The 72,089-nt window shown below is 25.2% G+C and overlaps 6 protein-coding genes and 1 pseudogene across 10 annotated transcripts; 3 read left to right on the forward strand and 4 right to left on the reverse strand.

Moving 5' to 3' along the window:
- Positions 1-5,482: 5,482 nt before the first annotated feature.
- Positions 5,483-6,704, reverse strand: LOC113559021. Its single transcript, XM_026964614.1, has 2 exons — positions 6,417-6,704; positions 5,483-5,850 (listed from the first exon to the last, which is right to left on the reverse strand). Exons 1-2 carry the CDS (start codon positions 6,702-6,704, stop codon positions 5,731-5,733), a joined length of 408 nt encoding a protein of 135 aa, XP_026820415.1. The 3' UTR covers positions 5,483-5,730.
- A 4,755-nt stretch (positions 6,705-11,459) lies between these two features.
- LOC113557444 (calcium channel flower) lies at positions 11,460-19,838 on the reverse strand. 3 transcript variants are annotated; one of them, XM_026962970.2, is made up of 8 exons: positions 19,630-19,838; positions 19,414-19,545; positions 13,296-13,416; positions 13,129-13,210; positions 12,923-13,048; positions 12,670-12,777; positions 12,405-12,520; positions 11,460-12,054 (listed from the first exon to the last, which is right to left on the reverse strand). In XM_026962970.2, the coding sequence occupies exons 2-7, from the start codon at positions 19,414-19,416 to the stop codon at positions 12,406-12,408; spliced, it is 555 nt and encodes a 184-aa protein (XP_026818771.1). In that variant the 5' UTR covers positions 19,417-19,545; positions 19,630-19,838; the 3' UTR covers positions 11,460-12,054; position 12,405. The 3 variants fall into 3 exon arrangements, with proteins under 3 accessions (XP_026818771.1, XP_026818769.1, XP_026818772.1); XM_026962968.2 differs by having other exon boundaries at positions 19,414-19,838; XM_026962971.1 differs by lacking the exon at positions 12,405-12,520 and having other exon boundaries at positions 11,467-12,054; positions 19,414-19,813.
- Positions 19,839-19,981: 143 nt separating this feature from the next.
- LOC113557443 (macro domain-containing protein CT2219-like) lies at positions 19,982-27,416 on the forward strand. Of its 2 annotated transcripts, XM_026962967.2 has the most exons (8): positions 19,982-20,203; positions 20,284-20,568; positions 24,251-24,406; positions 24,524-24,640; positions 25,675-25,778; positions 25,855-25,885; positions 25,977-26,050; positions 26,931-27,416. In XM_026962967.2, exons 2-8 carry the CDS (start codon positions 20,499-20,501, stop codon positions 27,015-27,017), a joined length of 639 nt encoding a protein of 212 aa, XP_026818768.1. In that variant the 5' UTR covers positions 19,982-20,203; positions 20,284-20,498; the 3' UTR covers positions 27,018-27,416. The 2 variants fall into 2 exon arrangements, with proteins under 2 accessions (XP_026818768.1, XP_026818767.1); XM_026962966.2 differs by having other exon boundaries at positions 19,982-20,568.
- A 7,481-nt stretch (positions 27,417-34,897) lies between these two features.
- Positions 34,898-35,395, forward strand: LOC113555632. The gene has a single exon (XM_026960093.1). It carries the CDS (start codon positions 34,898-34,900, stop codon positions 35,393-35,395), a length of 498 nt encoding a protein of 165 aa, XP_026815894.1.
- A 781-nt stretch (positions 35,396-36,176) lies between these two features.
- On the reverse strand, positions 36,177-41,455 carry LOC113555631 (annotated as a pseudogene).
- Positions 41,255-47,248, forward strand: LOC113557151 (BRCA1-A complex subunit Abraxas 1-like). Of its 2 annotated transcripts, none has more exons than XM_026962484.1 (6): positions 41,255-41,690; positions 42,129-42,219; positions 42,305-42,420; positions 42,504-42,706; positions 42,827-42,976; positions 47,000-47,248. In XM_026962484.1, exons 1-6 carry the CDS (start codon positions 41,598-41,600, stop codon positions 47,169-47,171), a joined length of 825 nt encoding a protein of 274 aa, XP_026818285.1. In that variant the 5' UTR covers positions 41,255-41,597; the 3' UTR covers positions 47,172-47,248. The 2 variants fall into 2 exon arrangements, with proteins under 2 accessions (XP_026818285.1, XP_026818284.1); XM_026962483.2 differs by having other exon boundaries at positions 41,266-41,690; positions 42,501-42,706.
- Positions 47,249-51,938: 4,690 nt separating this feature from the next.
- On the reverse strand, positions 51,939-53,888 carry LOC113558931 (E3 SUMO-protein ligase PIAS2-like). The gene is made up of 2 exons (XM_026964522.1): positions 53,147-53,888; positions 51,939-53,074 (listed from the first exon to the last, which is right to left on the reverse strand). Exons 1-2 carry the CDS (start codon positions 53,886-53,888, stop codon positions 51,975-51,977), a joined length of 1,842 nt encoding a protein of 613 aa, XP_026820323.1. The 3' UTR covers positions 51,939-51,974.
- Between the last annotated feature and the right edge of the window lie 18,201 nt (positions 53,889-72,089).

Raw genomic sequence — 72,089 nt, forward strand, 5'->3', positions numbered from 1 at the left:
ATAGGACTTTTGGCATTAGACTTGAGTGGTAAGCACCGATAGACTTTGTAAGACCGGAGTTGTGTATAATGTACCTAAATCAATGTTGTTTAAACGAATGCATTTTTCACTCTTTTAATTTCTTGAAAGAACTCATTATAATATTCTTTTAATAGAAAAATTAGAATCTATCATATTTATAACTTTATTTAAAAATAGTTTTTTTAATTTCCGTTTTAAGTGATTATAATGAGTAATTGATTAATTCATACTAAATATTATAATTAATAAATCAAAAAATATTTTACATCAAACTATGCATAATATACACCAACTGTTGAATCATTGCTGTAACTAAGGTTCACCTATAGCAAAAATAATTAACTTAAAGGTCACGGTACAATATTTATTACTTGATAAAAATATCAATAAATTATCTACCTATCTAAAAATAAGAATACAACTAATATTTACTGCGAGGTCATGCGTAATAAATCATTTTTATTAAATGTTGTAGAAACTAAGTAAAAATAAAATTATTAAAAATTGTGTAAAAATCGCATTCTTGCAAACACTTTTACTCTTTAGGTTCCACTAGTTTTTAATGTTTTTATTAATCAATTCTAATTTAAATTTATTCAGAGTATTTAATTGCAATATATATATATATATATATATATATATATATATATATATATTTGATTTGAATAGTAATCTTTCTTACCACCGCGTAGTATCATTAACTATTCGCTTGACAGAAAGAGCTCATTTTTAAGCATTTCAACTGCCATTGAAAAATAAACTTTCGGTGTAGGCGTGGTAACAAAAAAGCTATTTGCAAATACATTTTTTACATGGGTTATAGATTTAAATTAAGTATAACAAGTAATCGCTACTTACACTTCTTACCTCTTCCCCTCGAAAAAATTATCGAACGTTATTCAAAGTAAAAGATACTTATTTTACAACAATAATTACCAAAATCTTGGAACATAACAAAATATTTATTTATTTTTTTGAGATCTAGTTAATAAAATTATAATCTATTCTATGCATGAAAATATATTTCTTGTTTCATCGTTTTTGGCTACGTGTAAACGAAGCTATTCTGCAATGCGTAAAATTAATACATAGCTGCATACGAGTTGCAAAGTAAAAATGTATTAACTCTTCAATATTTTACATTGAAAACAAATATCAACATCGATATTAAGAACGTTATTGATAAATTCGTGAATAAAAATATATTTATGATTGTATTATAATAAATAATAAAATATTAATTGTGTTATAAATTAATGACTTTTAAAATGCATAATATGTACAAAAAGTAATGAGTATTTGGTTTTTTTTTTTAATTCAACGACAATTCGAAAAAATAAAAATGGTTTTGTAAAAAATTCCCATTTTTCCCTAATTATTTTCCCCTGATTATTAAAAAAATGTAAGAAGATTATTTATTTTTAATACCTTATAAACACTACAACTAAATTTACTTTTCTACCAGAAAGATATTGAAGTTAAAATTTGGTCCACTTCTACTACACCAAAAGATTATAACTAATGAGTAATGATAAACACAAAAATTATTAACTCACTGAGTACCTATATAAGTCATCATAATGAATACGTTAAATTTGAATATGAAAAACTATTAAAACTATTTTGAGTGGAAACAGTGCTTTGTGCTTTTATCATACGTAATCATACACTTAAAAATATATAGCTATATTAATAATTATTATTATAATTTATTTTATTATTAGTAATACACTGGTACAATTATAGTATAAACTACAAATAGGCAATATTATAAAACAAATTGTTATTATTATTATTAATCTGAATATTTAAAAAATGTAATTGTTTTTATAAAATATATTAATATATTATACGTATAGGTTTCAAATTCCCACGAAAATTTTTTTGAATTACAGCGATATTAATTAAATTATATTTTCATTACACTTTTATCAAACATACTTTGTTTTGTGCTTACCTAGCATACACCAATAAAAATATATAAAAGCATAAAATAACCAATTATACTATACTAGAATACCTAGTGCACAATATATTATAAGTATGCAATGAAATAGCGATTTCGTCCGAAAACACTTGTCTGATTTCCGCCGGATGAACAAATTTTGATCTTTGCCAAAAAACGTCCTTCAAAAATGCTAACGATATAGCCGACGTGTGTTTACTATTATTATAGGTACTATTTTCTTTCAACCCACTGTTTAACTGAATCCTATACGCACACGCATAAATGTATATGTATTATAATAATATCAGGTAAGTACATAGTTGACAGCCGACTGTTGCATACTTATATAATATGATAAAATGGTCAATAAAAGTGAAACAAACTTGACATAATTTATAAAAACAAAAATAATAATAATAAACAATGTATACCGTAAGGGCCACCCGTGGATATATTCGATGAGTTATTAAATGGTAGATATAAAATACAATTGAGAACCTTAACCTGCCGTGATCTACCAACCAGATAGTCTCTATAATGTATGTTGTCCATACATAGTTGTACATTGTGTACGTTGAGACGTTTTTTTGACATGCCCCGCACAGTAAAATTATATTTTAAAAATACTGTGGAAATATTGTTTTTTGAAATTAAAAAATATTATGATTTAGATCAATGGTCGGCAACTTATTTAGACTCTCGGGCCATATTCACGAATTTAAAAAAGTTGGCATGCCAAACAAAAATAAAAATTATATAAGTATTCTTAAATTATTTATTATGAAAAAAAAATACTGTTTAAAACTTTAAATTAATGAAATGTATTAATAAAAAATTCTTCATTCTAAAATTTAAAGCGAGCTGTATACAATAGCGGCGCGGGCCGGATTTTGGATTGTCAAAATGTTTTAAAATATTGTCAAAATATTTATTATTAATTTAATTTTAAAACTAATTATTATGTACATCTATTTTTTTTACTTCCAAGTAAAACTATTGGACATTGGTACTTATACAAACACATATTGTTTAATCCAAATGTATTTGGCGCCATATAAAATAATACGCAGACTTAGAGCCGAATATTAAACCATTATTCATATAGTAGCTTTGTAAGTATAGCCTGAAGCTGAGCTATAAAGTGCTGTCGGTTTCATTTTGGTTTAAATTTAGCCTGACGGAAGAAAATATAAAAATTATGTTTGTCGAATTAATTTAAAAATACTGATTCCGAAATAAGACAAACATTGAAATATTTTTTTGTTTGTCTTTATTTTTTTCTAAAGAAGTCGAAAATAATCACATGATTGATTTAATGAAATTAAGATCAATAAATACAAAAATTTACAAGATTCCGCAACATATTTATTTTAAAATAACCTAATAATAATTAAGGACCACCCTATTATATAGTAAGTATATTATAATATATATTCATATAGCCATTATGGCTAAGTCATTTAGGTAAGTACGATGGCTTTTTATAATATTTCAATTTAATATAGATATTTTTCCCATCATTCTTGGTGGCAATCTAAACATTGATTTAAAATCTACTTATAGCCGATACCGTAATAATTAAAAAAAATAATAATAAAATAATATTATAATAACCAAAAACGTATCTACGATTCCTCAATTATTCTTGCCGAGAAAAATATCTAGTACATAGTAGCATTCTACTATACCTACTACTTTGTACCTACATAAAGTTATATATATAGTTTTAAGTATATATATTTTTCAATTAGGTACCTAAGTACCTATAATGAATTATGAATATGTAAAGTAAATACAAACTAAAAATGATCATCGTGTCACAGAAAATTTGAAAATATCGTTAAAAGCTATCGTCTAAACACAAATGATGTTCTTAACTTTAATTTTGATTGATTTAGCTGAATTCAAATTTTCCATGTATGTGAGTTGCAGACATGCTCTTAATAAAATATTATCTTAATCAGAGATATGTATTTAGCATTTATTTTTTTGACATATTATTTTATATTTTATATTAAATTCTAAAATTTAACGATTTTGACATGTAATATATGTATAATTGTATACTTAATAAATTACAAATTGAATACGATACTACAGGACGTTGTTACTGTATGAACATTTAAATCTATATAGCATATAGCCATATAGGCAGTGGCGTAAATTGGGTGGTGCAAATGCAGTACTTGCACCACCAGAAAATCATTGAAATATATAATAATATATAAACAGGTACAAAATTGTAATTTTTGTGTATGTATTAGGCATTATCAATTAAATTATTATTCTATCTATATTCTAAAATAGTAAAATCAAAAATATGGTAATAATTCAGTACCTGACAAATTAGAATCAAAAATAGAACACATAAAACAAAATGACATTCAAAAAGGTTTCCATTAATTATAGAGACATTAAAAATATTCCGAACAATACCTACTAATACAGCAGGTTGCGAAAGATCTTTTTCTTGTCTAAAGAAGTTACAAACTTACCTTAGAACGACTATGAGACAAGAAAGGTTTAGTAGTTTAGCAGTTTAGCTACTTTGCAGCTCGAAAAAAGAATAATATTAATTTGGACTAAGTAATTGATGAATTCGTTTCGGGATTTATGGAAAAAAGACGTCGTCTCAACTTAAAATAAATAAAAAACATTTTTGACTTTTTTTTATTAATACAGTAAAATCCCGTTACAACGAACTCCAGGAGACCGAATTTTTTTCGTTATAACGGAAATTTCGTTGTAACAAAAATTCGAATAAGTTCTTTATAAGCCCTGCTTTTCGGTAGGGGGACTTCTTAACTTTCGTTATAACGGAATTTTTCGTTATATTGGTATTCGTTGTAACGGGAATTTATTTTATTATAATAATAAAGGTTTTACTGCTAAAATAATTCAAAATGTATTTATTATTTAAAGAAATATATTATAGTTTATAGGGAAGGATTTTACTTGGGAAGTTGGATTATTGGTGTGTTAGAAATAATTATAAGTTGAGAATATGCTACTGCACCACCAGAAATTGGAACCAATTTACGCCACTGTATATAGGTACTTCGGTAAATCCTATATATTCTAGTAACAATTAATGAAATCATTAACAGCGTTCGCACAACGCTAGCTGTTTCATACACTGTTATATAATACCTATATTTATTGTGTAATTTTATTTAAGTTTGTACTAATCGTCTGTTATCATACGCCGGGAAGAAATATTACTTTCCGTGCTGTCCATAGATAATTATTATGCAGAACAATTTTATTCTAAATAAATCACCAAAACGGTAGCACCAAAAAGTTATATTGTTATAATATACCTACATAACACAATTACAATGCCTAACGATATGCCTACCAAATTATCAATAATTGATAAAATAAATGTTTTAATCGATTAAAATAATAAAAATAAATGTATTTTTTATACATAATTAAATATTGTTAAAATTGTACGGAAATCCGCGACCTAATTAATTTTATTATTACACATTCCAACATTGCTACATTCCGCGTGGTAGAAGTAAGTCTATAGATACGTACATTCGTTTTTGGAGCTATACAGCACTTAGTTTAAGCGTATAGCTGTATAAGATTTCAATGCTGTTTGATGCCCGATGACTTTTTTTATATCCCTATAGCTTATATATACACATATACACCTATATACTTATATAGACATAGTTTTTGCTCGGCTTATAACAATCGTCACTAATGGTAGTTCAATCCTTTCTTTAACACCTTCCACGGAATATCGCTGACTAGTCTAGTATTTTCCTATTATTTCTTATCCTCCCCGGTAATGGTCCAAGAGTTCCTGCTTTTGTTTGTTCCATCAATATAGCCACATATTTGGTCACGGCACCCGGTAACCATCTTACCTAAAAAACGGTTACAAACATTTAATAATATTTAGTAGCATAAATATTTTGTATCCCGCATTGCTCCATTAAGACATTAGCCATTAAGTTACAATATTGCAATATTCGCCAATATTGTATACAATTATTGAAATTGGAAATATATTGAAAACAATTTTACTGATCTTATTATTACATTGAATTCCTACTGATAATATGATGGTTTCTTTAACACAATAATCAAATTTAAATAACTTAGAACACAAAAAAAACATTTTACACAATCGATATTGTAATTTTATGCTTGTTAACTATAAATAAAGCAGTGTAAATGGTCTCATCTTTATGTGGTTATTATTATACTTATAGTTATATAATAAGTTGTACTCAGTAAGTTAAAGTTGGTTACCTCGCTAAAATAAAATGTCTATTTTATTGTTTAACTATCATTATATAAATATATATATATATCTAATAAAAATCATACAGAAATATATAGAATTAAAAATTCTTTTAATACCTAATTAACAATTATTATGTGTAATAAGTAATAGCTAATAAGTCAATAACACTATAGGTACACTTACTCCATAGTTTTCCAAGTTCAACAAAAATCCTCTATGCTTGGGTGTTTTGATTGGTGCTTGAATACAATTGTTGTGGCCTGCAATGACGGGAGGATGAATAGAAGACAAGAATATCATTCTGTCATTAGCCACAACTTTTTCTAAGGATTCATCTGGACGTAATATCCTGGAACAACATACACATTTTTTTTTCTTTCGCCGTCGCTTGTTCTTAATAACATTTTTATTTTTGGTTTTTGTGTTGGTTAAAAGTTTGGCTTGATTTTCATTAATCAATTGTTCCGACATCGTTTTTTAATTTATTATTTGAGAAATTTAATTTACTTTACATTTAACGTTTATGAAAATAGATTTCAAATTTAATTATTTAAATTAAATTAGGTGTTATTTACATTCATGATGCGTTGCTATATAAAATCGAGTCTAGATTACCTATATTATATTTTATAGTTAATAACGATATATATTTTAAGTATCTATCTATTTAATTTCTGTTTATTTGTTTTGTTATAATTTATACAATTACGTTTAAAGTACCTTTATGTATACAATACCTAATAGGCACCCCCAGGGTATATTGCCCAGCACGTTTTAAGATATAGGTGCTGGTTAATAAACAGAAAATTATTTTTAATGTTCATAATGTTTATCTTCAAATGGGAATCGCATCTAACGCTCAACCACCATTAACATAGTTTATTATTGCAAAATTTAATTTTGTTTACAATTTGAATTTTGATTTCTTAATATTTGTATCTAACATAGATAAATAGAATAAGTTACTAAATATTGAGTAAATAAAACCTTCACTTCAAGACGTTATACATTTTCATCATGCTTAATTTAATAATATACAAGTTGATATTATGTAATATACTACTATGGACCCAAAAATTATAAGCACAGATTCAAGAATTCCCACATATAAAATAGTAACGATTTTATTTTTACCTAGTTAAGGATATTTATAGGGACATCAAATAGAATATTGACTGGTTAATCACGGTTGGCAACCTAGGAGGAAGAGATATCTACAGTATATTTATTGTACACAGACTTGTAAATTATTTGAATACTATATAAAGTCAATTTCATTAATTATTTTTCACAATTTGATAGACATTTTTAAAATTAAAAAAAATACCATATAAGATATGGTAGAATAAGATTCTATCAGGGTTCTATATTGTAATTTTTTAAGAAAAATGAAAATCTAATAATTTTATTAATATTAGTTGAAATTGATGTATAATGTATATGCAATATGTGAACATGTATTTACCTCTAAATAATCAGACATGTTAGTCAAGGTGGATACATATATATATATAAATATCCACCTTGGTTATAGTATTTATGTAATTGTTAAAATCTATGGTCAGTAGTAACAAATACTAATGATATACAATATACATTTTTATCATAGTAAGTATCTTAATACTTTTTCAAAAGTATTTTTTACAAGACTGATTGTAACCATACTTATTTTTAACAGTAAAAACTGAAAAGTTAAAATATTGATTGTATAAAACTTCTAAAAATATAAATTAATCTATCATTACTTAAAAACGATATTTCAATTTTTTGTAGGGGCGTTTATTTTAAATATTAAGAATTCTAATGTAAAAATTAATTTAAACATTTTAAGTCATTTTCATCTAAATTTTATGAACAAATCAATTTTTTTCAGAATTTTGTTTAAAAGAAAATAAAAGAAAATAATTAATATTTGTTCTATAATGATATTATGTACGTGCATGCTCAGCTTATATTTACACAAAAATCTATTCACATGAACTTATAAAATTGCCTATATTGAACTCCTCAATAATCATATTTCTTAATATACTTACAAATCCATGGCACATTTAATAAATGGATATAAGAAAAAAAAACATATTTTGTACTTATTGACGATTATTATTATTAATGATTTTTATTATAGCATTTATAAAAACCCATAAAAATAAATAAATTCATTATTTACTCAAAATGCATTTAATAGATTTCTCATAGGTACAACACTTGCACATTATAGAAAAAAAGTTCATATGAATATCATTGTTGTACTAACTACATAGTCTTTTGTTATAAATTAAATCAGTTAACTAATAAAATATCAGACATAGTCTGTGCATTAAATGCAAGAAAGGTAAAAATGTAGTTTGAGAACTTTTAATTTGAAAAAGGCTTAATACATATTATATACCATAAATTGATTATTTAAATTGAGAACGCAAAATTATTTGAATTTTTAGTAAATTTTCTTACTACTTGCAGACTGCTAATTTGTTAAATGAAAAAAGATACTGAAGATAAAATAGTATACTATCTTAAACGTCTTCTTACAAAAGTTTTTACAATTAATACAAATTGAATTATAAAAATGTAAGGTTATATAAGAAGTAACATGGGTTTATTTTATGTACCACATTATATAATTTAATTGAATCTTATTATTAGTTATTTTAAATATTACAAATATATTTTTATCTTAACTTCATCAGAATTACCCATATTAAAGCCAATATATAAAATCAATTAAATCTACCAATGTAATAAGAGTAGGGATAGTAGTTTTAGAGAAAAATAAAGGTATAAGAACAATTAGTAAATATAATATTCTTCTGTTGTTCATAATTGATAATAATATTTTTTGTCATCAGGTAATTGCATCTTACTAATCTTACACTAAACAGAAAAATTGTGACTATCTTAATTCAATTCATGTCTTCCTAGAATATTTATCAAGTAAATACCAGTATTTTTTTCACAACTTATTGAATACTTATTTAAAATTATTATAATTTATATAAGAATTGCACAATTTTCACATAAAATAACCACTTAACACTTAAATCATATTCACTGTTATCAAAAAAAAAAACTCATACAGTAATAAAACTAATATTTTCAACTCAAAAGGAATTTTAAGTACGTAATACATAATATTTTTTTCAAATACATTTATGTAAATTACAAAAGATTGATAAAATACTTTTTTTACCAATAATTTGTTAAAAATAATAATATAAGGAAAAATATTTTGGGTATTGTAAATTAAAATATTAAAATATTAAATCATATAGATAAATTATGGCAAGAATATCCAAATGTGATTAATTGTTCATGAGAAAAAACAAATAAAATAAATAAAAATTCAATAACATTTGAGTTTAAAAATGAATTAATGAAAAAATGACATACTTTATTAATAAATGTATCTTGGAAGTTGTTGATATTATTTATTATATTTTTATGATCTTTAACCTTCGTATAGATACATTTTATATAATTAATATTATAATGGATACAGTCATAATGGTGTATACAGTAATAACAACCTCAAATTTATGTATATTTTAATTGAATACAGTTAAAATATAATTCTAATTATTTATTTTCTAAATAACTTTTTTAATGTCACATTAAATAATACAATGGTTAATATTTTGTTTAAATACTGATGAAAATATTGTTATAAAATCCATAAAATATGTAGTAAAGTATGCACGAATAGTAATGGATTATTATAGTCTTAATAAACTATACTATTGTGTATAAATTTAGTAGGTAACATATTTTTTGCCAATTACACAACAATTTATAACATTTATGTTTACAATGAATATTAAAATAGTTAATAGTCTAAACTTAAAACTAAAACTATAAATAATAATCAATGTTTAACTATGACTTAGTATTCAAAAGTCAAATTAATTAATAGATAATAAGTTTTTGCCTATATTTCATGAAAACAATTAATTTCTAAAGGCTACATTCAATTAATATGGTTTATTAAAAATAACAATAATTCTATAAAAAAAAAGGAGTTAAAAAGCTTCCATAAAGTTTTTAAAATTTAAAGATATTATTACAGTAATTATATTAATTAACTTACATATTATAGTATATTATTTTTAAGGAAAAAACCCAAATTCTCTATATATTTGTACTCGCATAATTGATATTATTAACAGTTAGGAAATGATAAGTACAATTCATTTTTTATTCATTTTTAAATCAACTAGTAACATTCTAGAAATAAATAAATGATAACTAACATTTGTATAGTTTATGTAGTGAAAATATAATTATTATTTTTTACTCATAGGTATTAAAGATATGATATAAACTGTTAGATAATTAAAAAATTGTCTTAAAGTATAAAGAATTTAATTTTACTTTTGCTCATCAGAAAATATTACCAATAAATAATTAATACATCCATTACATATATATTTTTTTAATTAAATTTTAGCAATTATAACCATAAGCTGAAAGATATATTTTGTTACGGGAAAGTATGATACGTTAGATTTTTTTGAAACATGTATTCTTATTTATAAAACATAGTTTTGTTGCTAAGAACTTGGGTGGTCATCTATCCAAGAGCAAGCAATATTGGATAGCGTTTAACCGCAGCAACCTTCCAGTGACTGCAGTCAAACACATTAAGCCCAATTTGTTTAATATGATTGAAGGAATAAATTAATTCTTAGTAAAATATACATGGATTTTAGATATTATCTCATATCTGTAATACCTAATAATACATAATTGTATTTAAACACATTTCTTTATTTTAAATAATTTATTTATTAATACATTTTAAATGTAAATAACGATAATATGAAACATTACATTTTCATAATTTATGTTACACTTTAATAATTTAATTAGAAAAACAGTAATGAAATCATGAACATATTTGTTTTTTATTTAATTAATTAATTTTAAGAAAAACATTTTGTTACTTGAAAAATTATTATTATTTTTTAATAATATTGTTTAAAACAAAGGGTAGTTTAATATTTAAGATTTCCATAATATATAAACTTGTTTATATTATATGATAAATATTATTTATCAATAACAGGAACATTAAAATGAGTTATTAAGGTGCGAGCATATTCTTTGGAAAATTCACATAAATTAAATACTTAAAGAAAAATGGTAATAATAAATAAACAAAATATTTAAAAGTAGTTTAAGTTACTGTATAAGTAACCTAAAACTTATTCAACTAGGTAAATAATTTTAGAATTACAAATTATTAATATTGGATATAATTATCATAAAAATGATTCAATAGAGATTCTGCAGTCACTTGGTTAATGTTATATTTATATTTTAGCAGCAAAAATTTCAATATCCTATTAAAATTGTTTTAAATCATGACAACTAAATTTATGTATATTAATGGCATGCAACAAGATTAATTAGTAAAATTAGAATAAATATTAAGATAATTTTATTTAAGGTTTTATGACATATATGCGAAAATCTATTATACAATTGAATGGGATGAAATGTAGAGGAATACTATTAATGGAGATCAATACATCTATAGAAAGATACATATTGAATCAATTTAATAATTTTGTTGGACTTGATTACCATAGACAAATGAGTATCATCAGTTAGGAGACCATGGTATATTGGAATGCATGTGGATAGTGATTTCAATAAAATCACTTGGGAACCAATAAATTAATTTTAATTGGTTTTAGTGAATTCTAAGGTTGTGATATACATATGTATACATCTATATATATGTGAATATTTTCCACTAATGTTGTATATGTTTCATGGCTCTAATGTGGATGCTGTAGTTTTCATTTGTTCTGCTGGTGCCCTATAACAAATAATTGAAAATAATTATTAAAATCATAAATATACATGCATTTATAAATCAATTTCAAACATAAAATTTAAATACAAAATAGTTAAAATTTTAAATATTTAACAAAAATTACATTTGATTTTAACGTGCAATTCTTTTAATTGAAATTTTTTTTTTAAATTTCTACATTTAATATTATTGTAGTAAAATAAATCTTGGGTTACTACAGTAATGAATTATGAAAACTAAATCTATAAGTATACCAAAATCCTATTTATCTATTTATGTGGAATGATTGGAGCGGATGAACTACCAGTAAAATAAGCAACAATAATACACTTTAAAAATTTAGTTCAGTTTGCCTTAAGTGGGACGCCACACATCTGGATCTTCCATTAAAGTTGTGTGATGTCCGCCCATGGGTTGAGAGACGTTATCAACGGGAGAAGCAATAGCTCCCATGTCTTCCCTAGATCCTCTATTTAGTAGTAAGTATTGTAACAAACACAAAAACAAAAGCCAGTGTTCTTAGAACAATTATAATCAAACACAAAGTAAACAAATATTTAACATATTATTTATATAGTTATTATAAAACGTGTATGTAGAACATAAATAAGAACTTACTTTTTTCCAACTGACATGAGACCATACAATAAACCAGTACAAAATACTAAAGCACTGGCTATTAATGTACTTGGGCCAAAACATAAAAGCAATGGTACTAAGGATAGCCTGAAAATTACAATGTAATTTAATGCTAGATTAAATATTTTCAATATTTCATAATTTAACATAAATTATAATTTTTTAGAGTTAATAATGCATTAAATAGTAATTAGTAAAAAGATATTTAATAAATATAGGTGTTGTTTCTTACCCAGCATATACAATAGCTCTAGTCCAATAGGGTTTATTTTCAGCGACATCACTGACTTTCTGCATATAATCAATAAACACACATAGAAAAGGTGCTTCTAGCGCAATTAGTAAAATACCAAGAAGTCTAAAATTACACACAACTTGATTAATATAAGAATAAAATTTACAAAAAAATATTTAATAATTACTACTAGATAAACATACAGTTGTAAAATTCCACCAAATAAACAATCGGTGTTTAAAAAAATTAATCCAAGTCCATTCCAAATACCAGTGAATAAATTAACTGAAAAGATATAACAATTAAATAACAATAATAATTTAAATTATCTATTATGAAATATTTAACAATTATTATCAATAATACATACCAATGCCAGCAAATGTTCCTAATGTTCTACTACCATATTTTAAGTGCCAAGGAATTTCATCTCTATTTTCACCTTCATCGCTAGCCCTTTTCCAAAGATTTGTGACTTTATCTTCCATAGACTATTGGAAAAAAAAATATTATTAAATAAAATAAATTATACATAAATTAATTTACATGAAATACAATATTATTTTTCATTAAATTAAAAAATTATATACTTGTTTTTCTAAATTGCTTAACCATTATGTAATATAGTTATGTAATATAATAACATAGACCAGTTGTAAAAAAAATGCAATACTCGTATTATGATATAATATTCATCACACTCTACTGACTACTATAGATAAGTGTTGTGTTACCTACATTCAGTTTTTTTACTAGATAAAATCAATATATGTTATTTCTAATTATAATGGTTGTTGTACAAAATTGAAATATTAAAGAACAATGATTACATATTTTAATTAAATTTATTTTAATGATAGTAAAGTGAAATTGTAGATCAGTTCTTCTTTAGAACTTTATATTTCACACAACATTTTAAAGTAATTTATTCTTAATTAAAATATATAAAATTTTACTTTAAGCATAATAGCATAACATATATATATATATTATGCTTTAAATAAAGTCTTATAAAAACAATTATTTTTGTATACAAAAATATAGGTACATTATATCTATTCAATTGAAGTTAATAGCAATAAAAAATATATTCCAACAAAAAGTTTTTTACCCTTACATACATACATATTTTTTATTTATTGATCTGAAACAGAATTTATTTTTAATTTGTACTATTCTATAATTTGAAGATGTTATATCCAAATTTTACCCATATTTTCTTACTGAATACTAAGGTATAACATATCAAATTTTACTTTATGAAGAATCCATTTTACTTAATTAATTTTAATATATAAGTACATTAACCTATGATCAAGTTTAAAGGTTAAAATATTATTTAGGGCACTTCAGAAGGTGTATTTTTGGTATTTTTTAATTTTGAAGTAATTTATGAGTATTTTAATATTTATGACTTAAAAATGCTTATAATTTTCTTTAAAAATACAACATCATCATAACAATATTCTTACTTTTAAATATGATAATGAGTCAATTCAATTTAATATTAAAAATAACAGAACAAACCAATTCTTCTTAACATAAAATTTATTACGTAACATGTTAGTAAGATGGAGATACATGCTGAATTATCTAGTTTTCAATTAGTCTAATTAATTTTGTGATAACAAAATATATTGTTCAATCAAAATATACATTTATTTCGACTAAATATTCCTTCCAAGGTTACCTCAGATAATTAACAGAATAGAAGAATTTTAAATACTATTATTTCGATATTATTCAAATCTTTTGGAATAATCTTAACAGAATAACATTTTTAATCACAAACCAGTAAGTGAATTAATTGAAGGTCTGTAATGATATTTAACTTAAAATAAAACTTAATAATTAAAAATCTATTTTGTTCTAAATATTGTGACTATAATGATATAAGAATTATAAAAATGAACAGCAACATTTTTACTTTAAAATACATTATTAATATGTACTTTAAAATGCTTCAATAATTATTTTATACAAATTCCTCATTATTCAATTGAATTGTAATATAAATATAATGCAGATATGACAAAAATAATATAATTTTTTTTTAATTTTATCTTTTGTTCAATATGATAGTGATTATAATTAACATCTTAAATTTCACTATGATTAGCCAAAACAAAAAACTAACAAATTTAACATATATTATTCATCAATTTTCACAGAATGTTTTTAAAGTATTCCAACAACAATTATAAATACATACATATTTTTTCTAAAATATGATAAATTAATTAATCTAAACAATACATTTATTTCAAACGATTTCAGTCATATTTTATTTTACATTATTTACATATTTCATGAATTTAATTTATAATACTAAAAACTAAAATAATTTGTCAATTTATATTAATAAAATTATTAGTAGTTTATTAATATTATACTTTGATATTAGTACTCATAAAAATAAAGTCTGTATGTATAACATTTAATGACATTTAACAAATTTATCTTAATGACCATAAATAATTACCACATATCTATTTTTTTTCGACAATTATTTAACAAAATTTGATATCAAAATGAACAGAAAAACTGATACAAAAATAAATGTATTTATTATCATTAACAACAGCACTTACAGTATTTAAGTTTTTTGACAACTTCTTAATCAAACCAAAATAATGCATAAAACATCTACTAAAATTTAAATTTAAAATTAAAATTTTATTCTTGATTTTCCTATCAACATTTTTTTTTGATTTATAATTAAATTACTTTATTGCAATGCATATTAATATGAAGTATGGACCAACAACATCTTGTGATGTAGAATGCTCATTTAACAGATTTAAGGGTAAGATTAAATCAATATATATTCATTTTTTTAAACATAAAACATTATATGATTAGCCATTGTTTTACTATGCATTATTAACATTATTAAATATTTGAATTAATTGTATTTCTTAAAAAAATTATATTAAAAAATAATGAATTTAATTCATTTTAACGTATATTAAATTACATATTTTGGAAATTTTAATTCCAACTATTGTTATAATTATATTCTGAATTTAAGAAATTTTTCACTGCTGTCAGATTACAGAATAATTAAATGTATTTAAATTTACTTTAATTAATAATATAATTAATTTTTATTTATTATTATTGACACAGCTTTGTAATTGTTTCAAATTAAAATTAATAAAAGGTTTCAAAGTAGCACCTTTAAAAATGTAATTATTTTTAGACACAAGATAAAAGTTTAATAGAAATACAATACAAATATAATTGTATATATATATATTTATTTATTACATTACATATAAACTAGAGAGAAAACTTTTGAGTATATTAAGTATTGATACAATAATATCAAACGCTCTTAAATTGTAATAAGATTTTAATAACTAACAAATAGGTAGGCAATAACAAAACTAGAATAGTAGTAGAAATATAAACTTATTTTTAAACTGTATTTCTTAGTATTACAAACATCATCTGACTATAATAGTTTAGTAAATTCAACTATAATTAAATTTAAAGATAAGAACATTATCTGAGTTTGTAAGTTGGCTTTTTAAAAAATTAAAATTTTTCTATAATAATAATAATGAACATTTTTAAATTATATTTTACTCATAGTTTGTATAAAAATTAACACATTGTAAAACAGACAATGTACAACGCAAATAATGTTTTTAACTTTAAGTTTAGTAAGAGGTCAATTCATTCTAATATAAGTTAACAACTCGTTCAGCTGAACAAAAGTTTACTACAGTGGGTGTAGTTCAAAAACTGCAAGTTTAAAAACAATTTGGTATTTATCTAGTATTTATAATTATTATATTTTAAACTAAATTAAATGCTATTAAAATGTCCTATGGATAAGATAAATAGCAACTAACATTAATTAATGATTACCAACATCAAAATAAAATTTTAAAAATACTCAATTACCCAAAAATATGCATCAGTAGAATATCTATAAATAAAATGTTACAGGCTAACATTAAAGAAAATTAAAAGTAAGGAAATTAGCAATTCTAGTATGATATCTATGTTTATTAAATTAAAATTGTTAAAATAATAAGAATTATTTTTAGCTATGTGGAACACATTTTAAAACACATACATTAAATATATAATAAATAGTAAGTACATGAACACTCAAGGCCGTAACTGAAAAAAAAAATTCGGGGAAGGGGGGTCTGGACCCCTGGACCCTTCTCCAGTTACGGCCTTGTACACACTTTTGAACTCTTTTGAATAAAACTTCACAATAACTTTAAACTTTAAATACACATAATAGTTAATAATTCCTATTAACTAGACAAAATTATATTACATATTTTTAAAAGTTAATATGATGGGTAACTTTATACATTTTTACACAATAAATCAATGTTCAGGATGATATATAAACAATGATGTTTGCTATTACAATATTTTCTAAGGCATGATCTACGTTTGTTTTTAATTGTAAATGCAAAATTACAGAGATATGCCAATGAAAAAGGAGTTAAAATAAGGTCTAATTTTGAAATTAATGGATACTCTTGCTATTGCCTTAATTAAAATTCTATTAATACTTTTTTGTGAATTTTGGTGTCAAGTGTGAAGTCTACTGTTTTAAGTGAGATAAACTTATCTGATGTATTAATAATTTTATTATAATTAAATAGCTGACTATTAACTTTTTATAATAAAAAATAATTATGATTTTGTTTGGTTCATAAATACATTTCAAAATAGGCAAAACAAAATAAATATTCTCTCCTTATAAAATACATAAATGATATAACCAAGGATATAACACTGTTTTCACACTTGAAATTCATTGTTATAGAAGAATGATGTGTTAAAGTATTTTCAAATTTGTATGGTTGTAATATTTATTTAATATTAGTTATTATACATTGATAATTGATATTTACAATTTACAGATTATTATTTACATATTATAATGAAATATGACCGGCTGTCTGTTACTATATTTATTCTGATACAACAAAATGTACACTATTAATTTATAAAAATTATAGATTTATTATTATTTTAATCAACTTTGTTGATAGTTACAGTAAGACATATTTATTTATTTTACTCATCAAATGGTAATTGATGCTTATTGTTTGATCAAATACTGTAAAATCAATAGTTGATTTTGTAGTCAAAACAAATTAGCATAAAACACATTTAATATATTTTAAATTTAGAAATATATATGAATAACTTAGGATTAACCCAAATTAGGTAGAATATAAAATATTTAATTAAATAACAATGATACTATCCAGAAACTATGTAACATGCCAAATAATAGTAATCAAATCTGACATAGTATTAAAAATGTGATCTATTAAAATATAACTATATTTCTCCTTAGTACAATCAGTTATTACTTTTGGTATTGAATCTGGAGACAGACTTTTAATTCAAGCTAAAAACAACTTTAAACAAAATTATTAAATATATGCTAAGGTTATTAAAATCTTTATAGTATAGAACTCAATTTACTTTTACGTATTTAATTAATAAGTAAGCTTTTTAAAAAAAAATGTATAACTTTTATCGTAAAATTAAAAATTATAGTTGCACTTGTGAGCATGAACATAATACTAGGTACCTATAAAAATATCAATGTAATTTAAACAAATTGTTTAGTCTTTTGGACTTAAAATTTGTATTGATATTGAAGTAAAGATATGTAAATCTCTAAGTATTAATATTAACTAATATAACAATCATTACAGCTTTAAGAAAACTTTAGTAAAATTAAAATGAAAATCTATAACTTTGTAAATTAGGTATTTTTTAAGTGCTCCTCACCTTCCATTACAAGCATTTCTTATAGGAAGTGACTTAATTTTTGTGCTTTAGTTAAGCAATATGCACATTACCTAACACTTTATTTTATAAACATATGAAATCTTGTGGGTATAACATAGTGCACTTTTTCGGAAGTTATTTTGTTACATCTCAAACTATTTATCGATAGGTTATGAGTAGTTTGGTATATTTTTTCAACATTAAACAACGTGCCATCTGGTGAAGTTAGTAAACAAATGTCTAACATATATTCTATTTATCATTTTAAATTTAAATTAATTAATATAAGTACCTATAATTTATAGGTTATACACCCACATATTTTGAATATTATAAAAAACTATTACAGTATTGATCTCACAGATCTTAGTAAAAAGTCCTCGAGAAGAAATTGAGTTTAATCAAGGTATTTTTACTATAATGGTATAAATATATAATACTATTATAAATTTGGGTATTATCAGGGAAATGTAAACGTTTATTTCCCTCGCAGTTCATTGTCTCACACAATTTTGCCAATGCATGTTAGCCTATTTACACAGGATGCTCAAGTACCTACTCACTACATTCAAAACAAAAATCAATAACTCAGTGTAATAGCGACAATAGTAGGTAATAAGTATGTACAACAATAATGATAATAAAACCCCGAGTCAGTGAACCTACTCGAGTATCGGCAAAAGCAAATATTAATACGGACTCACCATGGTCGAATCGCGCTTGTGCGTGGGCGGGCGGTTCTAGTAGCTGGGCTCGAGTGGGCGCGCAATCGTATGCGGGTCCGTCGGCAAACGGGGTGAAAGCGGGTAGCAGAAAGATCTGAACCAGCGCGGATGCTGCCGATGAGTAATTATTTTTACAGTCGTTGTGTGAAATAAAAATGCGAGTAAAACAGTTATTGACAAAATTACAGTTATTACTATTGCAATGAGTACGGCTAGCTGAATACTTCGGCTGACAACGGAAAGGTATGTGTGATTGTGAATCGTGAACTGGACTGTGGTGGTAGTGAGGTCGTCGTCATCGACGTTATCGTTTTTATTGCCCAAGATAAGACCTCCCCGACGGCAGCTGCTGCTGCTGCTGCTGCTGCTGCAGCGACGGCGGTGGCAGTAGCAGTAGTCTCCGGTCGCACTAGTGGCCCGTTTGCAGAAAATTGTACGCTCGTTCGAATCGGTCTCGCGACTGGCCGCACGTTATCAGTACGATTGCGTTCTGTTATCGCCTTATCGAGGAATTTCACCCATGCAATGCGTAATATATTAATAAAAATAATAATTATAAATGCTATATGATATTTCGGTACACCGTCATCGTGTAAATACCCAAGTTTCGCGACGCATTAGATAAATATTAATAAATTAATAATAGTTATTATTACCGATAATATAATATTACTATTATTATTCTCCGTTCGTTATCGTTTCTATCGGCTTCGCGTCGCTTTTCTCGTGTCATATCGGTTCGCGTCGACTCTGTCCGTCCCGGCCGACGGTAAATATAGTAATAATAATAATAATAATACTAACCGATTATTAAATTATTTTCGTGTATACCACCGTGTACGATTGTAGTTCTACATCAAATTCGTCAGTTCCACGGCGGTTTTTGTTCCCACTCATCAACGGAGGTTTCCGGTACTGCTTTTCTGTCACTGTTGTTGCTGCTGCCCGGCGCTCGCTCAGTGTGTTTGTCGGCGTCCTGTTGGAGTTTGGTCCGATTCATTGCTACGCTGGTACCCGGCCGTCGTTTCGCCGCCAACAATTATTTTATTTGGATTTCTCGTGAAATGGCTACGATTAACTTGGATTCCATTTTACCATGGCCGGAATACTTTAGACAGGTCTTGAACAGCACGAGTAAGGATCACGTCCATATTATTTTTCAAATTGTCTTTCCCCGCCTCGACCGCCCGTCTCTGTACATCGCGCAATTGCGTCGTTTTTGTCGACGTAAAACTGATAGGTCCCGAACATGGAGTAATATTACTCTATGGTCCCGAATCACGTTTTTCGATCGATTCCGAACTGGATTTTCACATAACAACCTACTCGATTTGCATCAAACGTTTTGTAGGTTAAGAGGCTCTATGATTATTGGTTATTCTATGTTTATAATCATTATTATTACTTATTATTATTGCTAGCGATATGTCATCACGTATCATCCTCATTGCTAATAAAATATTTATGGTGATTTAATTTTTAATTAGAGTAGATACGTGTGATTTTTCAAATAACTAGTGTAGTGGTGTTCCTGATATGCATTGGAACATCAAGTCAAAAATACAAATGTTATACGGACAAATTAAAATACTTGTTTTTAGTTCTTACATACATTATCTCAATTGATTTTATTTAATTATTATCATTATTTTAATGTTTAATTGAAAAAACAATATATCACTTTAAAAAAATTCAATGTACTCGGTGATAGGGTTATTGATTTGTTGAGTAGGTACAATACCTATATTTTTTTTTTTTTATAGGTTGTCTACTATCTAAATGAATTAATATTTGATAAAATAATATATAATATTCATATGAGCTACCTAATTTAATAATTATTATTAATTCAAAAGATATCAAAAGAATGAATACCATTTTCTATTATTTGTGTTTTATAAAATAACTAATTAGTTACATACAAATCTACTATTCTATTACTTAAATCATTATCATTGCACCTACATCCTGTCTTAAAAGAGAATAATCAGTCAGTCAATCAATTGTTGTCCATTACCCTGCATCTCCCACCAATGACCTGTACTATTGGACGATCCCCAAATTAAATATAACAATATTACTAAATAGGAATAATAGTTGAAAATGTTCATACGTTGTCTTCAGAAAACATCGGCTTGCAATATTAAGGAAATTTTCTGAAACCGTCAGTAGGTATGCGCGAAAAGTGATTATTCTCTTTTGAGATGGGATATAGTGTACTTGTTTCATGTGGTTTAAATAATTATGTTTTTACCAAACCAAGTTTGGAAAAAACTCTTTTACAGAAGAATCTTAATAATAAAAATACATCATAATCTCAGGACTTTGAATTAGAAAAACATAAGCATCAGTAGTAGATAATCAAAATTTATGACATACACAAAAAAAGATAATAAAATCTTGGCTTGTGATATCATGAAATAAAATTGGTACTTAATATCACAAAACATATTTAATTAAGAAAAATAATTATTATATTAGTAAAAATGGTAAATATTATTTCTATAATAGTTATAGAGTATGTATTATCTATGTCTAACAAATGTAAACCAGCAAAAACTGTTTTGCGCAGGAAAGAATCAAGAAAATGACAGTCATTATTAAGAAATAAAATTTTAACCACATAAAAAGGAGCACTTTGGCTCTGAAATATTGTTTTTAATTTTTCGATATTGGAACACCAATAAAAGTTCATTAAAAAAAATGGATTTTGAAACAATAAGAACTCTTTTTGTATAAATGATATAAAAAAAATTAAAAACATTATTTCTCAGATAATATTCTCTACTATATTATATAACAATTTAAAGTCTTAACTATCACTATAACCTATCTTTGGAAAAACAGTTTTTAAAATGTTTTGTAAAATGGAGACAACACATGCAGTTATAGCGTCCTCTTAGTATTAGCATAATACGTATCGCAGGATAATGCAATAAAAAATGTTCTCTTAAAAAAAATTTTCTTTTTCTTAAAACTTTTAAGAAATTGTTTATTATCAATGTTTATTGCATAAAAAAATCACAGGTCTTTTGAAAATAATCAGAAAATATTTATAACTATTTTATAAAAACTTATCAATATTTGTTTACTTAATGCACTTAAAATTATTCAAATAAGTACTTGAATTTGAAAATTTTTACATACCTACCTTTTACAAATAATAATAATAAAAATAAAATAACATTTTTAAGTATCTTCTGCTTAAAAACTAAAAAAAAAAAAAAATGCGAATTTAAATCAGTTTAAAGTAATTTTATTGATATTATTTTATAAATAGTATAAAAAGTAAAATTAAATTGCTAAAATAAAAGTCTACACTATTGACTTAAGATGTTCACTGCTGAATAATGCCAATTTACATCACGTTATTAAATATTCCAAATTTTTTTAACTATTACAGTTAAGCTATTCGTTTTCATCAACATCCTATAAGTATTATTATTTTATAAGTGTGTACATTGATATTTAAAATCTTAAAAAAAAATTTTAAAACCCCAATTTATTAATGTTACAATAAGTATACCTAATATACAGCAATTTTTAAATTGTTTGATTTCCTAGAAAATTTCCATTGAAAATGATATTTTTAAATATTTTTACCACTTATCAAAATGTTTCAAATTCATTGGGCAATAATATTATTTTTATTTTTGTTACTTATTTTACCATAGAAATACACATCTATCATTCTATATTCAATCACTCTTTTTAATAGATCAATAAACTATTTTTTAATTGTATTAGTTTCATTTATGACTTGTTAACATATAAAATATATTAAATGGATATGTATCAAATCAGATTTCAAATATATATCTTAAGGGCAGTAGTAGCAGTATAGATAGCCATTATACAATAATGCTAAGCCGGGAATTTTATTAGAGATGCTCAAAATAGAGTTATTTAAGGACCTGTTTATAGGACTGGATTAAATAATTATTACATGGTTAGTTAAGTTGAAGACATTTCATCTGAATGTCTTTTTAATTTTAAATTCAGTGTGAATTTTTACCTATTATAAAATTTATAGTTAAGAATAACTGTAGTATCTTGGAGACTTAGTTTGATATTTTAATTTTGAATAAATTAATGATCGATTTAAGATTTCTAAAAAATGAATTTTTAAAATGTTCATAATTTACTTTTAATCAAGATATTTAAAAAAAGCTATTAATAATAAACTTATCTTTAAATTTTATAACTTAAATACTTGAAAAATGTAATTAGTAAAATATAAGAATACAACAATAATAATTTTTTATTTTATTTATTTAAGCATGTATTATATATATATATTTATACATATTTATGAATAAATGCTAAGTGACTTTTTAAAGTATAAATATTAACAGGAAAATAATAATATACAGATAAAACAGTCAAGTATATGATTATTTACTTTAGCTTTAAGCTATAAAATCAGCCTTCTGAATTTGATATATTATAGAAATAATTCTACACAATTGGCCTTACCAAAAAACTTGCCTTAAAACCTACATTTTTCTTGCAAAAAGTAAAATTTTCTTAGCTATTACAGACATTTCGGTGAACACTATACAATTCAAAAAATGTGATTTTGTTGATTTTCTGTTTAGTTTATTGTTTTTAATTAGTAAAATAATATTACAATATTATTATATATTTGTTTTCGTTTTAAATAATGTATTTTTATTATGTACATTATACCATTATTAACTATTTAGTAGATAATTAATCTTCATAATAATAATTAATTGTAGCTATTATATTTATGCATATTAACTATATTTAAGTAAATATGATTTTGTTAACAAAGTTATTGCTGCTTTTACAGGTAAACCAGCATTTTTGAAACCCATTGATGGTCCAAAACCAGAATTTAATAAGGAGTTAAATGAAAAAGTATCTTTGTATCAAGGTGATCTAACAAAATTAGCAATAGACGTTATTGTCAATGCAGCCAATTCTAAGTTAGCCGGTGGAGGAGGAGGTAAAAATATATTATAATTATATATTCTATGTTAAATTATAAATAATTGCATTGCATGCCAATATTTCAAATTAAATATTATTTATTATTTACAATATATATTTAAATGTATCATAGTTGATGGCGCTATTCATAAAGCTGCTGGTCGAGAACTTCTGGAGGAATGTGCTAAATTAAATGGTTGTAAAACAGGTTGTGCCAAAATCACCAAAGGGTACAAACTCCCAGCAAAATGTAAGTCGATAAATGCATTAATTATATAATACAATTAAATTGTAATCTATCTAATATAAACATATTAAATAGTAATTATTTCTGCATATAAAAAAAAAATATTAACTCCAATCAATAAATTACTAGAATATAAGTTAACCATAATTTAAATGGAGGACAATCTTTATATAATTATTTTATCAATACCACTGATAATATAATGGTATCTGATAAATTCAAATACAATTCAAATTTTTATGTTATTTTAATACAAACAAGTTATTAACTTATAATTTAGATTTTTTAGCTAGTTTTATATTTTTATTTTACTTAAATGCATATAGCTACTAATGAGCTCTGGTAAGCTTTTCGTTAACAATATTTCAAATTATAGTATGTTTAATTTATAATGTTTCTCTTAACACATAATTATATTGCTTTTGTATATGAAACTCCAATTACATACTGATCATGATCAATATTAAGCACAAAGTTGTTCACATTTATTGGTACCTTTCCAGTCAGTCACTTTTATTGGAATTATTAATTCAAACAATGATCATATAAAAATTTATTTATTTATGTATTCACATGCTCAAATCCTACTTTAAAAAAAAAAAATTAACTTCTATACTAAATAAATACTAAAATATTATTTTAATAGGTACTGTTTGATTTATTTTTTCAAAAGCATTTTAAAGTTGTAATATTTAACTAGCTATAGTTCACTTATAAATGATAATATCAATAAAATCCTATGTAGTGATCTGGATAATATTCTTATCTTAAAGTTTAATGATAGGTAAATTTACTTTTATGTTAAAGCTCTTAACATAAAAAGAATTTTGATAAATGCAAATTTTCTATTTTGTATGAATGTAAGACGGAGACATCACGTATGGGTGTGGCAACTGCTTAACTTTAAAACTAACTATGCTTACATTAATTATGAACTCATAAAATATTGAACTACTAAATAAATTGTTTCAAAAAATTATTTTTATTTTTAATTTTATTCTATTATTTATTTGCTTATTGTTAATTTATTGTTATAGATATTATACATACAGTTGGACCAAAAGGAGAAAATGCAGAAGAACTGCAATCAGCTTATCAAAACAGTTTGGATTTAGCTGTTGAAAAGAAGTTAAGAACAATTGTAAGTATTAAAATATAGTTAAAATATAGTAGTAATTTTTTTTCTTTTAATTATTACTTGATATTTTTAATTTCAGGCATTTCCATGTATTTCTACTGGTGTATATGGTAAATTTGACATATTTTATATATCTTTTTACATAGTTTCAATTTTAAATTAAAATTTAATGTTTATTTTTAATAAATATAAAATTTTTAGGTTATCCGCAAGAAGAAGCATCCATTGTTGCCTTGAAAGCTATAAGAGACTTTTTAGAGCATGATCATAACTTGGTAACGTTTCAAATTTTTACATTTAAATTTATATTATTAATAAAAGCTCTTAAAAATTATAAAGTTGAAAAAAGCTCATTCCAGTTAAACTATTAAAATATATATACAACATGGGTAAAATAAAATATTCAGATGATTTTAAACACAGTCTATCATATGCAGTATGCACAATATACTAAATTTACTTTCATAAGCCAAAACTGTGATCTGATCTTTTATTATTTAAAAGAATTTGATATGTAATCCTCAGATCATCACAGTTATTATATTAGAGTTCATTACCTCTATTTCAATTGTATAATCTAGGAGCAGTATCGGATACAATTAAGTCTCATTTCCCAAAGTATTGTTTTTAATAATAATGATAAAAGATATTCTATTTTATTTATTTGATGGACAAATTTAAAAAAAAAAAGTAACATATTTATGTTTAATCAAATTTTTACCATAAAAAATGTCTTATTTCAGCATTCTTTTAGCAAATATTGAATAAAAGTTGAATTTAAACTCAAATTTTTACTTTACATTAAGTGCTGTTATTGCTAAACAAATAATATAAATATATTTATTCTAATAATTATAAATAAATTGTTTTCAATATTATTCATGTATATTGAATAAATGTTTTCAATATTTTAAAAATAGAAACCATCATTATTATCATCTTTTTGTACAGTTATAAATGTATGTAATATATTTTAATTGAATTATTGATATTATTATCTATATTAATTTTACTTTTAGTGTTAAAAATTGATTTAAATTATGACTAGTGCCTTTATTATAGTGATATAATAAATGATAATTATATTAGTAACTTATTAGTAAGTTTTATTTTTGTACACTAAAATTTATATATTGTATTAACATTTCTTTTCAGATTGAACGTATAATATTCTGTGTATTCCTTGATACTGACAAAGAATACTATGAGAAGTATCTACCGTTATTTTTCCCTCTTGAATAAAATTAATATCATGTATTGTAAAATATACTAACTTTTTTTACAGCATTAAAAGTAATCATTTATACATTGTTTTAATTCGTTTTCCTTTTTTTATATTATCAATATTGTAGTGCATTAATACAGTATGTTAATTGTTTAACTTTAAAAGCATTTAAATATATATCAATCTCATTAAATTTGTATTTTTTTTTTAATTTGTATTTATTTTAGAATTCTATTTTGTTGTAATGTATTTCAAAAAAAAATTCTATTTCCTAAGCCCATGACTGTTTATGTTATAAGTGTTTAAAATTATTACCCACTAATACCCGGGTCACAAAATACAAAGTTCATACATCTATTACAAATGAGTTAATATTGTACGTTATATTAAATATATTCAATAATAATAGAAAAATAGTAGTCTGTGTTATGTATTATATCTCCCAGAAATTAAATTGTTGATGTGATATAACTTATATTATCACAGTTAAAACAATATGTTAAAATACATGTAATGGGTTGAATTTACTATTTCATGAAATGTTTATTTTTATTTTTTAAATTTCATTTCATATCTTATTATTTTATTAGAAAGATGTATAAATACCTGATATTTTTTAAATTTCATAATAGAATAATAAAAATAATCATGACAATTGACAACTTATTATTACTATGTATTTTCCATTTTATTTTGTTATTAAATGATGTTCTTCAATATGCTTGCAATATTATCTATCTAATATAAGCTTATTTAATTTAACATTTTTTTGTATATTCTTTTAAATTTAGTTTATACAATAAACTAACATGTCATGAATTGAAAATTTGATGGATACTTGCTATTTGCTGTTTTCCCTAACAAAATATTTCTTAATTTATAATTTAAAATAGGTTAAAATAAATTTGTGGCTAGGTCCAATAAAGAAAAATCATTAAAAATGGAATTTGATATATTTTTTATATAAAAATAATATCTATTAAAATTTGAGCCAAAATTAATAATTTTATATACTTAATTGTGGAGTGATCTTTTTACTCCCAAACACAAACAATACATTCCTAAATTACAATATATGATGGTTGAGAGTATTTCATAGTGTATACAATTTGGTAAAATTAATTTTTAAAGATTTTCAGCTCTGCTTTTAAGAGTAATAAAAGCCATTAACTTTACATTGTTTTGTAATAAGCAGTCTATAATATTATATAGTTTTATATATTGTATATATTAGCTAGAGTTATTAATTACACAACCCTGTCTCAAAAAAGATAAGGTGATTATTTATCTTGCCTATTTTTTGAATTTCACAAAAGTATGATATGCCTATACTGGCTATACAGTATACTCTAAAGCAGTGATGGAAAAGAACACATTCATATTTAATTAATAGGGCTGTTTTTTATGAAATTTAATGTCCAAATCATTATTTTTGTTAAATATTTCAAAAATATTACTATGCTGAGCGAGTTGTATTTTTTTTTTTTTTTTGATTTTTGAATTTCGATGATAACCGTTTCACACGGAAGCGTTATCAATGTGACAATGTATCATATACACGCATGGCCGGTGGTGTTATACTTGTGGAAATTTATGTAATTAATTACAATTATAGACAAATAACAGCAGAATTTCCTCGCGAAAATAATTGCTACATGTCGCGATTATAAGTAAAATATTTTATATATACTTATTGCAAAGTATGTATGTGCTTAAAAACCAGGCATTTAGATACGTATTTATATTTTATTGTCCATTTTAAAAATAGGTACGTAAATAAATTAATGATGTAGGTATACTATATAAAGCAGGGATTGCACACTGGCGGTCCGTCTACTATTTTAACTGGCGCTTACTTCATTTCAAATTACTTTATAAAAATATAAAATGTTAGGATTTCGAATGAAAAGGTTAATTTTAAATATAGGTGTTTTGTTATTTTAGCCCCCACGTTTTAGAGGACTAGTTGCATCTATGATAACGAGCATAATAAGAAAACATTTCAATGTATATATTATCATTTATCAACGTTATTCATTGGTACATAATCTCTTGTAAAATCGTATTAAATTAGAAACATCAATGATTAAAAATTATTTTTTATTTAAACAAGAAATAATCAAATAACTATACCTATTAACTGTTAATTTTTATCAATTTAATGATGAAATATGTAAAAATTATAGTATTATAGGAACTAAGTACTACTATTAATAATTAATAATAAGCTTTACTCAATAAATCAATTGTTTTCCGCCGTAGAGTGCTCAGTACTTTGCAATCAATCCTACTTTACTCTTGACTTTGCCCCATGTTGTATTTCAACGACTATTTATATTAAAACATATTTTATTATTTAGTGCCGATTGAAATAATAGACAAAACTCCGTCGATAATCAAGTTTAATAAAAAAATATAAATATAATATACTATATGTACATCAAACGTAGATATCGGTAGGTATTACATATTTACATAGGTATATAATATTTAATATTATATTAATCGTAAATATTCTAAATAAAGTGTTTTAGATTCTGAACGGAGTGATGAATGTATGTATTGATTTTACAATGATGTGTGTTTTTTTTATGTCTGTCATCACGTTTTGGAGTACTAATAGTGCTTTGATTTTTGACTTGAGCCCCTCTTTGAAAAGGAAATTGAATTGTAAGAGCATTCTGAAACGTCTACAAGATCCGGATATTTAAAAAGCTAACCAGATCGCCAGCCGTAAGAGTATGTCAATACGACTGCAAGATCTGGATATTAAAAAGCTAGTTTATCATGTAATACGAGTCGATCCGTCGATTGTATCTTTGCAAGAAGAGTTCAAAAGATTATCATTAAACACATTAACTACTGTAGAAACAGATATTACTAATTTTATGACATCAAGAGAAAGATTGACCATTTATACTCTGAACTGCCAAAGTCTCAACAAGCATGCTTTAGATTTACACGATTCTATTTCTCAGAAAAGTAACTTCTTGTTGTTATTTGAAACATGGCTTCCTGATGATAAATCATTCGATTTGCCAAATTTTAATTGTATTGCTCACTTTAAACGAAAAAATGTTAGAGTCGCTGGAGTTGCCATATATCAGAACTCGAATATTTTTCACGCTTCGGCCACTAATATAGATTTTATGGTACAAAATGCTACAGAAATTAACGTAAGTCAAGCACCTGTAGGTGACCTGTGTACTTCTCAAACTGTTATGGATAACGGAAGAGAATTTTTTCATGGTCATTGTATATATTTCACCCAATCAAAATATTGACGATATCATTGCATTTTTACATCGGCGATTACTTCCATAAAGTCATCACGAAAAACCGATGCTTTTGATAGATAATTTGGATAAATTACCATTAATTTTAGCAGGAGATTTTAATGTCAATTTCGCTAGAGACAATTCATTACCATTAATTACATTCCTTCAAGAATAATTTAGTTTACATATTATTAATAACGATCCAAGAAAAGCAACAACCAGATATGGAACTGCTATAGATGGAATATTCACAAGGTACCATGATAACGTTATGTTACGTACTTTTGTTGTATACTTCAGTTATCATCGTCCAATTGTTACATATTTACCAGCAAATGTACCATTAGAAGCATCAACTGCGACTGTCACAGAAATAACTGACGAAGCAATAGATAATATTCATTAAAGTTGTTGCATTTATACATTTGTATATTTTTGTATGTCTTTGTAAATCTTTTAAGTACTTCATGTGGAAATAAAAAACAAAATAGTCTTATGACATTAATTTAGAAGTTATTTCATAGTCATCTTATTCACCATCTATTTTCAACATTATTACAAAATGAAAATTTTTGATGTTTCACATCTGCTAGGCGTCCCGCGGCGGCTCGGTTTTTTCTACACGATATGAAAAAAAATGTATTCTTTCCGATAAAAAATAAAAACCAAAAATTATTATTATTGCATTAATATTCTTTATAGAATCCCGGAGTCCTCTCCAGGGCCCCCTTATATAGTAGATCCCCTGTCCTACTTTTCAATTCTCATATTCTTTCTGGTCTATTCTAAATGTGTCATTACGTTCTCGCGCTATTACGCATTTCACCTAACCTAACCTAACCGGTGCCCTGCCCACGTATAAGCTTGTCAACCGTTCCGCTAGTGTTTCATAGTTTAGTATAGGAAATATTTACTCTAGGCGATTATTACTCCCCCAGTTAAAATGACCGAGATACGACCCCCTTGTGCTGACAGAAAAAAACTACATTACATGTAAATGGTTCTTCTATTGCTTTATCTTCAACGGGCTCAACGTTATATACTTGCTTCTGCCTTATAGATACTTATATAATGATTTTTCAGCATTCTTCTGTATTGACACCATTTTTCATGCTGCTTTAAATATAATGATGTCTTATGATGTCCTATTTGGCGCCATTGATACATTAGCTCCAAATCCAACGACCGGTTAAGGCCTATGTAGTTAGGGCTAATTCGGGACCTCTTGGTGAGACTAAGATATCGGATATCTATAATACTTATTCATAAAATAAATATATAAATTAATAATAATATAATATACTTGAATATATTTAAAACGTTATTGAATATTACATAGTATACGAAAAACGATTCTGAACGGAGATAATTTGTCAGTCTAGGATACATTACATTATTACCTATATTTAAATTGCTGTAATATATTGTTTTTATTTTATGCGATTTCGTAAAAAATTAAATTTCATATGCTCATAAAATTTATTCTATATTAACGCTAGAATTTTTTTTTTACAGTTATTTAAAGAACAACTTTGAAGAACCTTGCATTGGGATTTTGAACCTTAGGTATAAATCATATCAATTTTGTGAATTTTCAACTTCAAAATTCCTTGCAAACTTTCGTGATTTTGACATATTTTGTAAATGCTTATAAAAAAAATTGTGATTAACAATTTTTGATTTTTTTTTTTTACTACGATAAGTACAACTTATAATAAATCTTGTATTAAATTTTAAAGATTTTTTTGGAAAGCCAAATTTTTTTTATCAACATTTCAAAAAAAAAAAAAAATTAGAAATATTGAAAATTTAAATTGTCTATAAACAGCTTAAAAAAATCAAAATATTTTGAAAATTTAATCTTAAATGTATAATGCTAATATAAACATTTGGTAAAAATTTCAATTTATTATTTACAACGATTCGCTTTTGAGTTACAGCAAAATAAAAAAATCGATTTTGTCGAAAACTTGTTATGCGTAAAAATTTCCGTTTTTCCGTTACCTTTTTAGGGTTTTTCCTGACCTTTTTGAACACTACTGAAAATTGTTTGCTTTTGACCCACCAAAGTAGCAACTAGATTCATTTTCATTTTCATGCTGAAGTCAAACATTAAAGCACAATTACTAATCCAAAACTCACCACACAACAATGATCGCGCTTGACGATTGCGTTTGACGTAAAAAAGGTGTATCGCGTTACAACCACACGAATGGAAAAGTGTCTAAACACTCTAAACTAATATCGACGACGAAATTTGGTGTTTTATTTGCAATCGAACGAATGTGTTATAAATATTGGAGCCAACATATCTCCTTAATAACTAACAAAATGCAATATAAGTCTTTTAGCCAGTCTGTTTTTTTTACAAATTAAATATATATGCTGTAAATGAATCCTGCTTAAATTCTACAATATTTTTAATAAATGGCATAAACAGGCATGGATCCAGTAAATTTTAACAGGGGATGTTCGAAAAAAATAATTTTACACCTTTCTACTTTCTATTTAATTTATTAAAGCTAACTTTTTTTCAAACACCAGTATTTATTAAATATTAACTTAAAAATTACATTAGTTTCTTATGTATATTGTTACACATATAATTCTTTAAAATTTTTCAATAGCTTCCTCTGGAGTGATTTTAATATCCCTGTTGGTGGCTTAGACGACAGGGGGTGCCCGAGCACCCATAGCTCGAATCCACGCCTGGACATAAATAATATGATTGCGTACCTATACCTATTAATAAATGTAATTTTAATAATTTAATTTTTTCAATAAATTATTGAAACACAATACAATTATCTATTTAAAAAAATATATTTTTAGAAGATTTTAATACACACATAAATAATTAAGAAGTGAATACCACAGAATAAATTCAATTATCTACCTTTCGGTTCTATATATTGTGTGTAATACAACACACTTATTTATGTAATACAAAATTAATAAGTGTGTAATAACTAGTAACTTTTACAGTTTGTTCTTCATTAATTGAAAAAATAATATTAATAATATCATAACAATATAAATTTAAATTTTTAATATTTTCATCAGTTTATTTTTTCGAAATAATTTTTTATTAATTTAGTATTAGTATTGTAACCGGTGATGGAAATGAAGCTTCTTATGTGGCAAATAAATTAAGTTCTATTAACGATACTAATGATCAAATAATTATGCCCGAAGATTATGGTGTTGAGAGTAATATTATATTAATAATGATTGTTTTGAAAAAATTCCTTGAACCAAAGGTAGGAAATTAATGACATTTTTTATTTGTGTTTAGTATCCAGGTACAGTATTGATACTAACAAAGCAAAAAAAATCATATACCAGCTATTTGTTCTTCTGGTGGTAGTGTTTCGAGTATATTGTGATGTAGTCTGTACTCTGTAAATAAAAAAAAAATAGAAATTGACTACCCTAGCTATGTTTATGTGTATCGATTAAATAAACTTTTTAAGCCCACCATTGTAACTCCAAGACCCAAGTTCAATATAAAGTGTGTACCTAATACGAAAAAAAATATATCTTAGCTTCTTCTATATAATATACATTATCTATAGTTTAAATTATTATTATTTTGTTGCTACAACCATTGGTGCTCAAGTTAAGTCCTTGTATTTTCATTAATTCGTGAAATTTTGGAATAAGGCATTATTAGCATTTAATTATTATATAACATAATATTTATATTGGCATTCATACATGATGTATTTGATGTACTTCGAAAGAAAAATTTGTCAAAAGTATGATTTTATTATACATAAACTACATTTTAAATAAACATCATCTTTTGCATAACTATTCGCTATATATTAATCAAATTTGTTTTTCTATAAAATTAATTTAAATTAGTTTTAAATGTATATATTGTTTTTAAATAAATTTCTGCTTTGATATTTATAAATAAACAAAAATATTTAAATTTGGGATACTAAAGCTAGAAGATTATTTTCTACAAGAAACTTCCATCAAAGTTGATAACAAAAGCACTTTTTCTATTATAAAAAGTGTCTACACAGACATCGGACATATATAATTGTAAAATCAACACATTCATCACTTCGTTCAAAATCTAATACAATCTTCTGAAAATATAAATTCTTAACCTTAACTTTAACCTTGATATATACCTTCAAATTACACAAATTCTTATGTATTTATTTTAAACATTTTTTTATTACGTTTTGAGTCGATAAAACACATAAATGTACTTCATACAATTATATATAGCCAAATAGTGATTGCCCATATCGATAAGTGGCAAATTGTCGTGAGACCAAAATTACCACGAAGGCCTATATTATTACACAATATTATCTTGCAATGATTAAAATTTATTCATCATTGAAAGCGTAAATTTAAAAATTATTATAATATTGTTTTTAGAGACAAAATAAAATATTTCTTATGAAAAATATTGTTGTTCAAAAAGAAAAATAATATTTATGTAGTTGGCTGTTTCTAATGCCAACCGCGTAATGATGATGAATAGGAACTACTTCGAGTGAATAATAATAAACAAGTTTTAAATACACAGACTAGGTCGAACAATTATTAAATTATTAAATACATTTTATTATTAAATAAATTTTTAAAACCAAACGATGAACAAATTATCTAATGATAAACTGGTGTTGAGTGACAAGAAGAAGTCTAAAAATGGAAAAGGAACCACTCCTAAGAAAATCCATCGAAAAATCGTCAAAAAACAAACAGAAGTGGTAGGGAAATTATTGTCGACGACTATTGAAAATGTCCATCCAGTGCAAGTGAAACCGAAAGTGCAACATAAAGCATTGAGTTCTACTCAAGGGACCGTTAAAAAATCAATTACACAATCGGCCGTGAAGAAATCGTTAGCGCCAAAAGTGTTGGCTATGACCACCGAACAAACATCAACCAATCTTTTAAAGTCTCGGCCTATCAAGAAACGTCCGAAAGAACTGAATTCCTCGACCATCAATAAGACCGAGCCGAAGAAGATAAAACTGGTGAAACGCGTTCTGAAAGCCACTCCTATGACGTCAAAAACAACAACGACAGCAATGACGACGTTAGCGATGCCGAGAGTCTCAGCGGCGATGCCACACCAACTAGGATAAGGTAGTTTAACGACAACTTTCGATTCGTTAAACTAACTAAAATTCTCATATCAAATATTATCAATAAAAGCGATTCTGTATTACAAAATTCGTTAACTTAACTATTTTCGTTAAAACTGTCGATAGTGAAAATAAAATATCGTTAGTCTGATACACCCATCAAGATCCCTCGATAATACTTACCAGAGATGGATTAGAGGAAAAACGTTACGTTTCGTGTTATCATTGATTTATGAACGTACTAATTTACTATTTTCAAATTTTCAATTTAAAATGAGTACTTCACAACATCAAAATTGAAAATTTTAAAATAGTAAGTTGGTACGATCATAAATCAAGAGTAATTGCTGTATTTAGAAGTGTTTGGAGTTGTCTTTCATATCAAAGAGTATTAATGAATGCTGGTGATATAAAGCTGGTAGAATAGTAAATGCTTATGCTTCACAACATATGCGAGTTCATTATAAATTTCCTTCTCAGTTCTCATGAAGAAGATTTAGGTATTGAACAAATTGGTCAAAATATGGATAAAAATCTAGAAATCACCAAGGTGGTCCAAGAGCAGTGGCTAAGCATATACAACAACAAATTCTAGATAAGGTTGATCATTTAAATCAGGAGAAGATGATTAAAACAATTAAAGGAACACATTACACCAAAAAATGTACATAATATTGTGTTGTGAATAAAATAAATATTGATTAACAAACTCAATCTTTTAATTTTAAAACTAAACATTTCTTAAGATATTTTCTATAATATTTATATGATAATCGTCATATTAATTTGGGCTATTTTTTTCAAGTATTTTTTCATACAATATTAACATCTTCCTTTCATTCTCTGGTCTTTTTATATCGTTATCAGTAATTTTATCAAGAGCCTTTTCGATTAAAAATAAAGAATTTGGTGTAACTTTAATATAGCCAGCTTATTGTTAATATGCAATTACATTGAATACATTTCTAGCAGTTTATAGTTGACTGCTGAGATTTTGTGATACTATTTCTAGAAGAAAAAGAACAATTAACAACCATGAGATTTTTTAAAACAAAAATAAACTATACATTTGTATTTATTAGTACTACCACTTGCCTTGTTTGAGATTATTTTTATTGGTACTATATAAAATTTATATTGTATATTTATACCTGACTCATCAATACACTAACAAAAATAGAAAAAAAAACCTCCTCCAATTGGGCCCTTGACTATAACTATATATTTAAATAACACTGTAACTTAATCGGTTGTTTAGAACTAGTAGAACTGATATTACAAAAACGATCTATTATTATAGTATCATCATTCATCAATATCTCGTATACATACTTAAATATAATATTATAATAATATATTTATATATAGGTACCAGTATGGGCTGTATGCCTGTATGTGATGATAACGTAGTTTTAAGATCGTTGTGTAGCAGGTATATAGAGGTTTTGTCTGGTACATAGCATTGATATAATTATATACATAATAGTGTAACTCTATATATGTGTAATCAATAAAAATACTCAAAATAGGTAAAAAAACTAAGAACACACATAATAAAATAATATGTCAAAGAAAAATAAATACCTAAAAACTATTTTATTTTTATTTTTTAGTGGGGTAATTATTTGTTTACTATTTCATAGATTTTAATAGATTATTAATATAATAATATAATTTTAGTAATATTACTACATACTAACTAGCTAGCTATTAAATTATATATACATGTATTAAATTTAGTTTCCTAATGCTCACATTTAACGTAACACGTGTAGATAAATCATATTCATATTTTTTATTTTCTGATTTGGCGTATAGATCATATTTCTGACATATCAACCATAGCAATAGTTTTCCTGCCCAGAGTTGCCCGTGGAAATTTTGACTATTTAAGAGCAGAATTAAAAATTATTTTTCGCTTGATCGACTTGTATCGGATTAAACATTTTTTTTTAGTAACTTCATTAAAGTTTTCATAGATGTTTTTTATTTTAATCCATACATTCAATTTTGTCAAAAATTTCAATTTCGTCAACGTCCAGTGCCTAGCGAGTCGCGCGGAAATTTATCTTGTAGACGTAACCGACATTTTTTTGGTCAAACGGACGGCATTTTCATTGAACGAAAAATACCGGTAATTTTAGCAAAAATCTAGATTAAATTAATATCATTGACCATTGTTAATATTACTTTATGACTTTGTGCTGTACATACCTACTACATTTACGACACATAAATGGTCTGCCGATCATTGAAGAAGAAGATGACATTAGCATATATATTATAAATTATATCATATAACATCAATTATAAATCTTGGTTATTGTTTTCTTCATCTACTACCAATGCCAAAGGGGGCAGGTTCAATTAGGTAAATACTACTATCACCTGAAGCCATTTTTTGTACATTATCTTCCTAAAAATAAAAGATTATATATTTCCAAGACAAACAAAACCTAATAGGTACTTTAATTTGATTTAAATAATAATGATTAATAACCAGTTACAATAGTTACATACACTGTTTCTAAACAGATTGATGACTTGATTTATAACATAAATTATGTATAACCCAAAAATCGAACGATGCGCAGACTAGCTGTCGTCCAAAAAAGGTCAAAATTAACAATAGTGATGCGCAAACGACAACCGGCGCTGAGTATGGAATGCTAAAACAAATGTTTACTAAATCACTATATTGGTTCCGTATTCTGATAATATATTAGACATTAGACTAGGAAAAGACAATCGCGACTGCCGGAGAAAAAGTAGTTACCGTTAGTTATAGGCTTCTGGCTATGGAATCGCGGGATCTCAAGGATATACTAGAATACCAGATGTATTTTGTACAAAAGGGTGCAAGACTAATAGATGTGCTTATAAAAAAAGTAATGTTTTATGCAATTCAAAATGTCACAGTTCATTAAATTGTAAAAATAAATAATTATGTATAAATTATCTTATGTTATATAATTATTAAAATTTTGACCCAATATATATTCCACTAAACAAAATTATCAACATCGTCTAGTCTATCGATATTAGTCATTAATAAGGTAACTTCCTAGTAGTGCTCTGCATGGTCCGGTTCAATATTAAATACTTTAAACCTTTAAGTTAGTATCCGACATCCGTGTTATAAACTTACCTATTAGAACTTTTTTATTAACCAATACTATGTAAAGTGTAGACTAATTATAACTTGTTGAAAAAATAACATGCAAATACAAAAATATCAACTATATATTATTATATCAGGCTACTTAATTTAGGTAGGTATAATTGTTCTTTTTGAATGTTCAATTTTCAATTACAACTCGCTTTTAAACCTTTGAGTTTCTGAAAAATTACACACTAGTCAGAATGTGAGCTTATTGATTTTGATTGATTAATCGTAAGTTAATAAATGTAAACAATTCAGAGCCGTGCCGTGGGGGGCCTAAGGGGCATGGTTTAAAGGGGCACCAAAAAAATTGAAACGCATAAAAAAATCATAGTAAAATAGGGAGCGAATATTTTTAATTTTGCTTTGGGCACCAAATCTTAACAGCACGGCTCTGGTAAGCATAGCGAGTAGTGACTTATGAGTTTCAAATGTTTCAATAGAAACCATATTATATTATTAAGAATTGTTCGATAGGTACATATTATTTTGACCATATACAAAATACAAATAAAACATTGACTATAAGCCTACAACTATTTAATAAAAATTATTATATACTAAATTAAAAAACTTAATTTTATCATTTATCTGTCACATAAAATAATTTAAAATCGTTTTATTTGTTGTTATACCTAACATTTTTTGTCCTTGATTTTTTTTCTGTTAGTAGCGTCACATATTGGCATTAACTTTTTTGTTTTATTTTGTTTTTTTTTTTAATATTATAATAATGAATTAATAAACAAGTTAAAACTAATGTTAAATAAACTTTGATTTTTTTTATAGTATTTAATCATAATCTTAAATCACGTGTACAGCGTACCAATGAAAAATTGAAAATAATAATGCTAAGTTATAACACCTAATATTTATTTATAAGATGATAATAATATTACAGAATACATCAATTACAAAATACTCGTATGTTATCAATAATGCTTCGTAGTAACATTTAACAAAACAAATGACTGAAATGGTGTAGTTAAATTATTTATTGGTAATCAATTGTTGTTAGTCGTGTGTTCCAAATAATTTGTTTTATGAAAGCGTTTATTAAATACATCTTAAATTTATGACAAAACTATTTCGTTTTATTGAATTTTATAAACTGCGCTTTGTTATGCGGGTAATGGTTAGGAAGTATACACACACTAACCATCGTTTACTGCGCACACACTTGTATAATTCACACATACACCTATAAATTATAATATTTCCTATATTGAACCGTCTGAAGCCCTTAAAAATTGCCTATTTAATAATATTTCAAATTATCTATAAAAATTGTATAATTTTTCAACGTACGTATATAATGGAGCCTATCTTGCATTTATAAATACGATACTGTGTATTTTATAAAGTTGGTGTAACAATTTTGAATATTTTAATCATTTATTTACTTAAACAAAGACAAGTGACAACCATGAGTTAGTAAATATTTGCAACCATCAAGTATTAAGTATACGAATATTAGCTACGTATTTGTGTTCACCAAAGTTATCCATATTATAAACGTAGGGCATAATTCTAGTTTAACAACCTATCGATTTTTTTTTTTTAATTCGTGTTTTTGCATGTTTTATAAGAATGTAAAAAAAGGTTGGACAAATTTCGTTTTGAAGTTATCGGCAAAACACACATTAAAAAAAAATCGATAGGTTGCTAAACTAGAGTTGTTCCAAACGTAGTACTATATACTTATATACCAATGTACTATATTTACTGCGAAGATATAGCCATAAATTACTTATCTGTTTCCTAAAAAAAACTAACAAGTAATTTTCATTTTCATTTCCGTAATTTCACAAAAAAATATTTTAATTGGGAAAAACTGATAAAGTTCTACTACCTACAATATTTTCATGGTGTTCACTATACCTCTTGAAAATTTTTAATACAATCTTGAGTCTCTATATAGATATAATAAAGATAATAAAATACAATAATAAATCAATAATTTATACGAGGTACTGTATTGTCTGCACCTATTAAATAAAGTACCTATCAAACAAATTTAATTCAAATAAAAATGTTAACATTTATTCATTTGCAATAAATAATATATTATAAATAATATATTAGGTATGTTTTAAAGCTGTGATATTTTATGATATTATGTTCAATATTATCATTCTTATTTAGAATATGTGTTATATGGTGTTTAACCTAACGAAAATCGGTTACGACTACATACAATATATAATATACTCGATAGACAACAGTCAACAGTCGACAATATTGTACAGCCGTACAGGATACGGTTTTTTTATATCGTATCTACTACCTACGACTGTATTGTTATCACTATTATTAAACTATATTGACCATTTTTATATGGATTGTATTTTCTGACTCGAAACACACATCAATCTCTCATTTTTTTTTTTTTTATTTGACGTGATAGAATCGTACTTAAAAGATGTAAGCACTAAAAATAAAAAGTATTATAAAAAAAATCAGTAATTCATTTTAAGTACAGATACTTTGAGAAAGTACCTATTTAAAACTTTAACCAAATACTTTTACTCGAGTACTTTTCAACGCTGTGTAAAAATTTAAATATTTAATCATCAATTTTAATTGTGTCGTCGTAAAGCAATATTATGAATTATGATTATGACCTTATCAGTTTAAAATGATTCGAATAGTCATATATAATATCACAGAATTTATTAAGTTTTTTATTCTGTGATAATACGTAGGTAATGTTTAATGTTCATGGTATTATGGATTACGACGTATAGCAACGTTATCTCCATTCACAATAATATTGTTTAATTGTTTTATAATTTTTTAATTATTATTATCGTCACGCGAAGTGACATATAAATAAAATAATAATAATAATAATAATATACACTCGTCTGACGTTCAGATTTGCCGGCAATCGGCATTTCGCCATTTTTAAATTTCCGTTCGTGAAGACCGAACAGTGTTCGTCTTTGTAATGTCCGAACGGTTCATCTGGTAACGACCGAACAACTTCTGGTAGTTAAGTCTAGAACTGGAACGAGTTTGTCTGCGTTCACATAAGTCATGTCACGAGAATACTACAATCTGCGATTCGTCGTAACCACGCCGACGCTGTCCATCACCGAGTACAACTGCCTGAAAGAACCGTGCAACCAGGTGCGTACGGTTATTAAAATACGCCTTTGAAAATTCCTTTATTTATGTATCAACTGTGAACACTAATCGTCGTACACTGCTTTCACCGAACGAAGCCGAAACATCAAAACACGTGCCAATGGTAACGACCAACATCGTTGGCGTTGCAAATTGTCATCCAACTTTATTGCTATACAAGCACCCACCCAGTAATGTGTTGTCATTTGACTATGATTTCCTTATAACACTGTTAGACATTTCATAATTTAAATTAAATTTTTGACCACACACTCAAGTTGATAATTTAAGTTATTTCGATTTGGTGTTATTATGTTTGATTAATGTTATAGTAAACAAATTGTATAGGCCTTATCTATTACTTGATCACAATTACAAACTTTGTATGTGTACTTACTCCATCAAATTAATCAAAATAATTTACTATGGTTTTTTTATTAGATTGGATTCCTAATTGGAGATAAAAAAATTAAAGTATCAAATGTTATAACCGATGAATCATTGAACAACACCATCACAGAAGAAACAATATGTAATTAACAGTTATTAATAAATATAAATATTATTAAATACCTACTTTGTCGTATGAATTTTTAATATTTTATTTTTGATTTCAGGTATCCATGCTTCATATCCGCTACCAGATTTCTATGAACAACTTTGTTCAAACCCATTACAAATAGATTACAAAAAATTGAAATATTTTTTACAAAAATGTCCAGCAAATTATGAGGTATGAAAATAAACAGTCGTATACCTACGTGTAAACCATATATTATGTTAGATTAATTATGCACATCTAATTTATTTTAGAAGTCTATTGTTGGTTGGTACAGATTTCGTAGAAATGCTGTATTATCTCCTAGTATTGCTGATATTCGTTTTCATGCACAACTCAGTAATATTTTTGATAAAATTAGTGTATCTACAAACAAATTTCTCTTTTGTATGTTCAACCATAACTATATTGGTTCCATGGATCATAAGTTCAATCATATTTTTTACAGATGTGACACTGGGTAAATACTAAAAAATGTAATTAAATATCTACATTTAAATATGCATTAATATATTGTATCAAGGGTATTATATACTTATTATGAACATAATGATTTGAATTTTTTTTTTGTATTATTTAGGAAGTGCTTAAACCCAGTTAAAGTTGATATTGTGAATTTAAGTACAAAACCTTTCATTGAAGATGATAATCTTGGATATAAAACAAATGTTAATTTGATTGATAACTGCAAAGCATATACAGATACTATAAATAAAGTATTTGGAAATGGGTAAGTCAATAACTTAACACAATTAAAATGGTTATATCTAATAGTATTATTACCTGTGCAAATCCATTTAAATTAAATTATTAATTAAGTAATATTATGAGGAATTTGTGAAATTACAATGTTGTAAAATACCTGTTGAATCATTAAACTAATCATAATATCTGGAAAATGTATGATGTATTGATGATTCTCATTAGTAAAAGCTGGACTTAAGTACATCAAAAAAGTTAAATATAGTTTTATCCTCCATTAAGTACCAAAACATGCACTAAAATATAAACTCTAATCTTAGCTTTACAATTTTATGCATTTATGTAAAATTAATATCTTAAAAGAGGACGTTTCACCTATATGTGTTGTATCCATTTTACGATGGACAATTTAGCAAATTTACGTTCAGAAGTTTTAACTTAATTTTAGTGTTGTTAGCTGCAATGTTTGAATGAATTGGCCTGATATTAAACTTAAAAGTAAAAACAGTATGTGTCTCCTTTTAGTTTTTAACCATATTTTAATTTTTAAGCGAGGAAAATTTCAATATAATTTCCTAAATCCTAATATCATAACTTAAACACTTGACTTGTTGTTTAGTAATAATAATTTTAACTGACTTATTTTAATACTGTAAATTACTGGCACAGAAATATAACTGTGAATTATATATAATATAAATATACTTATAATTGTATACTGTGGATCCTTGTATAACAATTTTTTTTTAAATATTCATACAACTATTATTTGTATTACTTGTAGTTTTAGTGTGTTATTTGCATAGCTTCCTCCTTTATTATTAAGCCACACTAGGAGATCAATTTGTACATATTTTGTTATACAATGTGCAGAATTTCATTTTAATACTAAACAATCAATGTAATAAATGTTTCAATGTAAATTAAAATTGTTAATTAAGCCTAAATACATTACTCTTGTAATTTTTTTTATTCTCACTGGCATTTTATTAAACCTTTATAATTATTTGTTAGTCTATTTAGTATAAAACATATCCATCTTTATAGTTTTTTTTGATGAGGAATGCAATGAAATAATAATAATTTTAAAGTATTATTTACATATTATATGACTAAAAGTTACTTTTATGTCACATAATCTACGGCATTTTCAAAGAAAAATAATTGAGTTTATTACCTATTCAATGTAATTGTAGAGGTATTTTTTCTACAAATATTGTGTTAAGCTGGTAAACCTATTAGATGCCATATTTAACTCAATTTTTAATATTTTTTGAGTTATGGCATTTTTGTTTAGCAGGACACATTATAATATTATATTTTGTATAGCACGTACATATTTTATAATTAAAAAAAAAATAAAAATGTTTATTTTTTAAATTTATAATTACTGTTTAATTTGTACAGTTTTCCATATGTTACTGAAAAAATAAAGGTAGTGTAAGACTAGCACATGCAACTCTTAATCCATCTATACTCAAATTATATAAAGTATATTAGAACATGAACCAAACTGGATCTAGGACATCCCCTTGTAGTGTCTAATACTTATTAATTTTTCATTACTGAATGTTCTATTTATAGTATCAATTTATCTTCTATTCTTAAAGTAAATCTAAATCAATTTAAGCTTTTATTAAATATACCATAATATAGTATTATTCTGATAAAAGCACTGTAATCAACAGTATCTAAAAATTTTTCTTCAAACTAAAAATAAAGTAATTATACCTTTTCCCATTTTCAAGTTTTTTTACATAAATTGAATATTAAAACAAAACATTTTTGTACTAAACAATTAAAATAATAGTATATAATAGATAGGTGTATATATATATTCAAAATGAAAAAAACTATAAATTACATGAAGTATACTACTCTTTTACTGTCAATTTAAGCTAAAAAAAAATTTAAGTTTTAAAAAAACAATGTAATTAAATGGGTAAACAATGGTTAAATAATTTAAAAAAATATACACAAAATATTTTTAGAATATATATATTTCCTCACTAATTTATATTAATTTTAGAAGATAAAGAATTATAGTTTATAGTTACATCAATAGCATGTGAAATGTATAAAAATGTATAACATTTATAAATATTGCACAAGATATACTTGATAACCAGCACTCATTCATAAAAAATTGCTTATCAGGCTATCCACCTAGACAGGCCAAAGTTATTAAACAATTTTTTTCTAAATCTATACAAATTTTTTAGTATAATTTTATTTACTGACCATTATTGTAAATACAAGCAATACTTTCTCTTTCTCTTTCTCTAATTTTAAATCAAACATTTAAATACTAGGTATTATAAAAATTACAAACATGAGTAAAATTGTAATAGTTTTTTTTTTATTATTATTATTAAACAATGATATTGTACAGTGTTATAAAATAAAATTAATTATTGTCAGACTATTTTCAAATGAGTAAATTTTTCAATAAATTACTTTTAATAGCTAATAACTCGATAACATCTTCATCTTTTATGTTTTGCAAAATGTCTTTTTCAATTTCATTAATAAAAATGTATCCATTTTTCCTTGCAATATATATTTTATGAGTCTATTTACTATTTAGTATTTCTATACTTACACTTAAAAAATATTGTTTCACAAAGTACTTGTATGCAAGACAGTGTTAAGATAAACTTATATGCTAAAAATAAACTTGAATATGTCATGGAATGTAAATTGTAGATTTGTAAAATTTTAAAACAACATACAATACATTCATTATTATCATACATTAATATTTTTTTTCACCACCTTTTTTCTCATTATCCTCATGATTATCGTCATATTGTAAAAACTTTTCCTGGTTATCATCAACAACGAGTTGTTTAATTTTAGGCCATTTAGATGCAAAATCTTAAATTTCATCAGTTAACACTCTTACAGTTAAGCTAGGATCAAATTTGTTTAAAATACTTGTTAGTCTGCTAAATTATTTTGCTATATTGATGTCTGCAATATTACTATTACATTAACATTTAACTGTCAAACGGAAAATATATAAAACCTACATTTTATTAAATTTATAAACCACACAAGCCATAGGTACCTATTATATTATCATATTATTTTTATTTGTTATTTGTCAGTTGTCAAAAGATTAAGATAAACAAAACAATTCTAATAGTGACCATACTCTAACCATTGTTTTCTGTTGGATATCATTATATCGATATTCAACAGAAGATAACGATTTTTGTTATGAATTAGATTTTAGAATCATATTTTTTAAAATATGGATAAGATATTTCTACTGATTCAAAACATCATCAAATTGGCCCATCCGGCCCAATTTTTTCAAATTTTTTAATGGCCCACAGGATTTGGTCTGGTAGCCCTCTGGCTCAATCCGGGACTGTTGATAACAAAAATAAATTTATTTATTTATTTGAACAATTAGTTACCATAACTTATTAATATTAAATAAAAATTAAATTAAATTTATAAATATAAATTATTTGCCTGTAATAAATTAAAATATATGAATCTTTTTATTTAAAACCCTATGTAGGTTTTTACAAAAAACATATCCTTACATTACATTTTTTATAATAATACAATAGATATATTCACTTCAATTTCACTTAACATTAAACATAATAGAGTAAAATGGAGTATTTTGAATCTGAACGTTATACTTGCTATTATTTGTATGATGTTTTCTTATAATTAAAAAATATAAATAATAAAAACGGAAGAACTTTTTATTCAGACTTATTTTAGATTTACTGAATATTATTAAGTTTTAAATATGCTCAAGACATAGGGAAAATTGCAAAAATATGATAGGTATACAAAAATATTAGGTATATGATATCAACATTCAACAATAGTTAAAAATGATTTAATTTATTGAATATTTTTTTTTTGCTTATAAAATGTATCAAAACATGCAAAATCAAACTTTTTATTTAATTTCACTATTTTGCTAAACAAATTATATTTTATCTAGAATATACTTAATTACTAATAATGAATACAATTTTCAATAATCATTTATTTACTAAATTATCTTGTTCCAAACTTACAGGAAAGAACAGTGTTCAAAAGTGTCTGTATACAACATGAGAACTGCTTTAATCGAGGAGATGAATAAAATGGTCAAACGAATAGTAGAGAATGAACAAGAAGCTATTAAACTAAGTGCATCCATAGAAGAGAAAAAAAAAGAGATAGAAAAGAAAAAATATGCGAAATCATAAATTCCAAAAAATTAATGGGTTTATTAAAAAAAAATGAATGTATTTGTATTTTTTTATTTCTATATACTTCATTTGGTTTACAATTTTTAAACACTCATTTTTATTTTTGTGTATCTTAATGTTTTAATACAACTATTATTGTTATAAAATAAAATATAAGTTACATTCAAGTATCTATTTTATTAAATTATATTATTAATATGCTTACCATTAATGAGATAAATGTTATGTGTTTTTTTTTTTTTAATTAAAACATGCTATTTTTAAGGAGTTTTGTAAAGACAATATTTATGTAATTATTGATTATGATAATTTGATATTGAAAATAAATTTGAACATCTTAATATGTTAATTTTAGTTAACAACGTTTTCAGTTTGTTTATTTCTAAAAGCATAATTCATTGTTGAATAATATACCAGGGGTTCCTGGAATAATTCTTTTAATATATTTCAATAAATAATTAGTTATTATTGGTAAGGGATGAAAATTTATTCTGATCATTATTTATTATACTATAAAAAATATAACACACTATTTAGGTTGTATAGGTTTTAATATAGCTGACTTGTTAACTTGTTATACTGTTTTGATGAAGCACATCAACAAATTGCTGGCCTATTTTACGTAAGAGTATTACAATTCTATTTTGAATATTAATATATATATATATATATTAATATTTTTCTATTTTATTTTTCTATTTATTCTATTCTAAGTTTTCTTACAAAGAACTAGAACTTAAGTTAAAAGAAGTTATAAAAAATATTCTAGACATGTATTCTAATATTTTGAATGAAAAAAATGTACAATAGATACATATGTTTATATGTTCATTTATCTATTTTTCAAAGATAATAAAATTCCTCTTTTATTTTTAAATGTAATTGATGCTGAAAGGGTTAATGTTTGTCAGTATTCTGTATGCAGTAAGAGTCCTTGGAAGTAGATCTGAAACAGCTGTTAGTATCCTAGAAACCAAAAGATAATGTGGTAAATAACTTTGATTGGCCAAGAATGACTTAATTTGTTTGGTATCCTATGCCAATTAAAAATAAACATGCTTCAACCCAGACCTAAACTATGTTCTTTGCATATTAAATGTTATATTAAAAATGATTAAATATTCATGCAAAACATAATACATTTTGTTTTTAAAATTATCAATTTTACTTTACTAAATTTATAAACTACAAGTATATTGTAGAAAAACATTTATAATATTTTTAATTTTATAGCTTAGGTATGAAAATGTAATGAAATGTTCCTCATACGTTGTTCATACTGGAACTAAAAAAATCTAAAACATATATAAGCAATTATTTTATATATATAATTATATTGTTTTGTATGTAATTTTTCTCATTGTATTTCAAATTTGAATTAAATTATTTTGAATTATTATTTTGATGATGTATAATAATGTTAATCATTTTATTATAATTCAAAAACATTATTCGTGGGGGACTTAAAACTTTTATGCATATTATGAATTTTATTATATGCCATGCAATTTTTTAATGTGTAGATTAATTTAGATATATATTTATATAAGCAGAAAATAATATTTATCCACAAGTAACTTTCCATTAAAGGAAATAAACGTAATCTACATTTTCATATTTATAAAACATTATAAAATGAATTAAAAAAATTAAAGATAAATAAAAATATAAATTCTAAATTAATTAGAATTATTATAAATAATATTTACTACTGAATGTAGTACTTTTCTATCTACTTTCTGTGTTCAAACGTAGTACGATTTTATTTACTATGTGAACATAAAATAATAATCATTGAGTATTGAATCCTATTAAATATTTTGTAGATACTTAAACGATACTAAAAAATATATTTGTTGTGGGAAAATATAATTACCTATATGAACTGAAAGTAAAATATTTAGAATGATAAAAGCACAACAGTGTTAATGACATGGTATGAATGAAGGTACCTATTATATTTTTTTTTATGTGTATGTAATGTACTTTTAACTATTATAGAAATTGTTTAACCATTTTTACAAATACAATAATTATTTTACATAATAAAATATATTTTGTGATGATATTAAGTACCAATTTTGTTTCATGTAGCGTTTTAATAATTGATATGCATGGATGTTGTAGTTTCGCTAGCGTTTCTCAAAAAAGCTATTTTATCTTTTTATCGTCGTCATTGATTATTGCCATTATAGTCCTACAATCTATTGCTGTTTTAATATTAAAAATACGCGGGTCATGTCGATTCATTTTCCTAGTTCATGTTGTGTGACTCCTTCGTTACTTTTATTTATTATATTTATGACTAAAGTATCCGACCCAGGTAGAATGGATGCCATCCAGTCATTAAGTATTTTAATCTTTAAGCTTACATCACAGTACCCCTATGTATTACATATATCGAATATTGGATATTAGAGATTCAGAGCACGTACCTAGTAATATAGATACAGTGCATTCTTTAAAATTAAGATCTATTACAACAAAAATAGATGATAATATATATATATTATGCATGCATTATAAAAATTATATGTAGCTCTCTTAATTATTTGCCCAAAATGCAAAGACTACAGAAAGAGTAGGTAGTAAACATTACAACCAAATAAAAACGGATAACAAAATTAGTTTATTCTAATACGAATAGGAGACATTGAGAACTAATCTCAATATTTTTTAAGAAAAACCCGTGTCCAGTACTCATTAAGTAGGTACCTATTTCAGTTATTTTATTACTTACTCAATTAGTATTTTTTTTTTTTTAATTAAAAATAAGTTAAATTTTGGTTGTTTTTTTTCATTATTTGTTAGTTTTTGTTTGCAGACTTGTATTAAACTTTAACAAAAACCTAAATACATTTTCAAATTAAAAAAAAAAATTTTTGAACACTATTGTAGATATACTTTTTTTTTAGTGATAAATCTCTATCAACACCTAGCAATTAACATGTAACAGTTAAACTCTTAAGAATTGATAATTGATAGGGCCGGCTACTTTAACTGCTTAGGTATTTAATCCTTATAACAATAATAAATTAATTGGTTTCAGATTGAACTCAAAAAAATACATTTAAGTACCTAATGTGACTGTTCAAAGAAAAACAGTTAATTTAAATGCACAAAAACTTTATTATAACACTTATTCAAGAAAACAATTTTGACAACTTAAATTTTCCTTGATCAACGTATTAACTTATACAACAATTTGGAGACTCACTTTTTGCGTCGGTTTGGTTGCCTTAAATATTTTTCACAATGACATGTACATTGCCTTGTAAGTTATTTAAAAAAAAATATGTCTCTCCCTTATTTTGATCTATAAGTCTAAAATACAAACATACAATAATGAAACTTACTTAACTAACTTAACTCTGTAGAACAAAAACATTTTTTATTTGGAATACATTTTTGATAATATTTTTCTTTGAAATTTAACTATGACCCTTCATAAAGCAATTACAATCCCGAATAGAAACATTCTTCTATGTAATAATATTAATGTGTATTACCTTCTTATTTTATATTGGTATTTTATAACCGTTAAGATTTGAAAAATTATATTATATTGATGTTATACATTATTATAGATATAATAATTCCATTCTTACCTTACTATCTAACACGCAATTTTTTATATAAAAAAAAATGTATATTAGTTTGATAGAATTACATAAATTAACAATTAAAAAAATGAATAAAAATATTTTGGCAGATAATTATGTTGAATTAATTAATTAAATTATAGTTATTTTTATACTTATAATAATAATAATAATTTTTTAAAGATGGTTTTTTACTTAATACTCTAGGTATTTATAATTTTTGGTCATATTGAATTATGTAGGGGTTTAATTACATTTTTTCTTATAGGTGTTTTTCAGCCTAAGGTGATATGACTTGAAATCATCATTTAAATTATTTATTTTTTTAAATTTTTATTTTGTACTATATTTGGTTAACTAACATATATATACACATTATATTTATCCTTATACTATATATGTTATATATGGTATATAATGTTGGGGTACACGAAAAAAAAATAGTAAAGAGCTCCGTCCCCCTATGCACCCCTCCAGTTCAAACACTGATTCAAACTATTCTGTTTAAGAAATAATTTGTTTTATATCACAAATTATTTCTTATGAGGCATACAATTATTAGTTTGAAATTAATATTTTTAACTAAAAGATTAAATTAAAATGATTTTATATTTATCATATATTTTTACTTTAGTAATATTTATTTTAATATAAATTACATTTTTTACATTAATAAATCATTTTTTTTTTTTTTTTGATTTTTTTGAGGGAGAATCAGAACTAGTATCTGGTTTTAATATAAAATTTAAAAGTTTATCTTTTATTTTTATATTTATATTTTTAATAATTTGATATTGCGGATTTGCGCCATGTTCCCATACAGCAATCATAAAGCTTACTCCATGAGTTAATTAGTCTAAATAGTTTTGAAATAAGTGAATATTATGGAGAAACTTATAATAAATATGAATAATTTAATGTTATCAGAAAATATGAGCATTCATTGTTTAAAATATTACCTGTGTTATTAACTAGAAAAGATATTATGATAAGTAGAAATAATGTTAATATTCTTATTATATTAAATATTTAAGTAAGAAATATTTTTATTTTGTATAGAAATATAGAACCGCATCGTGACTTTAAAAGTCTGTCCATCTAAAAATAGTATCGATTACAATAATAATACAAATATTAAGAAACTTTTGTTGTAATGGTAAAAACTTGAAGGAAATGACGAAAAGAACAATTGCATTTTTCATTTTTGTCCAGAACTGGTAACTGTTTGTTGCGGCTGTACTTGAATTTGTGGTATTAAATCATGTTCAGTAACTGGCTGTTTAGCATCAATCGCCTGAGCCTCATTTTCCAGTTTATCAGTATGTTTTGGTGGTTTTTCGTCCTCATCTTTTGTCAAATCAACAAAATGTGATTTCGTGTTTATAGATTTCTGCTTTTCTGAACCTTCTAGTTCAAGTTCTTTTTTTGGTTCAATAGAAATTTCGTCGTCACTGTCATCTAAATCGATAGAATCTATAGGGTTTTTTTTAGTATCATAAGTATTATTCATATTATTGGTATATTTATTTTTTTCAGATATAATCCATGAACCATCTGCCAAAATTTCAATATCCTGATTATCGTCTTTGAGCATAGGACTTGTGACAATATCCAAAAAATAATTTTCTACTCGTATATCATCGTATAAACAAGGTTTATTACACGTTGGGCACATCCATGTTGGCTTTCTCTCGTTCATTGAAATGAATGTAGCTGCATCAAAACACTGTATATGATCACAATGGATAGATTTTGCAGGTATCTTCATCCTAGTTTTACCCAATGGACAAATCAAGGAAAAATAATAAGACGTAGTGGCCAAATCTGGATCAACATCTGTGAACTTTTTAATAATATAATGTTTTGTCTCTTCTGAACTCTTCGTTTCTCTATCTAGAAGTTTTTTTAATAAATTATCTGAACATAACTTTTTTACAATAAACATTGCCAAGGCATATTTTTTCCCATCTGGAACCCAATTTATAGTGATCGAGTTTGAAATATTTGGATTAAGTTTTAGATATTGCGCGATATTAATAGGTTTTGCAATTCGTCTAGATTCGTTTCCTAATCGTACAGAAGCAATAGGTGGCAATGAACATATTTTATTTCCAACTCGAATATTGAGTCCTAATGGCAAAAAATCAGTTACTTCATTACGTCCAATTTCTAACTGACAAATTCGAATCTGGTATTGATAAAGATACTCATTTTTTCCATATGAAATATCTCTATTCATCGCAATAAGTGATGCTTGTTCGGGTGACATAGTATGGATGAATGTCATTTGTCTAGTTCCTGAAATAAAATAAATATTATGAATACGATTAAGTTAAAAAGAGTGATCATAAAGATAAAATATATTGCTACCTATAGTAAAGTTTACTAATGTACATGTTTCTGATCCATTTAGAAGAGTTGGCTTTATAATATCTTCAATAACTTCGTAAAATGGTAGTTTTTTGAACTTGTAATTGGCTAAAATTTGAGGCGATGGTGTTGAATCATTACTGTTTTTATTTGCCAACGTATTCAAAACAAATCTCACAGTATTTTGTTGCATCATATACGCCATACTTGGTTGATTTATGGGTAATTGAGATGGTTCTGCAGTATGAGATCCAGCTGGCTGGTTTCTACCAAATATATGCTGAATATTTTTGATAGCCATAGTATTTCCATGAATAGTATTTGGATCAGTAGGGTTTCCATGTACGGCTCTTTGCATTTGGAGCATTAACTGTGGTAATCCAGCGCGGATCGTTTGCATCGATTGCTGAGGACGTTGTGGCAGTAGGCACATTCTTTGTTGTGGTGTCTGTGACTGACCCATAGACATCATCTGTCTTTGTTGAGGTGGCATAGAATAATTATGCATCATATCATTAATATACGAATCAGATTGTATGATACCATGTAGTTCAAGTATTTTTGTTAGATATGCTACATAGTTAAGACCAGTTGGTTTAGACTTTAACAATTCAAGTGCTCGATCTCGTAATTCAGATCTTTGACCTGTTTTATTTTGACCAAACGTTTCCAATAATTTTTGTAAGTCATTAGTCCGAAAACTAGCCAGTATATTTCTATAATTTTCATCAGAAACATTCATTGTTACTAAAAAAAATTTTAATTAATCTTGTTTTATTAAATTTATAGTTTTAATGACACAATGGTTATACATATATATGTATATATATGTATATATATATATTAAAATTGAATTGTTTTAAAAATACAATACAGGTTAATATTAAATTTAAAATGCGGTAATCAGATAACCTAACCTGATAAAAAAACAGTATAATAAGATAAATATTTGAGTCTATGGAAAGTTTGGAGGGTAAAAATTTTATTTGATTTATTTTTGTTAATGGATAGATTCATAAAAAGAAACTTAGATATTTATAGTTTCTAGTTTTTTCTCGTAAAAATATTTTTCACATAATTATATTTCTTATTATTTTTAACAAAGTAGAATATCGATTATCCGCACGTCAATTATCTATACCACAGCGAAATTATTGAAATTATTTTACCTATATTTTTAAATTTTAAATTAAATTAATTATATTATGTACTTTGAACAATACATATACATTTATTTTATCGCATTATACTTATAAATTATAAGTTATACATATATAGACTTGGGTACATAGGCGAAACTAGACACTTTTATTAAGGCAGGCCAAATAAAAATATAAAAAAAAAATTCTATTAACAACTTTTTATAGCTATTTTGTGTAATGTATATACTATATACAATGAATATATAATGACATTATATGATTATATGATGATTTGGTGATATATTTGGTGTATATATAATGAATATTTCTTTACCATTTAAATATTTAATAATAAATAAAAATTTTAATAATTAATACATTTATTAAAGATATACACAAATTATAATTTATTTATTTTTTATTTTTTACTCTTTAAATTATTATTATTAAAATTTCCATTGGTATATAATGTTAAAAAAAAATACATATTGTACATATTTTTTTTTTAATGAAAAATTATATTTTTGTATAGATAGTTTTAAAATTATTCCGAAATCCAAATTGTTTTTATTTAAATTTTGATAATTTACACGCTTGTCCTGTATCACGTGTAGAATATAAAATAAAAATGACGAAAATATTGAATTTTTCAATGAAATTATATGAATAGAAAAGCGATAAAATTGATAAACTATAACTATCGTCTTGAGTAAGAAACTCAAGAAACGATTATGATCGTTTTTTTAAATCTAAAAAAAATAATCACTGACGAAAATAATATTGAACAAAATATTAATTATTATCCGATTTGTCACACACGGTTTTTTTGACAGGTTTATGACTTTAAAAATACATGTAAATTCAACAAACAATAGATAATTGTTTTAAATAGCATTAAATGATAGCTTGACTTCTTGGACAATGAAGGTATTAAAGTACACGAAATAATGTAAATTAATTACAATGAGTAATTTGAAAAATTATAAATGTCCGGTCTTTTAAACAGCAATGCGACTAACGGGAGTTAATAATAAATAAATTATTTGGTGATGTATTAATATGTATAATAATAATATGGTATTATATTTTAAATAATAATTAAAATATTTGGCTATCCTCTATCTATAAAAAAAAAAATATTCTAATTAATAATTACCTCTCCATTATTTTGTAATGTTAAGCGCAAGAATCTTGTGAATAACCGCTGTCGCCGGGCAATGATAAAAATATGAATTTATAGTAAAATATTATAAATAATATGAAAATATTAAAGTACGTTTAATTGAAAATAATTTTCTACGGGCGGGTATATCACCACGTAACAAACATTACCGATTGGCGACTTGTTACGTAAAATGAAATACCTAATAATACTTGCTATAATATAAAAATAAACGTCAAATGTCTAAATTAAACAATAATTAATAAAACAGATTATTTGACTACATAGAATAGACTATACGACTCCATATTTCCATAAACCATGTTAAAAATAAATGTTATTATGTTCATATTGTGTAGTATGTACAATTTTTTAATCAAGTCCACATATTAGTACACTTCTAATAGGTACGAGCGGTATAATAATCTTGTAATAGGTACGAAATTTTATATGCGAAAAATAAAGTTTTTAAAATTAAATAAATATATTATTAGTCATTTAAAAAAAAAAAATCACTATTATGTTATATGATAATCCTCATTTGTATTTATATAAATATAGTATATACTATATTATATAATATTATAGTATTATATAAAACGTACAAATGTATACGTTTACATGTATAATTATATTATTTATAATGCCTAAATAATCATTAAAATATATAATATATGTATACAAATTTTTAGTCAGTATTAGGTCAGGCCATGGCCTGACTGGCCTGACCCGTATTTTCGCCTATGCTTGGGTAGTATTCCGAATACTTTTTGAATATTTTTAATACAGTATTTTGAATACTTTTTATAAATATTCTTAATACAGTATTTGAAATACTTTTTTACCGTCCAATCACACTAAATCATAATTTCATTACTTCCTCTGTCATATAAATTGCTTTTGTATTTATATATAATATAACCATATAAGCACCTAAAATTGTATTACTTTTTATAATAATATTAATTATATTATAATTTATGATTAAGTATTAATAAATAGTTTTTTTTTTTGCGAGTATAATGTTCCTTTATTAGGTTTTACTAAAAAAGTTACCCACTTTATTAATTAAATGAATCACATAATATTATAATTTGAATATAATTTAAAACGAATAGATTGGAAAATTTTCATTTATACACACTGAATTGAAAAAAAACAATATATTTTTGTTATTGAAATCTAAATCTACTAAAAAAAAGTATTCAGAATATGTATTTAGAATACTTTTTTTGAAGTATTCGGAATATGTATTTGAAATACTTTTAAAAAGTATTTTACCCAAGTCTGCATATAGTGTAGGTTTGAGTTTAATTTTTATTTAATTAAAACATTAAAATGCATGTTTACCGCATATTTTTAATCGTTGTTTGATTATCCGCACCCCTCTCTGTACCAATTAGTGCGGATAATTGTAATAATAAATTGTAATTACATTTCTGATTATTCTCACATTTTTTTTTCATAATCTTAAAAAGATACTATGATAGTCTTATGTTATAGGAATCGATGATATATTATTTGGTGGGGTCTACCAGGCACTATACTTAATTAACATAGTCTTAGGTTTGATTGAGTATATTATAGATGATTATTGATTGCTCATTACGAACTGGCAATTACCTACTATATAAATTTTATCATTTTTTATCCGCCTTCTGATATTAGAATATTTTGATTTAAATATATTATACATTATCGAAGCCATGCACAACAATAAAAGTACGCATTATATTATATTTACGAAAGCACTGGATATGTGGTTAAGATAAAGTTAGCTATATTAATAATAAATAAAAACATAATAACACTATAGTCAATTAATAATTAGTGATTTCCCTACCAACCACTACTTACCTATATAGTATTATTATTTAAAAAAAATGTTTATCTAATTTCTGTGATATTACATAAAATGACATTCATATTAAGTAATATTATACAAGTATATAACGATATACATAAACATTGTTACTATCATATTTTAATTATTAAAATTAATAATTTTTTTATTTTATAAATAACTAATTAAAATGGAAAAAAGCACTATTTTTTTCAATACATATTCTAATCAATGAGAAATTGATTGATAGAAAACAATAAATATAAAAGCAATAAATATTAGAAATAAATAATAATACATAAAATTATGTGACTCGGTATTAAGAAAAAAATATATTAAACAACTATCTAATACTGAAATGATCAATACTAAATTCAGTTACAAATTATCAGTTATAACTTATATTAAATAATATATATTTATTTATATTATCTAATAGATTTTCTAATATGTTTTCAAATAAAAACAAAGGAATGTAGTACAACATTTTTTATTTGCTACCAAATAATTTTAACTAGTATAACGTTCATGGTTTGTATTTTTTCTAACTAATAGACAATAAATTGTTAAGTACAATTATTTTTTTAGTTCCCTTTGCATGTTTTATTTTAAGTACCTACCTCACGGATATCACAGTTCTCCTTTAATGGCTTTAATATTTTTACTATTGATAAATTATATTTCTTCAATTTTAGATCATTTAAAAATATTATTTGTATCGGTTACATTACTATTAAATTAATGAATTAAAATATTTAAAAATATCTACATAATAATTACCTATATTAATAATAGTAGTTTTTCTTCTTTAAATTTGACCGTATGTCAATAATAATTTGAACAATTTATACGATTATGATTGTCGATTGCGTCCTGACGCGTCTGACTACTGCTAAGCCGTTTAACAACTGATGAACACTTTGATTTTGATGTGATACCAAGTACCGACACACGCACAAACACTTGTTCATAACCCTCAGTGGCGCCACCACTAAAGGTCTACGCTTCTGTATCGTTGTTAACACTTGACATGGTTTTATCATTATATTATTAAAAAAACAATTATTATTTTAAATTTTATGTATATATAATACATCACGTATTATTTATTGTATTTTTTTAATATTATAGAAGTCAGTTAAATGAAAATACATTACTATGTCTATGGCTGTATGACCAAACATTTTATACCATTTTAGATTATAAAAGGGTGAGTATTAATTTTACAATAATGTGTTTTGTTTGTGTCTGTCGTCTTCTTCTGGCTTTTGAAGCAGTGAAAATGTTTAGATATTCAACTTCAATATATTTTCTGATAGGAAAATGAATATAGTATATATACAGAGATTGAAAGTATAAAATTCCTAGTACTTTTCTTGATAATTAGAAAAAATATAAGGAAAAATGGAATTATTACGTAAAGGCAGTTTTAAAAAAAATCAATTTCTTATTTTGTTGTAATTAAAAAATAAATAACCGCAATAAACTTGAAATGTTCATCAAAAGACGTAAAACGGCACTATGTATTATTTAATTTTCTATGAATTTTTTTAACAATCTTGAAATTTTGCATATTAATGTTTTTTATAGGTATTTGTTAGTAAGTGGTAAATTAAGTACTAAAATTGTTTTATTTTTATGTTATACAAATGTATTTAAATGTTTGTAAAGAGTGGCTATTATTTAAATTGATTTATGTAATAAAATAAAAAAATATATTTGTAGCAACAGTTGTGTCATTTACGTATTGAACGAACGGCTTTTCATGTGTAGCCGTTTAAACATTTTTCTCAATTTTTGAATGATGAAGTGGTTGGGTAAGTGAATAGGCATCGGATAAAATTGAATTATTTTTAAGTAAACTTGGCTCCAATGCGTATAAATGCTAGTAGTACTCGAAAAGTCGAATATTTAATATTATGTTATATTTTTACCGACCCCTTGGTAAAATGAGTTACCTATCTGTCTTGCGCGATAATAATCGATGCTGTACGTCCGTATTTTGGCGACCCCTAATATATCCGATTTCACGTCGTGCGTCATTCCGAAAATCGTTCTACGCGCAGCTGTTGTTCTCAATTTTTATACAAGTACTAAGGGTGATTACACCGAGCTAGTATAGTAAGGGCGAGTTCGAATCACATACTCGTATTATTGCTTTTTTTTATTATTATTATATTATACACGTGGAAAACACGTCCACTCGGTTACGCAATACGTAATATATTATATCATGTCATAAAAATCATAATACCTACCTATTGTTCTATAGGAGGCATTCGCCGTAATTTCAATATAAATATATGATATAATATGGAGATAATATACTATTTATTTATTTATTTAATTTTAATTTCATATAATGAAATACTGTGCCCCACTGAGAATACTCGTGTACTACCACCTGTTAATAAATAGGTAGTAACGTGGTGTTTAAAAGGGATGAACGTACAAATTCCTACAAGTGGAAAACTAGGTTGAAAAATATATGCTATATTGATAATATATATATATAAAAAAATTTCTAGCAGTTTTGGCGAAATTAATTTTTAGATACTCAAACCCAATATCTTAATAATTGTGATAATAATGAATTAATTTTTAAATATGTAAAAATTTACTATATTTATTAATGTTATGTATACTTATATATTGTTAAATAACTGTAAAAAAACTATATTATTATATTTTTTATGATTTGTTGCAGAATCCTTAACATGACGTGTTGATTAATTTTGTTTCCTTCTTAGATTAGTCATAATAAAAAATTATTTTATTTGAGACGAGCACAATCATATTACTACAATACTACACCTAACATTTACCCAATCTAGGGTGTCCAGACGTCCCGGTTTTTAAAAGTTTGTCCTGATAAAACCGAAAATCTTAATCAGGATATTTGTCATAGAAACAATTGAAGCAATTTTTTACAAATTCAAACAAAATTTAATAAGAGTTGTTCAGAGTTTTATAATTTAGTCTTGAACCAAAATGTATTGTTAAGACTAGTTAAGTCAAATTTAAAGCATAATTAATAATTAATTTAAAATAATGATATAATGTATTTATATACTATATACAATATACATAAAAATAAAAGTAAAGATTTTTTTTTATAGAATAATTTTTTGTCTTGATTTTTTTAGGGTCATCCTAACTTAATCTATAATAATATCATATTTCAATAACCACAGATAGATAAATAATCTGTAGGATTATATCGGACATATACGATGTAGTCAAATGTCAAAAGTTGTACAATATTATTATTTATTTGGATACAATATACATTAGGATACCTAGTTCTTATCTACACCTTAATAATACCTATTCTAATATTTAGTATACATGGTTAAAAGTTATACAGTATTATTTTTAATAGTGTGATGATGCTTAGTTAATGAAATATGAATGATTAATTTTGTTAGCTTCATGATCTTTTAATAAATCTTCGATTGTTTATATAATATGTATAATATAACTATGTAAACAAAATCAAACTATGATTTCTTATTCGGTAAGATTATTTTTTCCCTGGCTAAATCGATATACTTTATCCCCCTAGTCAATGGCATATCTAGGAGGGGAAAGGGGGCACAAGGGCTATGCCTTCCTAATAGGACGTATTTGTTGATTTTTTTCTTTTTGGTAGTATATTTGGTAAAATTTTAGAAAGTGTGAGACCCCCTTCCCTATAAAAAAAATAATGGATACGCCACTATCCTTAGTAATAAGATCTAACAGAATCTGTGAAACTCCGTCTAACAAGTAACAGAATTGGTAGATAAATACGTACAACCATATACATTTTCAAAAGTTTATCAACTAACACTTTAAATGTTTGACAATAAATAGACCATAAATTAAAACGTTTGTATTTTTATTATACTGAAAATGTTATGTTCATAGTATAGGTACATATTATAAGCCCCCCCTGAAATATATGGTTGGTACAGGCATTGATTTTGATTGTATAATTAATTGGAATTTAAGAATGGAAATTTTTTTAACCCTCCTGAAATTAATTTCTATATACGCCACGGTATGTATGTCGGAGAAAATAATATTGATGTTTAAACTAAAGAAATAGAATACTGGCGGAAGGGCTGAGCCCAGTGACACAGTGATATTTTCGAGTAGAACATGCTAGAATTTTAGATCATCAGCTGCTGTGAGAGGTAAAAGTGAGTTGAAAGTTGAAACGAAACGATTGTAGCAAGTGGTAACCCATAGCAACTGATCACACGCCCGTCTGTCGCTCGGCAACCGTATGACGTCGTCCGAAATCAATACAATCTCTTCTTAAATGTACCCGGTAATCGGTAAATAAAAAAAAACTTATGAGATTCACACTCGCTCTTAATATTAAATTTGATAATAAGTTAATATATTCTGTAAATTGTAATATTATAAACATTCAGAAGTTAATTGAATTATTCAGAATTTACAATTTACCATGTAATGCGTTAGTAAGACAGAAAACGCATATTATGCAGCGTTTAACTAGTGGGAGACATTGAGTATAATATAATTATTATATGTAAGCCAAAAATGATGAAACAAACTTTATACCAGTCCCTACTTTTTGTAAATTTTGTTACTACATGCTTAACCATTATAACTTATAAAGTCTATAATACTCTATAGAATCAAATTATGTCAAATTTTGTTTTCAATAACTAGCTATATACGTGTAGATACCTAGCTGTAGAAAATGTTAATTTAATATTTAAATATTGAATGAAGCGATAATTTTATAAAATCATCAATACGGTAACGAACCCTGGTCTATTGACTGTTCACCTTATTTTGTTTTAATAAAAATAGCAATTTCTGTTTATTATGACATAGAAATAAAATATGATTATGAAAAATACAGTGAATGTTTTTCTTCGAAGCACTGGTATAATAAAATGATTTTGTTTAAAGAGCAATAATGTCATGTGTTTCAGAAACATTTTTTCCATTAAAAATCTTAATACCAAGTTATTACTTACTGCTGATACAATATATTTAATTTTATTTTATTAGTTATTATAATTAAATATGTGTAAGGTACTGATGAATTTACGTTCTAAATGTTAATAATTTATACCAATATACCATTTATCTACAAAATTGAAAATATACAAACTTATAAATAAATAACTATTTTATAATATTATTAGTAATAAATTAGTAATTTATGCGTACATTATAATATATATTTATTATCTAGAATAATATGTAAATATACTATTTACTAGTATTGGGAATTTTCGTTCCTTTTATGGAATCGTTACATTCGGTAAAGTTACAACAAGGAGTTACAAAAGTACCGATTCTAAAATACTAAAACTACTAAAAGTCGTATTTCTATGTTTCAAATTTCTATATTACTTAGCTATGTGTTTAATGATTATTTAAAAACATGCAGACTCCTAGAAGTCCCAAGCCCTAATAATATTGTAGACATTAATTAGCATTATATCCATATAATAAGTTCTTAAGAGGACGTAGTACCCGCATGTGTTGTCTCCGTCTTACACACGTACAACATACTAAAATTTCGTTCATCAGTTTCAATATTGTGCTGTTAGTTTTAATATTAGTGTGAACTGACCTATTATAACATTTAAAGGTAAAATTATTATCCAGAGACCCATGGAAGCCTTTTATTGATATTATTGATATTATTATTCTTAAATAAGTTATGATCATTTTGAAACTATACATTTTAAAATGATCATAATTTACATAAAAAAAATAATATCAATAAAAGGCTTCCGTGAGACCCTGGATAATAATCTTACCTTTAAATGTTATAATAGGTCAGTTCACACTAATATTAAAACCTAATCTGACGGATACAACACATGCGACTACTCTTAAGGTTAAGGTTGATATCCCTAAATTATCTTACTGCATGTGATAGATTCATGTACTACGAAACCGGTTCCTAATTGATGATTATGTTCACATTTGCCACTAAAAATTGTTGTTTTTGACATTTTGGTTGTTGCACAATCATCCCATCTCATTTATATTAATGGTACGCACTTCATTTCATACCTCTTTACTTTCTTAATTAAATCCGTAACCACTCCTGGTTTGCACAGAATCCGTAAATTCCAGGTACCAATAACAAAGTCCAATTTTCTATTTCTAGGCGTCACCTATGTGCGTCCCGTTAATCATATCGTAATTTTTTAATAGCCCAACTGCATCGGCGATAAAATCGCTAACAAAATTTATATATCATCCCATGTGCGTCCGCGATATTATTGCTAACAATATTTGTCTTTATGGATAAAATGCATTGATAACTAATAATAATACACTATGTTAGTTTGCATTTACACTATAGTCCATACGTAGAAATATACTTTTCGTAACTAGTCTTTGGCAACCACGTGCAGTATGTGTGGTAATAAACAAACAGAATCGTATTGTTCGTATTTTTTGGCGTTAAAAAATAAATGTATAAAATTAAATCTAAGTCTTAACTCCGAAATTATGTACGCAGATTTTGAAAAATCTATTCATATGGGTGCAAAAAATATTTAGCAAGATATTATTACAAAAGGTTGTTGGTTTCATCTGGAACAAGTGTGTGGTGACGAAAAGTACAGAATCTTGATTTAAGTATTCATTATTGTGATGATGTATCAAAAATAGGACAGTTTTTAAAGAATATATTTGGATTACCCATGCTGAATGGACACGATATTGAAATAAAATTTACTAAGGATTTTATGTCTATAAATCAAGCCTGATGATGAAAAACTAAATCAGTTTATGGATTGTCTCGTAGAAAATTATATTCATTCCCAGTCAGACTTCCTTCCTCACACATGGGTAGAAATGAGCAGTAACAGTGAACGAACAACAAATGCGGACGAAAACTTCCGTTTTAAATTTAATTGGGGCGAGACCTTATCGACGCTTTCAGAACATTAAATAAGAGACATTGTGGGACGCACTCAGGAGTTAACCAAATCACTATGTAGATTGTTTTAAATTTTAAAAATTGTAAAAAGGTTATATATACCCATTTGTCAATATTTACAATTTAATATAGTTGTTCAGTGTTAGGTAGTAAGTAACTATGCAATATCCGTAGTTATGTGAAATATGATGATACTAATATACTTAATATACATGTCATCAGCCAAATTCTGTAGTATAAACATATATTAGAAGTGATAATATTATTAAATACATATAAATATAGACTACTAATGGGACACCTTCGTACTTAGATGCCTAATAACTATAGAAATATTTTGATACTCATATATTTAGATCGAATTAAAATGTTCTATCTTTTCATGGGTCACCTGCCTATATATCGTTTAAATACTATGTTTACCTTGTATATCAAGTTATTGTAAATCTTTTGCGCATCAGCATATTTAACAATATTACTGTTAGAGATTAGAAATACTCATAAGCTCAGGTTGTTGGGGGTCACGTTACAATACTCGTATTAGTTTAAGTAAAAATCGTTGGAGTGACATCTAGCGCAATGCAGGTAACGTGTATGTTGTGTTACTATGTAGGTTTCTATTTTCTAAGAACTTACTTTTTTTTGGAGGGGTGGGGTATTTGTGGCCTTTAAGACCATCCCATCATACATCCAGCTTTCCATCCCTCTCGGTCTAATACTCGCGCATTCCAATCACTTCCTCTCCCATGTTCTTCCACGTCCTTCTTCACTACATCCTCCCATCTCATTCTCGGTTTTCCAATGGGTCTTCTTCCTGTAGGGTTCTTTTCCAGTACTGTACGGAGTAATGGGTTTCGGTTTCTCCAGGTGCGTCCTGCCCATTGTAGTCTCCTATTTCTTATTGCTTCAACGATGTTTCATTTTTGGCACAGTAATTCTAATTCCTCGTTTTTCATTATCATCTATTCATTAATTACACTGTCCTTTGCAGGAGAAGAGCTCTCCTTAGTTCTCCTACTCTCGTCGGTTTTCCGAATTTCCCAAATGTTTACTCCATATGTAACAAAAATTTTTTTCAAGGCAGTGTATAAGTCTCTTGATAGGAATCGAGCTCTTAACATTGCTAACCCAAAAAATAATTTATTACTGGCCTGTATTCTTGCTTCTATTTCTTCTGCTGTATTATAACACTACGCACTTCTTTTCTACCTCTTTACTTTCTAAATTAAATCTGTAACCGCTCCTGGTTTGTACAGAATCTGTAAATTCCAGATACCAATAACAAAGTCCAATTTCCTATTTCCAGTCCTATTTTCAATAAATCTACTCTGAAGGTTCATGAATATGAGTCCTGAACAAAGGTTTTTTTCGGGTTGTCAGCCCGACGCTCAACCCCCCAACCTGGAGGGCCAGACCACTCAAGTAATTTAAGACCAGAGTGGGGTAACATGTATAAATATATTATTTGGTGTTATTAGAAATGTTGATAATTTTTAGTAATAAATACTTTACTTGTACCTGATAAATATTATGCATGAATTAAATGGAAAAACGAGGATAATTTATAAACCTAAATACCCACAAATAATACTTTTCTTATCGTAGAATATCAAGTTATTTATTATGTAAAATAGGAAATAATGTACGTTATAAATATTATAATATTATGTAAAATAACATTACATACTGTGTAAGTACATATAAACATGATATACATTTACAATTATTTTTCATAATTATTAAATTAAAGTTAACATAATATTTTATTAGATAATTCAAATTACTTTCATCGTGAAATGGTTTGACAAAATATTTAAGCGACATCTGATTTAGTTGATTTTAACAATAGCTTCACATATTCAAAAATATCATTTTCAGTTATTTCTTGAACGAAGGCAGTAGCCGGATATAATGGTTCCGCTAAAAGATAAATAATTGTTGTTAGATTTATGTAATTTGTGCCATATAATTTTTCTACTTTAGGTTTGCAATCTACGTAATTATTAGATTCTAAAAGATTAACAATGTAAAATTCCCACTCATAACACCCTGCACTTGGGTCGTACTCTTTTCGTTTAAAAATAATCCATTATTTTGGCCCACGGTTTCAAGTTCAACATTTTAGAAAATACTGTCTCAAAATAAGCTTAATAAAACTGTACGAGCCGGGAGCATATTAAAAGTAATACGTGCGCCCCGGTCACCAAAGAACTTCGCACGCCGCACACCGATAAAATCCGTGTAGATAGTGTGTATATATGTATGTATATTTATATTTAGCACTCAACAGGAATTGGTCAGGGTCGCCGAGAAAAACCTGTGAGTACTAGTGTGTGGATGGTGTGTGTATGTGTGTATATATGCATGTGTGTGTAAAACTAAGCAAAACTGGTAACTCATATGGCAACGGTAATAATAAATGTGGTATAATACACTGATAAACAAAATACGGCCACTTTGGCCCAAAAAGTAAAAATGTACATAAAACAACAAGTTGCTGGTTCGGAACAACCGGTGTGATAATAATATTGAATAATTAATAAGTGCAAATATAGAAGAATTTACACTAACATGTAAGGTATAAATAATAAATATGATAGCTGCGCGGCCCTTATGGCTGAGCAGAATAAAAAAATAATAAGTGGATGATATATAAATAACACGTAGCCCAACAGAATAAAATATAATATATGTAATACCAATAATAATTAATTAAATATAACAGACTGATATAAAAATAACTCACGGGTATATACCACGGGGTCCACTGCCGTCAATAACAGTTTCACTAAATAAAATTCACACTCAATAAATATATAATTACAACGAAATAGATGACAAATAATACCGCCAAATCGTAACATCGAATATAGTATATTATAATATTAATAACATAAGAACGTGGCGATTCACGCACACGTTAAACGTATAATATAAAGTAGAAAATAATAGCAAAATACAATATGGCAATTAGTACCCACGCAATGTGTAATATAAAAATATAATAATATAAATAAAACGTTAATATAAAAAAACGGCGGATTTGCGCGAGTAGAATTAAAAAAAAAACGGTCTTAACTTGACAGTTTCTGTTACTCTCTAAAAGTGTATGTTTTTGTGTATGTTACTAATTTATATCTGTCTCTTGGATTATCAGTTATTGTTACCCTTTCACTTGAGTTGTAAAACCTTTAGTTGTATTCTCATCGCATTGTTTGTTTTTTTTTTATCTAAAATTATTAACTGTTGTTTAATTACTCCTACGGTCGATTCTGGCCGATCATATTCTGGTTCACAGTTCTACTCAATCTCTTACTTAGGTAAGGGCAGTGGCGTACATAAAAATTAATTTCTGGTGGGGGAAGGGGTTAAAAAATGACCATTCTTAAATTCCAAATAATTTTACAATCAAAATCAATGTCCGTTCTAACCATATATTTCAGGGGAGCGGTTTGAACCTTTAACCCCCCCCCCAACCATTATATACGCCACTGGGTAAGGGCAAATATAAGATTTAAGATTTAATATAAGATGAACTACAAGATTTATTTTTATTTCATTAGTGTGTAATGAATATAAACACGCTGTTACAGTTTTTAAAAACCAAAATATTATTTTATAATAAGCCAGGTCTGTTTGATAGTGAATATAGACTCTATTTAGTTACCATTTAAGTGTTTTTAGTGAATTCTGATTTCTTATACACGGTGATACATACCTTTATCGGGGTTGGATAAAAACTGCTTGTAATCAAATGCAATCTCTGAAAACAATAATTGACAGTGACTTAACATTTAACATTATACTAGTATTAATGTTCATCCATATTTTATATTAACATTTATAATTTAATAAATAATAACATTTTCATTAGATTTATATTTTTATAATGCTGTTTATAGGCATTTTAAATTATCCACGTTGGTTATATCATTCATGAAATAATATTAATGAACTATTAATGTTTTAATAAAAATAAAAATTAAATATCCAGTTATGTATTGTTTTTTCTAATTTAAAAATTATTTATTATATAGATATAATCTTGCATAGCTTATCTAATTTTTATTTAATTTTACTTTTTATGATAGTTTTAAGTAAATTAAAAAATGATAAATGCATAATATTCATAATCAATTTTTAAAACATACTTTCAACTTTCAAGAATTTTCACAGTGAAAAGAAATACATAATGCTAAGAACAGTATGAATAATATACTTACTCTCAACTGCTTTTACTAAAATAATATATACATTTTTTATTTGATATCGAATAATTTAAAAATCTAATCTTAAATTATGTAGTAAAATAATATACGAAAATGTGTAAATATAAATTTTACGTTAAATTTGAAATCGACAGAAATAAATTATACTCCGAAATTAATAGGCAATAGTTATAATATAAATTACACGTACTCATTTTATCTAAAATAAAAAAAAAGAACAAACATACTAATTAATAAACAATATTATGTGATACATCATGATCCACTTATAACATCTAAGGATGAGGATGACCAAATACTTTCCTTGTGAAATATATTGTAATAGGTAGTATTTTACGATAATCTTCCGATGTGCTTCAGTAATTATTTCTGTAGCTTATTATTACTTTTTTTTATACTTATAATGAATAATCGACATTTTATATGATCCAGTTTTTGAAAGTCGTTTACATTTTACGATCGTGAAAAATATATCATATAATAATTTGTGGTAGCCCTCGAATTTTTAATATTTTTATTAATTAAATTAAATTAATGATTATTTTGTTTTTTTATCAATTTTTTATGTTAGTAATTTGATAATATTTAGTAATCTTTTTTGGACTCTTTCAATTTTTAATTTCTTTTAATTTATAACGATATTAATGAGTGTTTTATCGATATTAAATTTTATTTTTTAAGAGTTTGCAGATAATAAATAGAAAACATTATATCGTCGGAAAATACATTCATGCGAATTTTTGTAAGAATAAAAGTCAAATAAAAATATTTACTAACCATTTGAAGCTGTAATGGAAATGTAAAAGTAGATACTAGTTAGTCATCATAAACTATTTATAATTGTTTATCGTGGAGTTGAATAATGAAAACCAACTGATGGTAAACATATTTATTACCATTTGTACCATTTAAGACCAGTTTTAAGAAAACTACAGAAAATCAACGGGAGCAATGTGCTTTGAATGCGTACTGGTAGCGAGACTTGACTAGTAGCAGCAGAAGTATATAAAATAGTGTCGTTCAAAATGTAGTGTTATAGAACTTTATCGAATATACGATGAATAGACAAAATTATCAATAAAAAAGAACTTTAAAAAATATAGGAAGGAAAAATATCACGTTTGTAGAAAAAGACGGAAAGAATGGATAGGACATATTATAGTATGGCACGAATGATTGTTAAAACTTAATTATAGAATGGAACATAAAATAAAGAACCATTAAACCAAGGATATCATCACTTATATATAAAAAAAAATTGAAAAAAAATGTATTGATAGAGAAGATGGCTTCAAAACGAACTGGTAATTTAAGAACTGGAAATAGACAGTTGTATTAATAATTTAAAATAATTTATTAATTCTTTTAAAATTCTAAAAAAAGATGTAGCCATTAAAAAATAAAAACAACTTACTTGTGTCAACTAGAAAAACAAGTACGCAGTAATAAATTATAAGTATTATAATACACATTAATAAATTATGATTAAATTATAGAATCTAGAGAATTGTTAGAGAAATTATCAATTATTTATAAACTATTCGACGCGAGGACAACATAGTAGTAATAAAGGCTAGAATATTTTTAGACCCTGTACATTGTTTATAAAATCGACAAATATTATGAAAAATCAAAAGCCGTTTAAAGTATAAACAGTTACATAAAAAATATACTGAAAAATTGATGAGATACTATAAACATTAATTATATATAAAACCACAATGGAAACGTTAAAGGAATTTATGACCTATTCAGTAAGAAATCAAATTTTAAATGTATTACTAGTTTTGATAGGAATATAAGCAAATTCAATCAGATCTTTAATCATAAATATATAATTATTACTAATAGCACAGTATAGGTAATATAATTTTGATATATTAGAACAATGACGATATCCACAATATTAATGTTACATTAATAATGTATAACGTCTAACTAGTGAATGAAAACGATTGTTACATACCACCTGGAAAAAACGAATATAAATAATAATTAATAATCATAGTTGTAATATATTTTAATTATTATATAAAAAAAAAAAAAAAAAATAGAGGTTTTTTAAACATAATAGTAAATATATCTGATGCACTGAAACAATCTCTCTTTTCTCTCTTCTTTTTAAGTTCAAAAAGTTCTTTGAATTTTTCCGTTTTAATGAATTAAAATATTTAATTATTTGTGTCGTCTTAGTGTCATTATTGTATTTTAGTTTAAGTCGACTGCATTTTATAATTATTCAAAATCTGAAGTGTGATGATATAATTATTTTAAGCTATAATATATCTCTTTTAAATGGATCTTTATAGATTGTTTTTAATCTTAGTGCACCAGTCACACTTAGTTTTTACTTATTGAAAATAGATTTCCAAAAAATTATTTTGCATTTTCGCACATTTTAGTTTCAAGCATGTACACTTTTTTCGGACAAATTTAAAATTTAACAAAGATCAAATTATGTTTTTTATTCAATTTATTAACAATAGTTACGTACTTTCCCCTGCTAAAAAAATAAGTAATTATAATTGTTACTTACAAGTTGTTATAGATAATTTATGATATTTAGTGAAATATATTCATTTTAATATGACGTTTAATAAGATATAAATTTCAGAATTTTGTGACTTATCAATGTTGATATGTACAATTTAAATTCATTAATATATCATATTAATACATATTTATAATATAACATAATACAAATATTCGTAATTTGAATATTATATTATAAATTATTTTTTAAACCCGGCCGGTCTTTGCACCTGAATAAACCCGGACCTGTAACACCCCTAAAAATTCTTAAAAAATCAACTGTATGTAAATTGCAACAAAATTACGCCTATATATATATATATATATATATATATATATTATTCCGGTGTTTGAACACTCGAATATATCCATACAGCACCTGAATCCCGTATAAATAATTCGGGTGCAAAGTATTGTTTTAAACAGAATAACTTGATAAGTTATACATGACTTTATTTTGTAATGTAAAGATAATAAGTAATTCAAATAAATTTATTGGTTATTTAAAGGATCTTAGATCTTTATGATCTTTTAAATCGATTTTTCGAAAACTTGAGTTTTCTAGCTTATTCTTATTTTTTACAAGTGGCAATAGTTACATATTTGTCTCACAAACTACTAAAAATTACCGTAAATAATATAAATTAAAGTTTTCTGACTGTTCTAAATTGTGAAATTAAAACCACATAATATTATTATACCCTTTTTAAACATATACATATTCTTAACCAAATTAATATTTTGCAATTTTTTAAGACTTTCGCTAAAAATAATAACAATAATAGATTTTTGTTAAAAAAACTACATACTTATATCACCTGTGAACAAGATTTTTTAATTAATTTATAAGTTTATGTACATAATATTTTATTCTAACCATACTATAATCATGCGTATATTTTTGTCATGGTTCAAGTAAGAAATCTAAGTTTTAGAGAAAAAAGTCTTTTACATTGTTATACAAAGATGTATTTATTCGTAATTTTAATAATTCATGTATAATATAAAATATTAATATTTAAACCATCAAATTAAATAAATTAGTTATAATTTAGATTGCAACTTGAAAATGTAACAATATGAAGATACGTAAAACATTAATACTGG

This window comes from Rhopalosiphum maidis, chromosome 3, assembly GCF_003676215.2.
Source record: "Rhopalosiphum maidis isolate BTI-1 chromosome 3, ASM367621v3, whole genome shotgun sequence".
Taxonomy (NCBI): domain Eukaryota; kingdom Metazoa; phylum Arthropoda; class Insecta; order Hemiptera; family Aphididae; genus Rhopalosiphum; species Rhopalosiphum maidis.

What these genes read in the sequence shown, in the direction of transcription:
- LOC113555632 (XM_026960093.1), top strand. Translation starts at nt 34,898, where the DNA reads ATGAACAAATTATCTAATGATAAACTGGTGTTGAGTGACAAGAAGAAG.
- LOC113557444 (XM_026962970.2), bottom strand. An exon ending in AGGAACATTTGCTGGCATTG is followed by an intron (nt 13,211 to 13,295) that starts GTATGTATTATT and finishes ATATCTTTTCAG; the next exon opens with TTAATTTATTCACTGGTATT. An exon ending in CTCATGTCAGTTGGAAAAAA is followed by an intron (nt 12,521 to 12,669) that starts GTAAGTTCTTAT and finishes ACTACTAAATAG; the next exon opens with AGGATCTAGGGAAGACATGG.
- LOC113557151 (XM_026962483.2), top strand. Translation starts at nt 41,598, where the DNA reads ATGTCACGAGAATACTACAATCTGCGATTCGTCGTAACCACGCCGACG. An exon ending in CATCACAGAAGAAACAATAT is followed by an intron (nt 42,220 to 42,304) that starts GTAATTAACAGT and finishes TTTTGATTTCAG; the next exon opens with GTATCCATGCTTCATATCCG. An exon ending in TTTTACAGATGTGACACTGG is followed by an intron (nt 42,707 to 42,826) that starts GTAAATACTAAA and finishes TGTATTATTTAG; the next exon opens with GAAGTGCTTAAACCCAGTTA.
- LOC113559021 (XM_026964614.1), bottom strand. Translation starts at nt 6,704, where the DNA reads ATGTCGGAACAATTGATTAATGAAAATCAAGCCAAACTTTTAACCAAC. An exon ending in TGAACTTGGAAAACTATGGA is followed by an intron (nt 5,851 to 6,416) that starts GTAAGTGTACCT and finishes ACCGTTTTTTAG; the next exon opens with GTAAGATGGTTACCGGGTGC.
- LOC113558931 (XM_026964522.1), bottom strand. Translation starts at nt 53,888, where the DNA reads ATGAATGTTTCTGATGAAAATTATAGAAATATACTGGCTAGTTTTCGG. An exon ending in ATTAGTAAACTTTACTATAG is followed by an intron (nt 53,075 to 53,146) that starts GTAGCAATATAT and finishes ATTTTATTTCAG; the next exon opens with GAACTAGACAAATGACATTC.
- LOC113557443 (XM_026962966.2), top strand. Translation starts at nt 20,499, where the DNA reads ATGGCTACGATTAACTTGGATTCCATTTTACCATGGCCGGAATACTTT. An exon ending in GTACAAACTCCCAGCAAAAT is followed by an intron (nt 24,641 to 25,674) that starts GTAAGTCGATAA and finishes TTATTGTTATAG; the next exon opens with ATATTATACATACAGTTGGA. An exon ending in TATTTCTACTGGTGTATATG is followed by an intron (nt 25,886 to 25,976) that starts GTAAATTTGACA and finishes TAAAATTTTTAG; the next exon opens with GTTATCCGCAAGAAGAAGCA.